This window comes from Meriones unguiculatus, chromosome 2 (assembly GCF_030254825.1).
Source record: "Meriones unguiculatus strain TT.TT164.6M chromosome 2, Bangor_MerUng_6.1, whole genome shotgun sequence".
In the NCBI taxonomy this organism is placed as follows: domain Eukaryota; kingdom Metazoa; phylum Chordata; class Mammalia; order Rodentia; family Muridae; genus Meriones; species Meriones unguiculatus.
The window spans coordinates 7,605,943-7,677,804 of NC_083350.1; the positions used below are offsets into that span (position 1 = coordinate 7,605,943).

Here is a 71,862-nt window from a genome sequence, read left to right on the forward strand (position 1 = left end):
AGAAGCATTCAGTTTCATGAGGTCCCAATTATTAATTATTGATCTTAGTACCTGCACTATTAGAAAATCATCTTTTGTGCTAGTTTTATTGATTTTTTTGTATTTTTCTAGTCTACTGATGTCAGCCCTGAGTTTCATTATTTCTTTCCATCTACTCCTTTTGATTCTAGACAGTCTTTAATTTTTCTTGACCTATTTTTTATTCAGTAGTAGTTAATAAGTTTCCACAAATTTATAAGCTTTTTGCTATTGTTGAAATTAATCTTTAATCTGTCCTGGTCAGATAGGATGCAGGGCATTATGTTAATTTTCTTGTGTCTGTTGAGACTTGGTTTATGTCTGAATAAATGGTCAGTTTTGGAGAGAGTCACACGAGGTGCTGAGAAGGTATGTTCTTTTGTGTTTGGGTGAAATGTTCTATAAACATCTGTTAGGTCCATTTGGTTTCTAATGTCAGTTAGCTGCAGTATTTCTCTGTTTAGTTTTTTCCTGGATGAACTGTCCACTGGGGAGAGTTGGGTACTGAGGTCTCCCACTATCAGTGTAGGAGTCAATATGTGATTTAAGCTGTAGCAGTGTTCCTTTTATGAGCTTGGGTGTCCTCGTGTTTGGTGCATAGATGTTAAGAATTGTAATGTCCTCTTGGTGGATTTTTCCTTTGACGAGTACATTGTGTCCTTTCCTAACTCGCCTGATTAGTTTTGGTGTGAAGTCTATTTTGTTAGATATTAAAATGGCTGCACTTGCTTGCTTCTTATGTCCATTTGTTTGTAATATCTCTTTTTTTCATCTTTTTACCCTGAACTGATGTCTATCCTTGATGTTAAAGTATGTTTTTGGAATGCAGTGGAAGGATAGATCCTATTCTTGCATTCTTTCTGTTAGTCTTTATGTTTCTAATGGGGAGTCGAAACCACCAGTTTTGAGAGATATCAACTAGCAGTGTTTGTTGGTATCTGTTATTTTGTTGTGGTGTGTGTTTCATCTCTTTTGATTTGCTGGCCTGGGATCGTGTATTCCTCGTGTTTTCCTGGCTGTGCCTGACCTCTGTAGGTCAAAGTTTTACTCCTAGTGCCTCTGTAGGGCTGGTTTTGTAGACAGATATTTGTTTGTTTGTTTTAAAATCATGTCTTATTTTCTCCATTATTATAATTGAAAGTTTTGCTTGATAGAGTAGTCTAGGTTACCATCTATGGTCTCTTAGAGTCTGTATAATTTATTTTCAAGCTCTTCTGGCTTTTAGAGTCTCCACTGAGAATTCAGGTGTTATTATAATATAATAATATATGGTATTTGGTCTTTTTTCTTACAGCCTTTAATGTTCTTTGTTCTGTATGTTTAGTGTTTTGATTATTATGTGGTGAGAGAATTTTCTTTTATGGTCCAATCTATTTGGTGTTTCATAGGTATCTTGTTCCATAGGTGTCTTCTTCTTTAGCTTAGGGAAATTTTCTTTTATGATTTCGTTGAAAATATTTCTCTGCCTTTGAGCTAGATTTCTTATCCTTCCTCTATTACTATTATTAGATTTGGTCTTTTCATAGTGACCGAGATTTTCTAGATGTTTATGCCAGGAATTTTTTTAGATTTAACTTTTTCTTTGACCAATGTATATGTTTATTTAATTGTATCTTCAGTGCCTGATATCTGGTCTTGTTTTTGCTAGGTAGGTATTTTGTTCCTTGTTTTTTGTTGCCCTTTCTGGTTCTTAGGAGAGTGTAGTTACTGTGTGTTGCCTGGTAAGACATTCTTTTGGGATCCTGATGGATATGGTTACTGGAGGTTCTAGGTAAAATGTGTTTCTAGGTATTGGGAAAAGACAATTCAATGGGGGAAGGGTTCGGGGGAAGTGAGGAGGTTTACAGGAGGTAGGAAAGCAGGCTGTTCCATTAGGATTTGCCTAGACACCCCTCCCCCGTTTGTGATGGTGTCAGAAAGTGAGGAGAGTCAACAGCACGAGGTCTGCTACAGAGCTGGGGATGCGACGAGACTGAACATCTGAAGCTTGCCTACTTGCTCGTTGTTTGCTTCCCTACTTGCCTCTGTCTGGCGCGGCTGGTGGGGATCCCCGAGAAAGCCTGCTGGAGTCCTGGGCTGGAAACAGGGTGATGGGGGAAGAAGTAGATCTTCGGAGATGGGGGTCAGAGAGGATTAGAGGCCACAGCAGGTGGTCCGCTCTAGAGATGCAGGTGAGACTGGGGTTGGATTTGTCAGAGAGAGAGTGAAGATCCACAGTGCCTGCCTCCTTGGCTGAGTTCTCAACCCCTTTTCACCAAAATCTTCCAATCCTTCCCCCTCTCTTCCTTCCATCTTCAGTTGTTCATTCTTTCTATCGCTAATTCATTTGTTTGTTCCTTCCCTCCTCCCACCTCCTTCTGCACGCTTATCGGAACCAAACAGAACTGCAAGGGATCCAGTCAAATGTCACCTTTGATGACTTCTCCTATTTCATCTGCACCTGCATAGATGTTCCGTACACCAGGTGAGGACTTTCTCTAGTAGCTCAAGCTGCCTTTTCTTGCTGGCCTTATTCTGGGTGACTGGAGTGGTTTGTTGCATGCTCTCCAGCTTTCTGTTTGATTCCAGGGGCCTTTGAAGACTGCTCACCACTGTCATTCAGATGAAATCCTTTGGAGAAAACTTCATTTTCAAAGTAAGGATTTTCATCGAAAGAAAAATCTCTTCTGTAACCTAGTTTTATGTCTTCAAATTCTGTCGCTTGAGCTCTGATCAAATTCTGCAGTGTCTTCGTCCTCCTCCCCAAGCAGAATGCTTGGCAAATGTTACCCAAAGTTTGGGATGTTGGCAGTTGATTCTACCTCTTCTGAAAAAAATGGTTGACAAGGAGTTTGTATTTTTTCTACTTTCGAGTTCTCCTTGCTGGCATGCTTATTAAGTCTATCTGTCTTTCTCCTCTTCAGGGGGCCAGGAAAGGCTGGCTTGGCCACCAGCTTTGGGCAGGGGCCGGGCTAGGATTCTTGGGCTGCAAGAGGAGCACAGATTGTCATTTCTGGGCCACCCTGGAAGGCCAGTGCCCAGAAGTAGAGGCTGGAGCTCAGATGCTTACAGCGGAGGACACCCATGCTGAAATAAGCCAGTTAAGAGCCTCAGTGGGAAAACATCAGCAGTAGAATGAATGGTTTTAAAAGCAGAATCAGGGGTGGAAGACAAAGTGGAGGAATTGGATCATTGAGTAAAGGTCAACGGGAAATGTAAAAGCAAATGAACATAACAAAGGAGAGTTTTCAGTCGCCAAGAAATACCTGATTGCCAAATTACAGACAGAGGAGGAGAATATCATGGCTCAAGCATAAGGAAACCTTTTCAGTAAAATTGTAGAAGAAAATTCCCCAAACCTAGAGAAAGAGATGCCTATCCAGGAGTAAGAAGCTTATAGAGCACCACACTGGCAAGACCGGAAAAGAAACCTGTTTGTAAAAATTCAGCAATAACAGTGGTATAAACAGCGTTTCACATTCTGCATTACTTTGTATAACTTCTTTAAATTTTTATTACATTTAACGTTACATTTTATTTGTGTGTATGTGTGTGTGTGCTCACATGCCACAATGTAGGTATATGTGTGTGTGCATGTGTGTACATGCGTGCCACAGTGTGTGTAAGAACATCAAAGGACAACTTTAAAAGGCTGATTTTTCTCCTTTCACCTGTAGATCCTGGAGCTTGAACTCGGGTTGTCAGGCCTGAGCATAACCCATTTCCCACTGAGCCATCTAGCCAGCCCCAGACATATTTTACTCATTGAAAACAAACTTCTTACTGTAGAGACTGTTACCATGCAAGATGGGGGTTTTATTAGTTCGGTTTTTCCAAACATGCCTTGCTGTAATGAGAGGCAGAGAACCACGTCAAGGAAATTCAACCCCAAGATGGTCCTCCTGGTCTCCAGTTGAGGAAACTGAAGCTCAGCGTGGCACCTTTTCCTCAAGTTCATAAAGATAAACACGAGTCTTCGCCTGAAGCTGTGGCTTTCCTCCCTTGTTCCCCACATCTCAGTGCCAGCCAAAGCCTAGCTGCTGAGAGATGCCATCACAGGTGCCATCGCTCCAACAGACAGGGCACATGTCCTTCATCACTTGTACCTCCTGGTGACTCAGTGGCCATGACTGAGTATGGAGGAGGGGCTGGGCCAGGCAGGATTCTGGCAGCTCAGGGCTCCCCAAGCAGGAATGTGCCAGGCAGACTAGAGTAACAAGAGGAGGGACTTGCTCCCCTCTGGTGCTTTTCCTAGGGTCAAAGGTAACATCCCATCCATCAATTACTGTAACGCAAAGTTAAAGTGCAGCAGAGACAGGGAGTGAATTTATGAAGATAATTGGACAGATGAGAGCTTTCATTTCCTTTCAACCCAGGAACTCACATTGGCTTTAAAGGAAGAGAATACAAAAGTACAAGAAAAAAAAAGTTGTTTCAAAAGAATACTGAAGGTAAAAATGTCACTTACGTAAGTGGAAGATGGTGTCTGTTCGTCTTAATTAGCTGAGAGTCAGTTCTGTGCTGCAGGGGGCATCACACCATGGGGGCGAGTCCTTCCTGTGCTGGGAAGAGCCATAGCAACACCTGTCAGTCCCTGTCTTCATTTGGAAACTGATGAAAACGCGTTACTCCTTAGTTCAGAAACTTGGGGGAGGGTGCTGAAAATAAAAATTAGCGCAAACATTGAAACAAATCCTAAAACACCAGTGACAAAAAGAAGACAATGCAATAGAGAGGAAAGTAAAACATACCTACAGGAAATGACAAAGGACAGGGAGACAACTTCTTGGGGACAAAAACAAAGGCTGAGAAAAGAACTCTCTGGTCAAGTGCTGCTGGATAAATGAGGGCCAAATGCTTTCACCACTGCCTCTCACTAAAGCAAGAATTGAAAGGCACTTTCTGATCAGGAAGAAGGCTTCTGATGGGTCAAGGAGGCGAAGGCAGGCAGCTATAAGTCCTGGGAGAAGAGAATGGGCTTTGACTCCCCAGCAGCGGGGAGTTAAAAAGGTCAAGCAGCTGGGCCACAGAACCAGTGAACTAGAGCAGTGAGGTTGAGTTCTTAGGGAATGGGTCATTAACAACAACTCATTTTAATTTCTGTTAACTAACAATGGATTCTGAGTGGCTCTAAAGACTAACCCATCCAACTGCATGTTTGTCAATCCCATATCTAATACGGACAAGGTTTCTAACAAGATAGAACACTGTACTATGAAATGAGACAAAGACTGAAAGGGGGAAAAGCAAGGCAAGGAGATGCAGTAACTGGGGAGTGAACCAACATTAGGATGGTGTGGAGAAACCCCTGTGGGAAGCTGGCCTTGGGAGCAGAATCTTGGAGGGGGCTGTGGAACATTCCAGCGAAAGAACAGCAGAGGGAGCAGAACAGAATTGCCAAGCATCCAGGAAATGTCAACAAAACTGTTGGATCAGTGACAGCCAACAAATAGAAATGGACCAAACTCACTGGTTAGAAAACGGATGAACACATTGGATTTGAGAGTCTTGCATTTATGTACTGCTCTAAAGAGATCACAGTATGGGAGAAGAGTGCAAAAAACAAAAGACAGATACAATGAACTGAGCAATGAATTACCTGCCAAGGGCAAAGGAAACAAATGTAGATGACCATGCAAACTGCCTCTCACACTGCCAAGGCAAAATGAAGCCCTCATGCCCCCTGTGTTAGTTAGGGTTTTTACGGCCGAGACAAAACACCATGACCAAAAAGCAAGCTGGCAATGAGTCTTTTTTTTTTTTTTTTCATTTACATTTCATCATTGACAGAAGTCAGGACAGGATGAGGCAGGATCCTGGAGGCAGGAGCTGATGCAGAGGCCATGGAAGGTGCGGCTCATTGGCTTGCTCCTCAAGGGTTGCTCAGCCTGCTTTCTTATAGAACCCAGGACCACCAACCCAGGGCTGGCACCACACACAGTGTGCTGGGCCTTCTACAACTGATCACTAACTAGAAAAATGCCGTACAGCTGGATCTCATGGAGGCATTTCCTCAGCTGAGGCTTGTTCCTCTCTGATGACTCTAACTTGCATTAAGTTCAAACATGAAACCAGCCAGTACACCCCCAAACCCAACACAGAACACCATTTAAGGGCATATGCATATATCACATGAACATTTGGAGAGGAGCACTGGGCCACACATTTAGGTGGCTGCAGTGGAGGCTGTGATTAGCAACCTATGAACTGACTCCCAAGAAGTGTCTTAAGCTGGACGGTGGGCTGGCGAGTATGATATAATATCATTATATGCCTCCCATGCCAAAGATGGTTCACAGAGGGCTGAGGGATGGCTCCGTGAGTAAAACACCTCCAAAGCAAACCTGATGATTTGAGTTCCAGCCCAGAGTCCATGGTAGAAGAAGGGAAGCAACTCCTGAAAGTTTTCCTGTGACTACCCCGTGTGCTAGCACACACTCATGTGTGCACACGCACACACACACACACACACACACAATTAATAAAAAGTTAATAAGTTTATGAGACATGAAAACAAAAACAGTAGCAAAATCCCTATAAGCTCTTGCTTATTGATCACTGGAGTGTTTGTCCAACATGACTGAGGCCCTGGGTTCACCCAACTCCCAATAACACACACACACACACACACACACACACACACACACACACACACACGCACACTTAGAATAAAACAAATATTGAACCCCAAGGCTAAACCACTTTCCAGGTCGTGTTATGTATGGCTGTCGATGCAGCAGAGTACAGTACAGAACCCTGTGAAGCTCTAGGTCCCAGAGCACCGCTGGGGAGGAAGGCAGGAGACGCCATCACCTGGCTCAGGCGAGGCCGTTCTTGGGATGCTTAGGTGACAATTCTTCTCTCCTTAAAATGAACGCGGAACCCTTTTGTGAGGGAGCTATGCAGAAGAGCAGAGCACTGGAAGGTGTGCAGTCCCTGGGACTGCAAGAAGAGAGCTGCTGAGGGGAGAAATGAGGCAGGACTGTCTCTAAATTTTCCTCTCTCACCATCGTGCACCCTTCGCTGCCGCTGGGGACTGCGCTGCAAGCTCAGCTCCTGGACACAGGGCTTCCCCAGGAGCCCCTTCCCTGCCCTTCTGTGGATACTCTTCCTCTGGCCTGTGTCCAGCCGTCCTGGTCCCTCACACCCTGGAGGACACCTGCGTTTTTGGAAGGATTGTAGCTACCCTCTGCCCACCCTGAGCGCATGTGAGGGCAGGTCTTTCTCTGCATGTGTGTTACCGGGCACACGGGCAGCTGTTTCTGGTTGGTGTGCCCCGGTTCAGCACTGGCAGACATTCAGCGCGTTCACATGATCCTTAACGAACACTTCACTCGTCCGCGCTTCCGTTTGTGTCAGTCAGATGAGTAATGTCTGATGAAAATGATCGATCCCCGAGGGGACCGGGTGCGCAGGACAAGCTTGTACTGAAAACTCACGCAGGCGGTGCTCCTTTCTTTCTGCCTTTTCCCTCCGGAGCTTGTGGCTGGATGGAGGAGGGAACGGGGCAGCGGAGGTCACAGAACCCGCGGTAGCAGGAGCAACCTTTGATTTTCGTGGGATTTATTTCCGCTCTTTCGGGGAGCAGGAAAGACCAAAGGGACCAATCGGCAGGAGAGTTCACTCTGCCACGCCGAGGCGCGCAGAGGAAGACAGCCAGTTTGGCTCCCAGCGCCAACGGTCGCTTTCGCGGGCGAGCAGCCCCCACAGCAGCGCCCCAGTTCCAGCAAGGACGTGGGGGGCCACCCCTCCGGTTCAGAGAGCCCAGGCTGGGGAGCAAGCTGTAGTTCCCAGGCCGGACCCGGGAGGCACAGAGGGGACGCACTTGAACCCCCACTGTCCCTCCCGTGCCGCAGAAACTCTGCCCACCGTGGGGAGCCCTGAGAGCGGTGCGGCTCGCAGAGGAGCCGGGAGAAGGCAGGAGGGAGCCACAGCCCCAGCGCGGCAGGGCGGTGGCTCGCAGCGCGGGAAGCCGGACCACCCTCCGCCCCTGAAGGTGCGCACCGCTGGGCTCTGAGGGGCGCGGCGGCAAGAAGAGGCTCGGAGCAACAGGTGCGACCTCAAGGCGCCGCGGGAGCGAGGGGACGCCGTCCGCCAGGGACTGGAACCCGTCCGGCGCAGAAGAGTCTCCCGCCCGCCCAGCCTGCCGCCTGCCAGCATCGCAGCCGCCCAGACCGGTACCTCTGTGCTCCGGAGCCCGCCGCCGCCCGGCACTTGCAGCACCGCCTCCTCGGTAGCCGGACCAGGCAGGAGGACGGTGCTGCACGGCTCGGCCCGGGGCGCTGCCCCCTGCTGTCTTGCGGGTAGCAGGAGTTTCTGGCCGGAGAGGCGCGTCCTCGCTGCTCTGAGCTGGGCCGCCGGGAGACACTTGGCTACCTCCAGAGCCAGCTTTCCCCCGGCTTGCACCCCTCTCCAGCGCACTCCTTTGCACAGCGCCCAAAAGGGGTGTCCCGGTAAGTGATGGAACTGGCTACCTTGAACCTCAGCGAGGGGAATGGGAGCGAGCCGGAGTCTCCTACCCCGGAATCCAGGCCGCTCTTCGGCATCGGCGTGGAGAACTTCATCACGCTGGTGGTTTTTGGCCTGATTTTTGCGATGGGCGTGCTGGGCAACAGCCTGGTGATCACCGTGCTGGCGCGCAGCAAACCGGGCAAGCCGCGCAGCACCACCAACCTGTTCATCCTCAACCTCAGCATCGCAGACCTGGCCTACCTGCTCTTCTGCATCCCCTTCCAGGCCACCGTGTACGCACTGCCCACCTGGGTGCTGGGCGCCTTCATCTGCAAGTTCATACACTACTTCTTCACCGTGTCTATGCTGGTAAGCATCTTCACCCTGGCCGCGATGTCTGTGGACCGCTACGTGGCCATTGTGCACTCTCGGCGCTCCTCCTCCCTCAGGGTGTCCCGCAACGCGCTGCTGGGCGTGGGCTTCATCTGGGCGCTGTCCATCGCCATGGCCTCGCCGGTGGCCTACCACCAGCGCCTCTTCCATCGGGACAGCAACCAGACCTTCTGCTGGGAGCAGTGGCCCAACCAGCTGCACAAGAAGGCTTATGTGGTGTGCACCTTCGTCTTTGGCTACCTCCTGCCTTTGCTGCTCATCTGCTTTTGCTACGCCAAGGTGAGTGGGGAGCACTGGCCAGGCTCTGACTCGGCTCTTAGGGTCCCCTGACTGAGCCCCATGTCCCCCGCTCCTCTGTGCTCTCTCCCCAATCCACTTCACTTTATCTCAGATTGCTCTGGCATGTTTTGTGGGGCAAAAAAGTTAAGGCGGAGTAGGAGTGTTACCGGGAGAAAGTTTGCAGCTCCTGTCTAGAAGCTGGGTAGAGGGACTTTCATTTCTGCCCCCCTTCAGGGGCGCTGCAGCTCTGCTGCTCATCACCTGGCCGTACAGAGTCAGTTTTGCTTCCCAGATCTGCTGCTCAAAACGTTCAGTTTCAGCAGCTTTTAAACGTGGGCTCCAAGAAACTAATCCAGCAGGGCAAAGGGAGCTGCAGAGAGCCTGCGGTCCCTCTAAAGGCCACCAGCCAGGGGCCACTGTAGTCTCCAGCCTTCCTAGCTCTGTGCTGAGACCGGCTGGTGTGGCCCCTGGAGCAGCGCTCTTCCCACACAGCACATTGGCTCCTGCACCTCAGCAGGGTTTTGGAGTCCAAGCTCTGTATGTCTCTGGCCATCAGCCCGGGGACTTTGGGAAGCCCTTCTTCTCCACAGAGCTTGACTGAAGTCCCCAGGGAGCTATGGGCAGGACAGGTGCTGTCTCCAGGCAAGGTTATGTGGCCAGGGTTAGGGATTCAGGTGGTGAGCAAGGACCTCACAGCTGGGGGAGCTGTCTGCTTATCTTGTTTTCCTGTGTTCCAAGAGACCTGTGGCTCACAGCTCGGAAGGAACTGAGGGTTACTGAGCAGCATGCCAATCAAAAGTCTTACACTTCTTAGACACTGCTTGTTGATGTCCCGTTAATCCAGAAGTATATCTTTTAGTGCTCACTTGATGTGATCTTGGGGTAGCCTCTATCATGGTATCTCCTTTTAGGTACTATCAGAACCAGCAAGGGGGTTGGGGAAGAGATATAGCCCTGCAAGGCACATTCTAAGGTTTCCACTCAACTTTATTCCTCCCTGACTCCTAGTCTATTTAGTTGTGACAGGAGGACCATGAACAACCTCCTGTCTAGAAAAGTAATGGTTTCTTACATTTCACTCATAAGGCAGATCTGACGCAGAAAAAGAAATTCCCCGCATTTATATGATCAGAGGAGATCGTGTCTCTTTTGAATGGCAATATTACTTGAATGAGTGCACTGGATCCAAAACTGCAATGGCAGCCTAGCTATTTGGAAGGAGCTGGTTTACTCATTTGGTTTTTGCCAGTGTGAAGAAAAGGCTGCATTGCACAGTGAGTTGTGGGCTGTGGGTACACATCTATGAGCTTGCTCAGTGAGCCTCGGCTGGGAACTGCCATCTCCATTTCATTAGTAAGAAAATGCACTTTCAGAGCGATGCAGAAACTGAGCAGAGGGTGAGGCTGGGATTGAAGAAGTTTCAGGAGGTGACAACTAATCAGTACCTGGAGGCCAAGAGCCTGGGAACTCGAGCCATACTTCAAATGTTGGTCTCTCAAGTTCCTAATTGCTGCCTGGAAATGGAAACACATGCATCCTCCATTGTCCCCAAAGTCCTGGAAGGGGGGGGCATTTCAGTCTTTTTGGAAATGAAAAAGTAAACTTTTAGGGCAAACAGGTTGTTATTGAAGAGTCTTCAAAAGCCCCACAGAAGGCCAAGTTAAAGAATTAATGAACAGATGCTTACCCTTTTCCACCCGGAAACAGTGAGTATCCAAGCCACTATTCTAGCTAGAAACACCTTTGGGGTCAACGTCAGTATTTGTAAATTCTTCCCAGGTCCCAGAGCACTGGAGCTAAGTTTCCCGGAGCTGCTGTTTCCCGTTGGGCACTAAGCATGTGCAGTCTAGTTAATAATTCCTAAACTTCGAATTGGCTGTGAGTGGTCTAAGGACCAGTGGTGATGGTCCATGTGAGAATCACAGGTGGCCAGAATAGCACTTGAACTTATCATGAATTTTAGATTTTCTTTTTAAAAATTATTGAATAAATTGCATTCCCAAGGTGATTTTTTTTATGTTTAGCGAGAGAAGTTTCTTTGCACCTGAAAGACCCTGGAGAGCACAGTGAGGTGGCCCAGCCCAGTACTCCTGGAGATGGCTCCTCTCTGTACTGTCGGGCTCTTGCCTGCTGCCCTCTTCCCTCAACATACAACCCTACTTAGAGACCTCCTGTGTCCAAAGTGAGGACACACCTCTGTTACACTCATTGTCCCAAGAGATTAAGTCATTCATAACTGATCCCAAGGTCTATGTTCTTTCCCTCAATGGCTGGACCTTAAGATCTGTCACATGTGACATTGTGTGCATGATCATAGTGTGAGCTGTAGCAGAGGTAGAGAGCTAAGAAAAACACCTTTAGAATCAGCTCCGTGGATCGTTCAACAGATCCAGTATTCATGGGTGTTTCGACATTTCTGAGCTGGGACCCAGCTCAGCTGTCCTGACTATAACATCTAGAAGCTGCTCACGGATGCTTATGTCCTGTAGTGGATTCTTTCGGTAGCTCCTGCATCCTTTTTCCTCTGTGACCCATAGCACTGTGCTCCATGGTCTTTACACAACCTCCTTCAGAAATTCAGCATCACCAGTGCTTTGTGATTATCTTTCAGGTTTTCACTTAGCATACCTGTCAGAGAGATAAGCTGGCTTTACTAAGTTTGCAAATATTAACATTGCCATGTTTCTAGCTAGAATGGTTGCTTAGAAGCCATTCTGTTCTCTTGCCATGGTCATATTTGGGAGACATGATATAGCTGTTGCTGCTGTTATATCTGGGACTTCACCAACATCCTGGCTGCCATCAGCTAGCTGGTCAGTGCTGACTCCATCAGTAGGCTCCTGGCTCCAGCCCTCACCTACACAAGGTTTCCACATTGCTGCTATTGAAAGCTTCTCTGTCACTGCCTTCTGTATACTTTCTGTCAGAAGAACAGAGCTACTTTAGCGTCAGCCTATCAGCCAGTTATCCACTTGCTTCTATAGCAAAGACTGTGTGTCTGTGAGACACTGATGTGCTTTCAGGCACTGAGAAGTGTCTCAGTAGGGCAGGAAATCCAAAGACAGGAATTCACCCTGAAGACGGCTGCTAGGATGGCTGCCTTGCTGCTCAGGTATGGAAGGCTGGTGCATGAATCCAGAGGTTTCTCCATTAGGACGTGACTGGTGGTGCTGCTTAGGGCACAGTGGAGCAGGCTTTGGCAGGAAGGCCAATTAGATTAGTTTATTTCCATGCTGCGGTGTGAGAGGAAAACATCCTAGTGGCTGGAACACGCACTCACTTCAGAACTTCAGAAACCCACAGCCCATCCAAGCTCTTTGCCATTTATTCCAGTTTCTCCAACAGAATAGGAAAACACCTGAAACAAGCCCACAGGATAGGCACTGTGGAGAAAGTACAGATTTTGTGAAGTTTTATGCCAAATAGCAACATTCACATCATTTCTCTCAAATATGACAATGACAAGAAGACTGAGTTCTCAGTGTATTAAAGCTAGACAGGCTTGGTAACCGTAAAACCTGAAGGATGTTCATAAATTGCCAGTGATGCTGAATTCCTGAAGGGGATTGTCTAGAGGCCACACCTTATAATACATGAATAAGACACTAAAGGAGCCTTGCTGGCTCCTGCTTTGCTCTAGAGCAGTGCTCTCAAACTTTCTACGGCTGTGACCCTTCAATACTGCTCCTCATGTTGTGGTGGCCCCCAACCATAACATTGTTTTTGTTGCTACTTCATAGCTGCAATTTTGTTACAGTTATGAATTGCAATGTAAATATTTTTGGAGAGAGAGAGGCTTGCAAAAGGAATCATGACCCACAGGTTGAGAACTACTACTCTAGAGATTTTTGAAGTGGGTGGGGTTCATAGATAGCACCAGAAACTTGGTGCAGGATTGGGCAACCATACTGAACAATTGTAAGGTTACATTCTCTTACCTGTCCTCTTGGTTTTCTCCCATGGACGGTGACCTTCCACAACTCGGGTTTCTAGTTTTCAGCGTGTCTCTGAGCTGTACCTGTGTCCCATGTACAGGAGGACCTGCTGACTTTAGGCATGTAGATTCGTGGACAGAACCAAGGCAGGCAGAGCAGTGGACTGCATGAGTAAACCCATTCCCACCTCAGGAGAGGCCCTTTCTCCAAGAACCCCTGAACGTGTCAGCATTCTCTGAGGTCCTAACCACGTTCGGGTGTGTCTGTCCTCCAGGGATACTGCTGAACTCATTCGGTGGCTTTGATAAAGGCTGGCTTATCTAAGATGCACTTCTACTTTTATTGTTTTATAAGCAATAGTATCATGATGCCAGAATGCTCAGTGGTTATCACTGAAAAAGAGACGGTGTGTAAGACATGAGGTAAACCAGGCTCATCTGTTTGCATTTTGCAGGTCCTTAACCATCTGCATAAAAAGTTGAAGAACATGTCAAAAAAGTCGGAAGCATCTAAGAAAAAGGTAATATTCTCAAACCAGATGCTGTTTCTGCCTATTTTTGAGAGCTTAGCTTATTTTTGTTTTAAATTATTTTCATATTCACTCACAGGTTGAAAAACCAGTTGACTGGTGGATGTTTCTGTGAACTGCTACTGCTTAAGGGTAGGGTGCAGAGGTCAGGTCAGGGAAGGTGTGGCAGGTAAACACCAGTCTACTCTGGCTGCTTAGGTCAAGATGGGGAGCTGGGAAAGACAGACTTCCAGAAGAAAGGTTGAGATCAGGGAGCGCAGAGAGAGGCTCAGTGATGTAATTTGCATATTTAGCATTCAGCATCTTAGGAAGGATTCAAAACTGTCAATTTGGGTTTCATCTGACAGAGCAGCCATATGTTGCTCTTCAGCCCCAAGAACAGGTCACCAGCCTTAACTCTCCCTAGACCTGGGCTGACCTTGGCATGGAAAGACAGAAAGGAACATGGCTGAGATCCTGCTTCTCCTTGGCTGTTTTTCTCATCATCATTCCATTTTATACTTTCTTTTGAATAATATTAGAGCTTCTAACTTTCCAGGATTCATTGCATTTTTATTCATTGAGAAAAAACTGTTTTAGATACCAGGATTAATTTATCTTTTACTGAAATGAAATCTATGTGATTTCTAGGTTTAGACAATGGAAGGTAATTATTAGACAATTTGATTAGAGGGAAGATAACCAGATATTTTACCTCACACATATTACCAGTAGCATCTTAAAACACCCTGTTTTTCTTTCTAAATACTTAATTCTGATTATTATGTAAATAATCATTCAGATAATCATATTTACTGCAGCAGTTTTTGACTTAAGTAGAGCACGGCCTGCTCTGTCTTTCCTTCTTACCCACATCAATGTGGGTCTCCCTTTACTCCTGGTAGCTCAGAGTATCTTGCATTTGAGAACCCCCTATATAGCTTTACTAGCTGTCTAAGGGGGGGAAAATGACTGCCTCAGCCTTCTGCCCCTGGCTCTTCCTTACATCCCAGAAGTTATTAGGTGGGGTTAGCTTTAGGCTTCCTGATCTCTCTTTATAACAAGTGATGAAGTACGGGTCTATGACTGGAGTCATCCCTGATCCTGTGTGCTCCTCTTTGCGTCCAATGCTGTATTTCAATGCATTCTCACATTCTTTAAATCTATTAGTTTTTCCTTTAAGAAGCACTTCTCACCTCCAAGAAAACAAGTCCTTAAGAACAATTAAGGACTTGTAATTGTCCTTGGAAGGCTCTTCATTGATACTGTGCAGGAGCAAGCTGACCTCTGGTTTCTCAAACGAACTGGCTTCCCTTGGGAGCCAGGATCAAAAGAAAAGCATAGATAGCCAAAGACATTCAATAGGAAGAGTATCTGGAGATTAAAACTCTTCAGGGAGCCAGGGAGATAGCTCAGTCTATAAAATGCTTGGCACACAGCAGGAGAAACTGAGTCTGGTGTCCAGAACCCATGTAAAAAGAAGAAGAAGAAGAAGAAGAAGAAGAAGAAGAAGAAGAAGAAGAAGAAGAAGAAGAAGAAGAAGAGAAGTTGGACTTGTAATCTCAGAAGTCATGTGGCAGAGACAGGCAGATCCCTGCAGCAGATCCCTGAAGCTAGCTGGCCAGCACCCTAACCTAGTCAGTAAACGACAGGTCAGTGAAAGACCTTGTCTAAGAAAAAACAAGGTGGAGTGCTTCTGAGGAAAGATATACGATTTTGTCCTTTGACACACAGACATGCACGCGCACGCACACGCACACACACACACACACACACACACACACACGGTGAGGGAACTTATTAGGATTCAGCAGTGAAGAAGATACCTACCAGTTATACTAAATATTTATTATTAATTCAAAGGATTTAAGCCAGGTGGTGAAATCCTCTAATCTTAGTTACTTGAGAGACTAAGAGACAGGAGCATGTCAAATTTAGAGTTCACGGCAAACCTGAGTCACTTAGCAAGACCCAATTTGTCTAAAAATAAAAAGTAAATGGAAAAGATTGAGGACACATTTTCGTGGTAGAGCCTATCCCTGACAAGCAGGAGGCCCAAGGTCTAGTCCCACCACTGCAAAACAAAGCAGTTTATTCTGATGGAGAGGAACATTAACCTTCTTTAAAAAATGCTGAATCTCGCCTGTCTTTGAAGAGAAGTTGGTAAGAAACTGAAAGGGTCCCAGAAAGAACAGTGAGTATGAGGAACGATGCAAGACCTTGTAAGAAAAGATGAGAGAAGACTGTTTCATCTTGTAATGAAGAATATATGGTCATCTTATGAGCAACATATGCAAAATGAATACATATTTATATAAACTTTCCTTGTACTTGTTCTCACTATATGAGGGAGAAAATTTGAGCATTTGAAAAGGGAGATTTTTTTTCTCCTGCCTTCTCAGACTCTAACCCTGCACAGCTGCTGAACAGATGTTGGATCTCATCTGCTAGATTTAATTGCCTTTTTGTTTGCATAGAACAAATAAACATGACGGCAGGGCATGTGTGTCTAAGAAAGAGATAGGAAAGAGATGCAGGGGAGGGGGAGGAAAAGAGAGTGCAAGAGAGAAGCAACGTGACAGTCAGAAGGAAGACAGAGGATCAAGAAGAAAGACTGAGAAAGAAAAAGGCCTTTGGCAGAGAGCAGTACAGGCACTAGTGTCCATCCCATCACAAAAGGTTTTCTGGGAACCCTTCTCAGATCCCATCACAGGGCATGATCATCAGGACGTACATGCTCAGTGCTTACTATTGAGGGTTACATCGGATTGTGACACAGACTGACAGCATACACATCTTGAAGGTCAAGGGCTGGATCACTTTTTGTTTGTTTGTTTCTGTAACCAAATACACCAAAAGAACTAACTTAAAGACGGAAGAATTACTTGGGTTTAGGGTACAAGAGGTTATAGGTCAACATGGTGGGGCTGGCATGGTAGAGAAACACGAGGTAACTGGCCACACTGAATCATCCGTCAGAAATCAGGGAGAGATGGGAAATGGGCTGAGAAGCCCCAAGGTCTACCCCAGTGGCTGACTTCTTCCAGTTAGGTCTTACCTCGGGGCTCATCCTCAGCTGGGCACCAAGGGCTCAAACATGTGAGCCTTGGTTAGAGGGCATTGCACATTCAAACCACAGCGGTGGATTGGTGGGGAGTAGGTTCCAATGGAGAATGGACGGATGGAGTAGAGATTTTTGTGGCCTGCCCATTCTAACATCATTTATTTCCAGGCCTTCTTAGCGGCTGGGCCCATGTGCTGCACTCGATTGTTACTGTGACAGGAAGAAAATATCCCATAGTGTGTAGCTTACGAGCAGTAGAAATTTTCTTCCCATAGTTCTAGATGCTGGAAGCCCAAGAAGAAGTGTTCGTAGGTTTTTGGCCCTGGCCTTCTCTCTGCATCCGCACATGGTGCATGGAATAGGGCAGCTGGCTCCTTTACAAGGACAAAGACCCCATTCCAGAGTAGTCCTTCTTCATAGCCTCATCCTCTGCCAATGGCCCACCTCCAGATACCATCATCGTCGGTGGTCAGATTTCAACCCTTGAGTCTGGGGGACACATATATTCACAGCACCAGACACAGCTTCCTCGGTAAGGTTCGTCAGTGCTCTGAAGTCCAGTCCTCTGTGAAGAGCACATTGTGCAGATTCCACATGGAGGAAAGTGCAGGAGGAAGGTGGGATTTCTCTTCATACATCAGTAAAAGCCTATAGGGACTTTGTCTAAGCACCGCCAGCGGGAGAGATGCTTCTAGCTTGAGGCTGGCCGGCTCAACACAGAACCGTACCTGGAGCTGGGGATACGGATGGGTACACAATGGATGGGTACGTCTGGGAGGGACCTAGTCGAAGGCCCACTGATGTCCTGTGACCCTCTGCGCTCTTTCAACAGATGTGTTTTTGTTGTTGTTTTCTGTTTCCCGACTTGTCCAGTGAGCTTTCTGGCTGATGTGCACTCAACTTGCATGGGGCTCTTCCTGTCCTCACCTTGGGCTCACGCTCCCCCTTCCCAGCTGAGTTCTTTAGTTACACTGTGAGTGAGACTCAGAAGAGAAAAATGTTGCTTGAAGAGAATAACTCACAACTCAAGGGAGACAAATATTCCTCAGAGGGGCCCAGTGTAAGGAGGAGAGAGAGAGCACGCTAACACGGGCTAGATCTCAAGTCAAGGGCAGTTAGGGTTCTGTGCTCCAAATGAATGAGTGATGTCGGAAGTGTGTATGCTGGGTACCACACATCTCCAGTAAAGACAGGTGGCTTTGTGAGAAACCGGGACACGATGTTAGAAACAGGAGTGCAATGCCTCCTCCGCCTCCATGCAGAGAACTCCCTGGGCGCCATCCCAGCACTTCCCATGCAGGGGAGTCCGCGTTTCATTCTGGTATTGCAGAAGGAGATGGCAGAGGCAGCTTTTCTGGCTTTGTCTGTGAGTGGAGTTGCTTCTGCCAGGGGAACTGTCAGTATTAAGTGAAACCTGTTTAATTGCTTTCACCTAAGGTGAGCAAGATAAACTCCACACTTTTATTGTGGCTTTTATGCAGTTCATCATTAAAGGCCCTGAGCGTTGTAAAAAGGCAGATTCCAAGGTGACTATCTTTGGCTACTTGAGCCATGGTGACAGAATGCTCTTGGGTAATGATGGGCACACTGACCTACCACAGTCCTGGGGCTGAGATCATTCAGAACAGATAGATCTCTAGCTTTGAGCTGATGTAGTCTTTCTGAGTTATATACTGGAGGCACAGTCATCAGTCAAGAAGACTAGTTTATAATCATGGCAGAGTTTCTTTTGATAAATTATTCTCTTCTCAGCAACACCAGCATTTGTTGAAAGAATGAAAAAGAAGAAAAAAGTGGCATCTTGGTGGATACCTGGCCTTTCATACTTCTGTGGCTGGGACCAAGGCCCAGGGCTGTGTGAAGGACACAGATTTGCAAGTCAGCTAAGAGCATCAACTCAGGTGGACGTTGTTACTTAAAGAGATGCCCAGGAGGCAATAGCTTCCCTGACATTCCCTGCTGGGTCCTCGTGGTGCCCAGAAGCACTGATGAAGCGCTCATAGAAGCAGTCCTAGGTAGACAACAGTTCATACTAATATGCATCTAATATTCATTCCTAAGATTTGTAGCATAAATTTTAGCCACTCACATTCAAAGCTTCTGGTTGATGGTAAAAAAAAAAAAAGAAACTGGCTCATATGCATGTTTCTGAGAAAAGCAGAGGGATCTCAAACATTTAGAGGCCATGTTTGGATGAACCACAAATGATCAGAGAAACAGCTGCCATAAAAATATTGCCTATTCAGGACACACAGCCTATAAGCTGCTGAGGTGTCGGTCTGCTCTGAGCTTTGTTCTTAGCCGTATTTCCTAAAATACGGAAAGCAATGACATGCAACATTGATACGATGTTGCTTTCATTGCAAGATGGCCCCATCACAGTAGACAGAGAAGGGTATGTTCCCCTGTACTGTGAACACAATCATTTATAGATTGTTTGGTTAAATCAGCAGAGAATGGCAGTTCTCACACACTAATGGGCAAACGGATTGATAGCAAACACTTCCGTAATATGTGTGAGCTAATTATGTTTGCTCTGTGGCCCAGCCACTAAGTGGACTTAATAGGTAAGCTTTCACTTCGCAACACCTGCCTGTGGGTTTTTAATAGCCGAGCTGGTTAAGTGCTCACATGGTCCAGGCCAATCTGGAAATCTCTTTCTTTTTCTTTCTTTCTTTCTTTCTTTCTTTCTTTCTTTCTTTCTTTCTTTCTTTCTTTCTTTCTTTCTTTCTTTCTTTCTTCCTTCCTTCCTTCCTTCCTTCCTTCCTTTCTTTCTCTTCCTTCCTTCCTCTCCTTCCTTCCTTCCTTCCTTCCTTCCTTCCTTCCTTCCTTCCTTCCTCTCCTTCCTTCCTCTCCTCCTTTCCTCTCCTTCCTTCCTTCCTTCCTCTCTTCCTTTCCTCTCCTTCCTTCCTTCCTTCCTTCCTTCCTTCCTTCCTTCCTTCTTCCTTCCTTCCTTCTTTTGGGGTTAAATGTCACTATTAATGAGGAAATCAAGTCTTGGGTTGGGGGGGAGGGAGGTTTTGTCATCTTCCAAAGATGGTGGACGGATCTTCTGTGTGGCCAGTAAGTCTTGCGAAATCTATGATGCCTCTTGATAGTGAGGCTGGCTTTCCTCCACTGGCCCTCATGCCTCATAGTCTTTGCTGTTCTTGACCTGAAATCCAGCTAGTCCCTCTCCCTTCCTTCTCTGTCAGAAGTCTGCTCATTCATTATCTGTGGTTTTTCAGCCCTTCTCAGTGATAAACTTCTACTGTTGCCTTAGCTTGCTGCCAATAATTAGTCTTGGAGGTGCTGGTACCATGATGTATATTTTGGACTTTACATTCTAGAATAATGGTTTTCATCCTGAGGGTCACAAACTGTTTGGGCAAACCTTTATCTCCAAAAAAATTTGCATTACAATCCATAATTACAGTTATGAGGTAACACCAAACATAATTTTGTGATTGTGAGTCACCATGACATGAGGAACTACATTAAAGAGTCATAGCATTAGGAAGGTTGAGAGCCACTTCTCTAGAATGGTAGGATTCCCTTTCATGAGAGGCAGTGGAGAAAATCCTCCTGTCAGGTAGGACACCCCTGTCAGCAGTGTCCTTTAAAAAGGTCTCCTGAGGTTTTCTCTGCCTTCTACATTGGTGGCCAGTTGGGAGGCCAAGCCCATGGACACAGTCTATGGCTCAGTTGGTGTATATTCCCATGTGTTGAGATCATGAGCCAAAGAGAGTTTCTTCCTGTTGTCTGTTAAACAGGAATCATCAAGAAATGTGGAGATCCTACTTCAGATTTTTGAGTGTTTTTGATGTAGGAGCAACAAGAGGAAGGTCAAAGTCAAGGTAGCAATGGGCCTGGTTGGTCTCCTTGTTGCTCTTGGAATGGCTGTGAGAATGCTAGCTCCCAGAGTCTTCATCTTGCCTTCTGTAATGCTCAACGATGAGAAACCAGCATGACACTTGTCTGTGTCAGTGTTTGTCTGAGCTCCAGGCTGTTGATGGAGCTTGGTGTGTGCACACCCAAGAGGCTTGCTGTTCTGTTGTTTTGTTTTCATGAGTTGGTTCTTTATGTAGGTCACACTGGTTCAGAGCTCTGGATCCCCCTGCCTCACCTCTTGGCTGCTGGCAGAGTTCTCTAGGCAACAGTCCTTGATCTTGATCTGTTTTGAATCTCAGGCTTAGCACAGCCCACATGCACTTTATAGGTGCCTAGGGTTCAGGACTGTGTAAGGTGGATGATGAACGGACGTCTTATGTGAGATCAAATTTAATACTTTTATTGGTCCCATGAAAGTACCCATGAGTGCGATCGGGGTACATTTGCAGTTCTGTATTCTTCTGCTGTAACTGTGTATTCATGGAGCCCCTCTCCCCTCTCCAACTCTCTTCCAGACTGCACAGACCGTCCTGGTTGTGGTTGTGGTATTCGGCATATCCTGGCTGCCCCATCATGTCGTCCACCTCTGGGCTGAGTTTGGAGCATTCCCATTGACCCCAGCTTCCTTCTTCTTCAGGATCACTGCCCACTGCCTGGCATACAGCAATTCCTCAGTGAACCCGATCATATATGCCTTTCTCTCAGAAAACTTCCGGAAGGCATACAAGCAAGTGTTCAAGTGCCACATGGGCAAAGAACCGCTCCCCAGCGATACTAAGGAAAACAGGAGCCGAATAGACACCCCTCCATCTACCAACTGTACTCACGTGTGAAAGTGTGCTTGAGCCTCCTGTCCTTTAGCTCCCGTGTGTGTTAGAGAGAAGAGGCTATGGTGAATTATCAAGAAACATGGCAGCTTGTTCTACTGACAACAATTCATATTGTTCTAGCTACGTTCCATAGCTGTTAAAGTGCTTTGATTGTTTAGGGAACTCCGGGGTCCACTGAAGATTATTTTCTAATTTGTTTCATCTTGTAATTATATTTCTGAAACATAAGAAAATTCTATATAGTTTCTATTTCTCAAGGAGTACAAGTCGAATAGCATTCTATAAACATGTTCTGATCTCCACGGTATAAGGCAACTTCTGTAGTGAAGAATATTTGAAGCCTACATTTTAAAGCCAGTTAAATTTAGGGAAAAAGTTCCTTTTCTTCTTTTAATTTAGAGAGAAGAAATAATGTCCTGTGTTTTGGAATAGAACTGTGGTCCCAGAACAGTGAATTTTATTTTATTGAACCTTTGTGGACAGGGTGGACGGGGATGCTTTTCAAGGTCTGTTCCCCTGGGTAGCCAGAGGTCTGTCTGGGACCATGAGACCACCAAGTTCATCTCAGGAGATTAGCAGTGACTCTACTTTGAGCCTGGCGGACTGGAAGGTGTAGGGTGAACTAAGCAATGCCCAGCGGGTCTGCTGAGGACTGCTGCTCTGGCAGATGCAGCAGAGGGTGAGTTCCGAGAAACTGCATGCTATATCTTTAAGGATGTTCTTGGCAAACGTGCCTCCAGAGATCCTATGAAACCAGTCGGCCAGTGATTTTTATAGGATGGAAAACTGGACAAAACTTAGCCACATGGGTAATATCCATGCCCAATAGAGAAATCAGGAGAGACATTTGATTCCGAACAACCAAAGACAAAGAATATGCGAGAGGGTATATATATAGAGACATGCTATTTTATAGACATGCTTTTTTCATTAAACTTGTACCAACAAATGTTTAATGTTCATTTGCCCCAAGTATTGTTCCATGGGTTAATGTTAATTTAGAGTTAAAATCCTCACCACTTGACTTACAAGTGTAATTTTTATGACAATTTCATATTTATTTATACTTGCCATAGGAAAATGCTGTGAAAATGCTAAACTGTCCTATCTTAGAAGAGTAATGATTAGATTTAAGACTTTGATATACTTTAGGAGGCAGTAAACACAAGCAAAACACTTTTTTATTTCTAAATCAAAGAGGGTGTTGTCTGTGCCAAGTGAGGACTCCTTCTGAAGCACCTAGTTTGCGTTAAAGCAACGCCGTGCGAGCCCTCGGCTTGCTAACCTCTCTAGCTCCGCCCATTCATTCTCGCGACCATCTCCCAGTGAACGGTGTGAACACTTGCAAAGGCCTAAGTCGCCCTCTGGAAAAAGAGACCCTGCTTGAATCATGGGAAACGGCGGGTTTTCAGTGGTTGCCAGGGAAGGACGGCGCCCTGGCAGAGGCGGGTGTTTTAAAGATAATTGTGAGCCCTTTGCAGGGGGTTTGTCTGTCTGCACTTTATTCAATATTTTATCTTGAAAAGACACCTCATGTAGTTTGTGGAACCCGAAGCTGCCGCTGTAGATGTTGGCGCACCTTCGTCATTCCACAGAGGTACTTGGTCAAACCTGTGTGTGAAGAGAGACTTCCTATGCTGTCAGAGCTGCCTTGTTCTCTTCTGGTCAGAGGTACCTTAGAGGAGAGTGTTCAACAATACTGTGGCTGTGGCAGGGCTTCTCAAGAAGCTGTAATGGCGTGAGCGTTGGCAGCATGTGTTCACACAACTATGGCTGGGTCTTCCTCAGACAGCAGCCTCTATAGGTAAGGCCTACAGCAATACAGTGACGACTCACACCTGCAAAGCCCAAATTTGCTAAACACCTGTTCAAATTGCTCCTGCTACAGGAAGATGCCTCTTGAGAACTGCCTGTCATTCTAATGATTTTCTCGTAGCCTTGTACCTGAGCGAATCTCTAAAACAACTTAGAATCCTGATTGTAGCCTACTTTCTGCAAAGACGGGAGACTCAGTGTTTCGGATGGAGTTCCTAAGGGCAGATCAGCCAGGAAGAGCCTGTACAGGTGGCAAACTTCTTCCTGTTGTGGCTCTTCCTGTTAAGTGAGCACCGAGGTCAGCCTGGAGGCACTGGATGACGGTGGCCCCTCTGACACAGGGGCATTCCCTGCAGCCAGGCAGAGGAGGAAATGTGTGGGCCTTCGAAGCTGGGTGGCTGTGGAGCTGTGATTTTTAGGGTGTTTCAAAGAAAACTGAAGTTTTCTCTACAAGCTTTCCTGCTTCAGTGCTCCGAGGCAGCTGTTGCTTTCGTGGGATCTTCGCTTTAGTGCAGAGATGGACTTGCATCTATTTGACTAGCTGGAAAGTTTGCTGTTACCTGTCCGTGCATACACACCTGCACATGCGCACACCCACTCCAGCTTCCTGCTGAGGAGTGCAGTCAGCAACATTCCCTAGAGGTATTGTGATACACTTGTTTTATGCCCTTCCGACCGACCATGTATGTCTTCAGCAGTGTAGGCGACTGAGGCCTCTCTCTGAATATTTTAGGCAAATTATTGTTGCTTTTAACTAAATTGTTCAATTTACACATTGAGAGTAGAACAATTTCCTGTCTCCCTTTGTCCATCTTTTGTGCTTTTGTCCTCTTGTCTCAACTTCCTACCTCTCCAGAAGTCCTTACCTGATGTATTTTTTCATAGTTAACCTCATTTCCTCCAGATATAACAGGTCAGAGCAGAGAGTGAGCTGGCTGGGTTCATGAGTAATGCAGAGCTTGGAGCTGCTTATGACTCAGCTTCAAATTGGGACGGGGTGGATCCCTGCTTTTAGCTACCTCCCAGGTGCACAGAGGTCCAGCCGTGATAACTTCACTCTGCTGACTGAAACCGCAGGTTGGGATGCCTCTGACGGGAGAGGACCATTCACTGATGTGCCTGCCTCCTCCCATTCTGGGCTACGTAGAGCCCTTGAGCCTTGCTGTGCTTGTGATAAAACCACATTAAGAATAGTAAGAATAATAGGTGAGTGGCCGCATCATGCACTTAGCTTTGGAGATTTGCTACATACATATGTATGTATCACAAATGGTGGGAACTGGAGAAATGCACGATGGAATCACTTCCTGAGGAAGCTCAGCTATCCAGCACGTGCTGGTTCTCATCTCCGCTGGCTGGAAATGTTTCTCATGCTTTCGATTTGTAAGCGGCTGACTAGGGGAGTGAGTCAGACCCTCAGTCATTAAAGAGTTGTATGCCAGGCTTCTTCTTGATGCTACGTTAATAACCTGCCTAGCTAACACCTTGTTTATTATGTTGGCCATACGAAGCAGGTGCACAGTGAGTCTCATAATGACTGACTTGCAATGGTAACTCTATCTGCTTTAAATGGACACCATATTTGAATACTTTCCCTGTCAGAAGTGAGAAAATTGAGCTGCTTAAAAGGCTTCGCATGTTGTGGATGTAAGCTGCGTTTGTGTAAGGCAAGTGTGTTTCAGGTCACACATTAGATGTTCTGTTGCTTTCTTGTGCGCATGCCATGTCTCTGATTCTACCTGGTGGCTTCTCAGTGTGACAGGCTCAGATGGCACCCTGCAGGTCTGAGGTAATCCTGTCTATGCACTGATGGTATGCTGAAACATTCGCTGGCTTGGACATTTACTCCTTGATGGTCTTGATGGTTGGTTGTGTCCTGTCAATCCTGTTGTTGGCTCCATGAGCATCTGGGGTGCTGGGGTGCTGTTCTGGGTACAGTGACAGCTGTATGGCCACATGAGTGGACGAGGAGAGGGGAAGGAAAGTGAGCCTTCTACCTCTACTTGCCCTGTGGAAATGATCCCATCTAGATTTTCTGAATCTACGCAGCACTGGCTGGGGGTTGGCAGCTTGAACAGCTGCAGGAAAGCTTATCCTGCTGTTGAGGCTTCTGTCGTCAGCTTGGGTGGAAAGCGTGGTCTTCCTGCTGAGGAGCAGACTTTAGGGCAGTGCAGGCTGCACTGTATAGCTTCAGATCCTCAGAAATTAGAGAATTCAGCCATTGAAGAGACTTAGAGTGAACTGGGGCTCTACCGCAATGTTTTCTAGCATCTTGGAGTATGGGAGCCAGTGCAATAGCCCCTACTTGGCTGAGCTTTAAGCTCCGTGGGCTTCTTTGGGATAATGTCTACCACAGTTCTGCATTTCAAAAGATTAGACACTGATGATTAAATCTGGCTGATTTGTGTGTCATCAGATGCCCGTGGAGCTTCGAAGCTCTTTTTCTCCCTCAGTCAGCTTGTTTGGGGCATGGAAACACCCCTGTTAAGCCACACGGAGACAGAGAAGTCAGGTTGTGGGTGACCCTTCCATATAGCATCAGGGTGGGGCCAGTCTTTCAGGGTATAGGTGACCATGCAGGCACCTGCTATTGTGTCCTCAGGAGGAAGAGACTTGCTATTGACTGGAATAAGTGCCAGTCCAGGACGTCTGAGGGGATCCCAGGGATCCTGATCCTGGGGTTCCTTAGGATCCGTGGACCACAGCACACAAAGCCTTGCTGAACTGCTCAGGAAACCACAGGTGGACACCCAGGCTTGCTTCTGGGGCTTCTGCCCTTCAGGCGACTGGGAACCATGAGAAAACAGTGTGGAATGAGATTGTTGGCCAAGCTAGTAGGTGACTTTTCGTTCACTCAGTCACAAAAATCTGTGAAGCATTTCTCTGAGAAGAGAACTGTGAACCCAAGCCACGTGCTGTTCCTTGTCTATGTGAATTTCTATCATCCTTCTTCACTCACTCCTTCTCAGCTGTTCTCTCCCACTTTTACCTAGCTTTAGCCACATTTCCACACGTTTCTGTCAGTGTGGAGGGATATTCAGAGCTTGGCCATGTCTTCCATATCCTCATTGCTTACTTTGGATTTAGGATGCTTCTTGGCCCTCTCAACAATAATTACTTTTTAAACAGCTAAGTGTGAGACACTTAGACTTCAGGAGCAAAGTGTTTCAATAACAGATCATGGGTGGTTAATCAAATCTTTCCTATAGTCAGACTGCACAAGAGGAGGCCAGACATGGCTGCCATCTTAGGTGTGGCTGTTGAAAGACAGACTCCGACTACAAACAGCTGAGGTTCAAGAATGTAGAACTAGGAAGTACTCCATCTGATTAGAAGTTAAGAAATCATGGTGAACAAATCTTGATTGGACAACATGGTGACAGCCACCCAGCGTTGACTATGAGAATGTTTTTACCATTGAAAGCGGGGTGTGTGTGGGGGTGTTATTGTTTTGTTTTCTTCCAGAGAATGCTGCTTATATGGAGGCAGCAAAGAAAACAGTTTGCATTAGCAGGCTCAGGGGCAGGCAGCCACACCCAAGCTTCTGGTGTTTGTGCACTGGGTCTCTTAGCTTCCAGTTAGCAAGCAAGTGTTCTTCACATGCATGAGGGCAGTAAACAGAGTATAGGTTTGAGGTGTTTTTTTAGACGGAGCTAAAGATTAAAGGCAGCAACTCCAGACAGAAAGCCTAATTATATCACAGACATATCCAGAAGCTATAAATGGCTATGTGAGGGCTGTTTTCCATGGTTTAGAGTTCTAGTGTTCCATCTTATGTTCTTATATCACGGGAAACTGGGAAGCTGACAGAGGGGGCAGGCATTCTGCTCTGTGTCTGCTGCTGAATGGCTCTGTGTGTTTCTCAAGTTCGGTCTGCCTGAGCCGTGGGCGCCATGTGTACTGCAGCGAGGAGCATGGCTGGGAGGACTCCTTTTGGGTCTATGCTCCTGGCAAGTTATTCTTGGGAGTTTGGTATCCTTGTCATCTGTAGAGGAAGGTTCTGGAAAAGATGTCTTCAACTTGGAAATCTAGATAGCCCTGTTCTCCCTTTCTGGGGTGACAGGGGTGTGGGCAGAGGGTGTGAGTTTGCTTGGGGGGGCTGAGTTTGTGCGTAGATGGGAGCAAGCATTTTCTGTGATGTCCACGCTGGTTATCTGAAGGTAAAGGCAAAACCTGGGCACCTGAGGGGTGTGATAGAAGGCTTCCGTGTGTCCAGAGGTTAGAACCACTCACAGTGACTGATGGGCCTCCAAGGGCCCAATGTCACAGCTCTAGAGGAAAACAGAGTTACCATGGGAATTTAAATCACTGAGATTTCTACCATTTGCATTGGGCAGATTCTTCATGCCCATCCAGCTACCGGCACAGAAATAGTCCCAGAAACATAGGGTTTCCAGAGACACCACAGAGTATGACAGGCCGTCTTCAAAACAAGGCTTTCATGGCAAGGGCACTTCTGCCCCCCACCCCCATCCCAACACAAAACTTTAAAATGATCTTCACAATTGTTACATATGGATTCTTGAAATCAGGGTTTTACTCACTGTTAATTAAATATGTGCATGTCTTTGCCTGTATTACTATCTCTAAGAGATAATTATAATATTGCCTGTAGCTCTCTCTAGTTAAAGCTTTTGGTCAAGTAAGCAGTAAAAGTAAAGAAAAAAATCTATGTATACTATAATTTGACTCTTGCTAATGATGCTGCTTAGATGCTGCTGTTGAACACTGGCTTGAGTAGCCTGGTGCCTGATGATCTCTGCTATCATCCTTGTTCCTTAAGGAGCTGTCAATAAAATGTATCTCCTAATGACAGCTCAAGCATGAATGCCAATAAACTTACAAAACAAAAACACCCCAAATTCAAAGCCCATGTTCGTGTACTTAAGCCAAACCAACTTTATCCGACATCTCCCACCCTTGTGTGCTGCATGGAATCTGCACTTGGCGATTTGAACCAATTTTCTTTAAGTGAAAATAAAATTTGTTCTTTGAAGTGTTCTGATTGTAATGTACTTCCTTGTTGCAACTGGACTGAAACTGTGTCATTTTAAAGTTTGAGAACACAATAAAAAGTTGTTGAAGCAGGTTGGTTTCTTTAGTCCCGAAGGCTCGGTGTGAAACAGATGCGTCACGATGGTGGAAAGTTACCGCCTGTGCTTGTAAATGTTTTCTTACTTTCCTCTTTTTTCTTTATTCTTCATTTTTTTTACTTTTTGTTTTTCCTCTTACAAACTATTTTCATTATTAGTTATGTGTCTATGTGTCTGTCTGCGTGTGTGTGTGCATATGTGTGTGTGTGTATGTGCACACATGTAGATGTCCATGGAGCCCTCTAATTGGCTATGCAGAAATAACAAGCAGTCATCCCTGAAGTCATATACATACAAGTAACACTGAATGGTCTGAGCAGCTTATCTACACCCAGCACCACAAATGAAAGAAAAAGAGGCTATGATTTCAAGAGGATGCACGGGGGTGGGGGGTTACACAGGAGAAATTGTAGGGAGCAAAGAAATGGAAGAAACAATTTTATTATATTTTAATTTAAAAGTTATTACAAAAAAACTCAGTGCCTTTTACATCTCTTTTTACCCCACATTCCTTTTTTATTTTGATCAATATTTTTCTATTTTATGAAAATTACTTTTCATTGTACCCTTAACTATGTACAGATAGATAGATTGCTTACCAATGGCTTTTTCTTTTACTTTGGACAAATCATCTCTTGGCTTTTATTGTGTGTTGAATTCTGTGTTTTGATTTACTTATGAGTCAGGGTGCTGTTTCTATTGAATGTTTTTGTTGACAATGACTGGATAGATTTATGAGGTTCACTGTAATGTTTTGATAAGTGAACTTTGCAATCAGGACACAAAATATTTATCTTTCTGAAATATATTAGTTTCTTTTTTTCTTTTCTTTTTTTTACTTCTGTGATAAGATATCTTGATTAAAAACAACTTGCCTTAGTTACTTTTAAATTTCTGTGACAAAAACTGAGGTATCTTATTGAAGAAAGAGTTTGTTAAGGATTTCAGTGGGTGAGTCCAAGGTCATCCTGGCAGAGAGTAGGCAGCAGGTAGTCAGTAGCTGAGGTTTACTCATGATCTGTAAGCATGAGAAAGTGAGCAAGCCTCTGGGGAATGGTGTGGGCTTTTGAAACCTTATAACTCACCCTAGGGACACACCTCCTTAAAAAGGGCCGTGCCTCCTACTCTTTCCAAACACTCCACCAACTAGGGACCAATTATCCAACCATATGAGTGTACGGAAGCCATTCACACTCAATATTACACAACTTAAGAAAGTAAGGATTTATTTGGTTTACAGTTACAGAGTCACTCCTGCTGGGGAAGACATGGGGCAGGCAGGGAAGGCATCGTGGTGGAAGCAGGCAGATGGCTAATTACTCTGCATCTTCACTTAGAATGGAATGAGGATGGCAAGTGGAGCCGGCCATCAGCTCTCAAAGCCTGACCTGATGATACACTTCTTCCACTTAGGCCCTGCCTCCTGAAGGCCCCTTAACCTTCCTGGACAATGATGCCAACTGAGGATTAGGTGTTCAGGCACATAAGTCTTTAGGGAAGGTGTTCAAACACATGAATCTATAGAGGACACTTTATATTGAAACCATACCACCCAAGTGGGGCATTGCTGGGCACTATGGTGGTTCTATCCACAGTTTTAAGAGGAGCTTCATCTTCCATGTCCCATAAAGTGGTCATTGAGCTTGGCTATTTCCAAACTTCAGGAAATAAGGATATTTTCCACATACATCTGGGACTAACTGCCCTTTCCATATGTACTAATGGGTAAAAATGAAAAGTGGAATTGTTGACCAATGTCTGTCATGAAAACAAAATATAATAGGTTATATCCTGCAGTGTTTACTTGACAATATCCAAGATTATGCACATTTAGGCATTTTTTAAATCACAAAACAAGGCAACTGTTTGAGATGACAGATATGTCAACTTGTTTAACTACTATTAGCATTTTATCATGTGTATGCATATCAAGACATCATATATATCCCTTAAATATATACTATAATAAACGATTCATACTTTATTACTCAGGTTCATTTCAAGAATATAAGACTGGATCAATTTATCCATCCGATTTATCCACTGTATCATTAGTCTACTAAAACATGATAATAAATATAGAAGATATGTTGGAAAATCCAATAGCCAATCATTATGATAAACTCAGAAAATTAACAGTAAAGGAAGTGCCTTGATTTGACAGACATCAACAAACAAACAAAAACCAACAAATCACCCCCCACAGTTGTCGTCATATTCAATAACAAAATATTAGATGTTTCCCCCTCTATACAAAGAAAATGGCCAGCATACGATAAAAAGGCTTTCTCCATCAACATATTGTGGAATTTCTAGGCACTGCAATAAGGAAAAAAAATAAGTCAAGAAAACAGATCAAAGGGGAAGGACTGAACTGTCTCTATTTGCAACTGACAGCATTGCCTATGGAGAAACTATTTGAAACCCACAAAGAAAACTCCTTAAATGGTTAAATGATTTCAGAAAGATCATAACACAAAGGTTCAACATATAGAAGATCCACAGAGTATAAAACAAAACCAAACCACTATAGTTAATCAATTATCTTTAGATGGTTTGTTTTATCAAACCACAACCTGTGTTTATGAATATTGAGATATATTTTTTATTCTAGAATGCTCTTTCAAATGTGCACGGAAATGTCAGCACTCTTACCTCAGATTGGAGACTTGCTAGAAGCCTTAAGACAGGGTGCTTGGCCATGAGCTATCCAGGCTGAGATGCCCACATCGACTGCCTCCATCTCATTGTTTGAAGGCCACTGAAAGGAACTCTATCTTCAGCTCAGTGATGCTTAACACTTACTGCTCCACAAAACATCCCTGTTCTCACTTCTGTAATGCCGGGACAGGTTTAGCATTATCAAACATGTACTTTCTACTTCCTGTCATGTTTTTTACGCTTGATGAGAAGAAATGCCACATTATCTACCATTAGCATAATGCACACATTTTGAGATTTTCTCTTTAGTTATACAGGAAGAGATTGTTGTCCATAGAGCTTGTTATCTACTGTGAAGAGCAGTTTTCAGTAGTTTGATGGCCAAAGGGAGAGGAACAAGTGTGGCTGAATATTTTCATTCCCTTCAGGAAGGTTACACTAATGGCATCTTGAAGCCTTTTACCGTGGGGACAGAAAAGTTGAAATTCCATATATAAGCCATTCATCAACAAAGCTCTAGGCAGCGAGGCATATTTTTTCTATCCCAGACCCCAGTAGCTCATTGTCGCTGCAACGGCTCTTGTCAGCTCTCTCTGCCTTACATAATACTCCTGTGTCAGCCGCATCCTTGAGGATACTGCCAGGTTCTTCCAAGAGGCTGTATTCATGGATAAGACACACACACACACACACACACACACACACACACACACACACACACACGCATGCCCGCGCCCGCGCTCGGGGTTTGCATCCACCTGCTGTGGTTTCAGGCCAGAGAGGCTGTCTTTAGTTAAAAAAAAAAAATCTTTGACTATTTTTATATGAATATAGCTATTCTGAGGAATATTCATTCTTTTTTGGGAACATTCTCATTTTGCAAGTTTAAATTATCATACTTAAAGGTACTCATGGTTTTTATGCTGTGACGCAAAATGTGATTTGAGCGTATTTGACCTATGGGACTGTGAGAGGAGAAAATTCTAGTAAAAAATTGAAATAAAAGTCTTAATATGTACACGTAAAGGGCTTTTCTAATCTTAATGTCTTACTCAACCAGAAGACTTGTTTTATTCCCCTGAGAGTAAGTTTGGGACACATTTCTCCTAAGAAGTGAGGAGAGAATGAATGAAACTCTCTGAGTTTGTTTCTGCATGTTCCTACATTTGTTACACTGTACACTATAGGTACATTGATAGCTCTGTAAATCTTTTTTTAAATTTTTCTTTATTAATTACACTTTATTCACTTTGTATCCCCCCTCCCCACCGTGGTTCCCTTCCTCCTCCCGTCACAATCCCTCCCTTCCTCCACCCTCTACATGCATGCCCCTCCCCAAGTCCACTGATAGGGGAGGACTTCTTTTCCTTCCTTCTGATCCTAGTCAATTAGGTCTCATCAGGAGTGGCTGCATTGTCTTCTTCTGTGGCCTGGTAATGCTGCTTCCCCCTCAGGGGGAGGTAATTAAAGAGCAGACCAATCAGTTCATGTCAGAGACAGTCCCTGTTCCTATCACAATGGAACCCACTTGGATACTGAACTGCCATGGGCTACATCTGTGCAGGGGTCTTAGGTTATCTCCATGCATAGTCCTTGGTTGGAATAGCAGTCCCAGGAAAGACCCCTGTGCTCAGATTTTTTAGTTCTGTTGCTCTCCTTATGGAGTTCCTGTCCTCTCCAGATCTTACTGTTTCCCACTTCTTTCCTAAGATTCCCTGCACTCTGCGAAAAGGTTGCCCATAAGTCTCAGCATCTGCTTTGATAGTCTGCAGGGCAGAGCTTTTCAGAGGTCCTCTGTATCAGGCTCCTGACTTGTTCCCTCTTTTCTCCTTCTTCTGATGTCCAGCCTCTTTACCTTTCTGGGTAGGAATTGAGCATTTTAGCAAGAGTCCTCCTTCTTGATTAGTTTCTTTAGGTGTACAGTTTTTAGTAGGTTTATCCTATATTATATGTCTATATGAGTGAGTATATACCATGTGCATCCCTCTGCTGCTGGGATAGCTCACTCAGGATGATCTTTTCCAGGTCCTACCATTTACCTGCAAATTTCATGATTTCCTTGTTTTTTTATTGCTGAGTAATATTCCATTGTGTAGATATACCACAATTTGTGCATCCATTCCTCCACTGAGGGGCATCTGGGCTGTTTTCATCTTCTGGCTATTACAAATAAGGCTGCTACAAACATGGTTGAGCAAATGTCCTTACTGTGTACTTGAGAATCTTTTGGATGAATGCCTAGGAGTGGTATAGCTGGATCTTGAGGAAGCACTATTCCTAGTTGTCTGAGAAAGTGCCAGATTGATTTCCAGAGTGGTTGTACAAGTTTACATTCCCACCAGCAGTGAAGGAGGGTTCCCCTTTCTCCACAACCTCTCCAGCATGTGTTGTCTCTTGAGTTTTTGATCTTAGCCATTCTGATGGGTATAAGGTGAAATCTTAGGGTCGTTTTGATTTGCATTTCCCTGATGGCTAATGAGGTTGAGCATTTCTTTAAGTGTTTCTCTGCCATTCGATATTCCTCTGCAGAGAATTCTCTGTTTAGCTCTGTACCCCATTTTTTAATTGGATTACTTGATTTTTTGCTGTTTAACTTCTTTAGTTCTTTATATATGCTGGATATTAGCCCTCTGTCAGATATAGGGTTGGTGAAGATCTTTTCCCAATCTGTAGACTGTTGTTTTGTTCTGAGGATAGTATCTTTTGCTTTACAGAGCTTTTCAGTTTTACAAGGTCCCATTCATTAATTATTGCTCTTAGAGCCTGTGCTGTTGGTGTTCTGTTCAGGAAGTTGTCTCCTGTGCCAATGAGGTCAAGGGTATTCCCCACTTTTTCTTCTAAGCGGTTTACTGTGTCTGGTTTTAGGTTGAGGTCTTTGATCCACTTGGACTTTAGTTTTGTGCAGCGTGATAAGTATGGATCTATTTGCATTTTTCTACATGTAGACTTCCAGTTAGACCAGCACCATTTGTTGAAGATGCTGTCTTTTTTCCATTGAATGGATTTGGCATCTTTGTCAAAAATCAGGTGTCCATAAGTGTGTGGATTTATGTCAGGGTCTTCTATTCAATTCCATTGATGCACCATTCTGTTTCTATGCTAGTACCATACAGTTTTTAGTATTGTTGCTCTATAGTACAGCTTGAGATCAGGGATGGAGATACCTCCTGAAGATCTCTTACTGTAGAGAATTGTTTTAGCAATTCTGGGTTTCTTGTTGTTCCATATGAAGGTGAGAATTTTTCTTTCAAGGTCTGTAAAGAATTGTGTTGGTAATTTGATGGGAATTGCATTGAATCTGTAGATTGCTTTTGGTAAGATGCCCATTTTTACTATTGTAATCCTGCCAAGCCATCAGCATGGGAGATCTTTCTATCTTCTGATATCTTCTTCTAATTCTTTCTTCAGAGACTGGAAATTTTTTTCATACAAGTCTGACTTCCTTGGTTAGGTTCACACCAAGGTACTTTATGTCCTTTGTGGCTATTGTGAAAGGTGTTGTTTCCCTAATTTCTCTCTCGGCCCCTTTTGTCCTTTGTATACAGGAAGGCTACTGATTTTTTTTGAGTTAATTTTGTATCCAGCCACTTTCCTGAAGGTGTTTATCAGCTGTAGGAGTTCCCTGGTAGAGTTTTTGGGGTCACTCAGGTATACTATCATATCATCTGCAAATAGTGATACTTTGACTTCTTCCTTTCCAATTTGTATCACCTTGATCTCCTTCAATTGTCTTATTGCTCTAGCTAGGACTTCAAGAACAATGTTGAAAAGTTTTGGGGAGAGTGGACAACCTTGCCTTGTCTCTGATTTCAGTGGGAATGATTTAAGTTTCTCTCCATTGAGTTTGATGTTGGCTATAGGCTTGCTGTATATCGCCTTTACTATGTTCAGGTATGTGCCTTCTATCCCTGTTTATTTTAAACATGAATGGATGTTGGATTTTGTCAAATGCCTTTTCAGCATCTAAGGAGATGATCATGTGGTTTTTCTCATTCAGTTTGTTTATGTGGTGGATCACATTGATGGATTTCCGTATATTGAACCACCCCTGCATGCCTGGGATGAAGCCTACTTGGTCATAGTGGATGATGTCTTTGATGTGTTCTTGGATTCGGTTTGCAAGTATTTTGTTGATTATTTTTGCTTCAATGTTCATGAGGGAGATTGAAGGTCTGGTAGAATTCGGCGCTGAAACCATCTGGCCCTGGGCTTTTTTGGCATGGTAGACTTTTGATGACAGCTTCTATTTCATTAGGGGATATAGGACAATTTAATTGGTTTACCTGGTCTTGATTCAGATTTGGCATGCAGAATCGGTCAAGAAAATTGTCCATTTCATTTAGATTTTCAAATTTTGTGGCATATAGACTTTGGAAGTAAGACCTAATTATTGTTTGGATTTCTTCAGTGTCTGTGGTTATGTCCCCCTTTTTGTTTCAGATTTTGTTGATTTGGATAGTTTCTCTCTGCCTTTTAGTTAGTTTGGCTAAGGGTTTGTCTATCTTGTTGATTTTCTCAAAGAATCAGCTCTTGGTTTCATTGATTCTTTGAATTGTTTTTATTTGTTTCTAATTTATTGATTTCAGCCCTGAGTTTGATTATTTCCAGCCGTCTATTCCTCTTTGGTGTGTCTGCTTCTTTTTTTCCTAGGGCTCTTAAGTGAGCCATTAAGTTGCTTGCATGAGATGTTTCGAATTTCCTTTTGAAGGCACTTAGTGCTATGAACTTTCCTCTTAGCACTGCTTTCATTGTGTCCCATAAGTTTGGGTATGTTGTGCCTTCATTTTCATTCAATTCTAGGAAGTCTTTAATTTCTTTCTTTATTTCTTCTCTGACCCAGCTGTCATTTAGAAGCAAGTTGTTCAGTTTCCATGTGTGTGTAGGTCTTTTGCTATTTTTGTCATTGAGGTCCAATTTTAGTCCATGGTGATCAGATAGGATACAAGGGATTATTTCAATCTTCTTGAATCTGTTTAGGTTTGCTTTGTGACCAACTATATGGTCTATTTTGAAGAAGGTTCCATGAGGTGCTGAGAAGAAGGTAAATTCTTTTGAGTTTGGGTGAAAGGTTCTGTAGATGTCTGTGAAGTCCATTTGATTCATGACCTCTGTCAGAGTTATTGTTTCTTTGTTTAGTTTCTGTTTTGTTGACCTGTCCTTTGTTGAGAGTGGGGTGTTGAAGTCTCCCATTATTAATGTGTGGGGGTCTATGTGTGGTTTAAGTTTTATTAAAGTTTCTTTTACAAATGTGGGTGCCCTTGTATTTGGGGCATAGATGTTCAGGATTGTGATATCTTCCTGGTGGATTTTTCCCTTGATGATTATGAAGTGTCCTTTTCTATCTCTTTTGATTGATTTTGGTTGAAAATCTACTTTATTATATATTAGGACTCCTGCTTGCTTCTTGGGTCCATTTGCTTGGAAAACCGTCTTCCAGCCCTTTACTCTCAGGTAATGTCTATCTTTGTGATTTAAGTGTGTTTCCTGTATGCAACAGATTGTTAGGTCTTGTTTACACATCCATTCTGTTAGTCTGTGTCTTTTTATTGGAGAATGGAGTCCATTGATGTTGAGGGAGATTAATGACCAGTGGCTGTTAGATCCTTTGATATTGATGTTGGCCATGGTAGTGTGTTTGTGTATTTGGCTACTTTTGTTTTGCTGTAATGAGGTTATTTATTTCCTATGATTTCTTGAAGGTAGTTAGTTTTCTTGGGTTGTATTTTTCTTCTAGTATCTTCTGTAATGCTGGATTTGTGTGTAGGTATTGTTGAAATTTGCTTTCGTCATTGAATATCTTGTTTTCTCCATCTATGAGGACTGAGAGTTTTGCTGGCTACAGTAGCCTAGGCTGACATCTGTGTTCTCTTAGGGTCTGTATGATATCCGTCCAGGCCCTTCTGGCTTTCATAGTTTCTGTTGAGAAGTCAGGTGTGATTCTGATGGGTTTGCCATTATACATTACTTGGCCTTTTTCCCTTGCAGCTTTTAGTATTTTTTCTTTGTTCTGTATACTTACTGTTTTGATTATTATGTGACAGGAGGATTTTCTTTTCTGGTCTAATTTATTAGGTGTTCTGTAGGCCTCTTGTATTCTTATAGGCTTCCCCTTTAAGTTGGGGAAATTTTCTTCAATGATTTTGTTGAAAATATTTTCTGGGCCTTAGAAGAGGGAATCTTCTTTTTCCTCTATTCCTATTATTCTTAGGTTTTGTCTTTTTATGTTGTCTTGGATTTCTTGGATGGTTTGTGTCAGGAATTTTTTAGATTTATTATTTTCTTTGACAGATACATCGATTTCTTCCATTGTGTCTTCCACACTTGAGATTCTTCCTTTCATCTCTTGTAGTCTGTTGGTTATGCTTACCTCTGTAGTTCCTGTTTTCTTTCCTAGGTTCTCCCTCTCCGTGATTTCCTCCGTTTGTGTTTTCTTTAATTCTTCCAATTCTAGCTTCAGATCTTGAACTGTTTTGTTGATTTCCTTCACCTGTCTGACTGTATTTTCCTGTTTTTCCTTCAATTCCTTCAGCTGTTTGTTTGAACATTCCTCTGTTTCTTTTATTTCTTTCAATGACACAGACTGTTTGGCTGCATCTTCCTGTATTTCTTTATGGATGACCATAATCTGTTTTATTATTTCTTCCCCTAATTCTTTACACATTTTATTTACTTCCTCCATTAACCTCTTCATTAGCATAGATGTAAGGTCATCTTCTTGAATTTCACTTATGTTAGGGTGTCCAGGGCTACTTGCCCCTGGATAACTGGGTTCTGGGATGCCATGTTGTTTTGCCTTTTGTTGGTTGTGCTTTTTCACTGGCCTCTACCCATCTCTCTGTCTCAGGTATTGTATGTTAATTTGTGGTGCCTGCTGAGTCCTGGGGTGGGGAGAATCCACTTGGAGGGATTCTGAAGTTCTTCTCTGCTTTTTGGGTATGGTCAACTGAATAGTGGTGCTTCTCAGGAATTGTCACAGTTCACTTCAGGTGTATGGACCTGTGGTATTCAGGAAGGGTCTCCTCTCATCAGGAGAGGTCCTGGTGATGGGTTTCTTGCTCTGAATTTAGTGAGCAGCAGCTGTTGCTCTTAAGGTGTAATTGTTGGGTGCAGCCCTCTTGAAGGACCAGGGATTCCCACAGTTTTGTCATTCTGGCTAGGGATAACTGGTTGACCCTTGGCACAGTATCTGAGGGCTGCTGTAATGGCTCTCTGGTTTTTGTAGGTCGAAGGATGCAGCTGTGTGCCCTAGTGCCCTAGTGGTACTCAATAATGGCGGGTGAGCAGAGTGCTCCTGCCTGCAGTAGAAGGCTAGAGTCTAGAGTCTGCGTGAATCCAGAAAGTCTTTTGGTGCTAGGTGTCCTGAGTGTTAGGCCTGATGATCCCTCCACTGAGGGGTTTCCTCCTGACAGGGACACCCAGTCTTTGCTTTGGGGACCGCTGTTCTGTCTGGGATGGCAAGTAGAACCCGCAGGCACAGACACACGTGGCTCCGCCTTTCTGGCCTTTGGGAGCCTGGGTGTCTGCCTAAACTGGGTAATTTTTCCCGAGACCTTTTCGGGGTGGTGGTATCAGCTGAGTGCTCTGAGATCAGACCAGCCGTTTCCCTCCCTATGGGTTTACACCCGACAGTGAAACTCAGTCTCTGGTCCCCTGGGGCCCACAGTTCTATCTGAGGCAGTGAATCAGGTACACAGGCAGAGCTCTGTGCTGGAGCCTGGGTCCCCGGCTCTGGCTCTGGGATGACTTCTGGGGCACCCTCGGAACCCGAGTCTTTTCCAGGGAATGTCTGGGTGACCTAAGATCGGTCCCAATCGTTTCCTGCACCATGGGGTTATCTCTCGACTGGAAATTGCAGTCTCTGATGTTGTGGTGCCAACAGTTCAGTCTGGGACAGTGACCAGAGCATGCTGGCATGTGGCTCTGGGCTGGTGACCAAGCGTATGGCGGAACCGGGATCTCTTCCGAGGTTTAGCCGGGTGAGTTAAAAGCTGATTGAATCCCCCACCGTGGGGTATCCTCTCACCTGGGAAACACAATCACTTATGTTTTATGGCCACGAGTTCTGATTGCTGGTCAGTGTGCTGATCCTGCTGTGCTGCTGGTCAGAATGAGAGTCTTCCTGGCGCCGCCATCTTGCCCCGCCCCTCTGTAAATCTTAAGATTCATTATCTGAATGATTGCTGAACTAATATATGCTGATAGGATTTGGGACAAAGTATAATTGATTTTTCTTTCATTAGATCATTTTTATAAATACAACTTGGCAAAGATGATATTGCCTGATGAATTGTGGTACAAAGATAGAAGCTTCTGGAAGTAAAACTTTGATCCATTTAATTAACATTGTCAAGCATCTGCAAGCACCCTGTCAGGCACTAGAAGGAAGAATTTGAATATGACACGTGACTCTTGTGCCCAGTGACTGTAACTGCAGCTCTAAGGAAGCTGCCTGTGCTGCCATCTAGCTTGCTATTTGACTTTTGGAAAGTTAGTGCTCTTCTACCTCAGTGAAAGGATAATTATTACCCAGTTTGTCTAAGTCACGGGAAAGGAACAAGAGCCAAGGCCATAGTTTGGCCTGTCTCTTCAAAGTATATGAATCCAACATACAAAATTGTGGCAAATCCTTGTGAATTGACAGGACACAGACACAGCTTCTCAAATGTGTTGTATCACCTCTACTCGCACAGCTTGAGAAGATGGAAACCGAAGCTGCAGACGGATGTGTTAATGCAAAGGAACGAGGCTATGCATCTGTTTCACTAAATCCAAAAGAGGCCCTCGGGCTTGGAGGCCTCTGAGAATTCTGGAAGGTTTAAATATGTTTCCATCGATTAGGGGCATCCATTGAGAAAGAGTGGAAGATAAAATAAGTCACTGGATTGAAATTCTAAAAACCTCTTTCCTCCTCTGCAAGAATGATCAGGAAACAGCTTTTTGTTTTGTTTTCTTTTTGTACCTGTGAAAATTAACCAAAGATTTGAAGCAATCTATGGAGGATTTAAGAAAAAAAAAAAACACTCCATTTTAAGAGACAAAACACAGAGACTTATGGAATTTATTCACTTGGGACTTTCTGCTTTCTTAACAGCTCATCTCTTTGAGGAATGACAGGTCATGTTCTGGGGAGCGGAAGGAGTGGGGCAGAGATGTAGCTGTCTTGCAGCCTGTCCATTTCTTTCCCTGTTGGGACAAAAGCCACTTCAAGAAGAGTTTTGTTTTCTGTCTCACAGTTCAAGGTACACCCCACTCTGGTGAGTGTAATGGTTTGAATGAGAATAGCTCCCATAGGCTCATATATTTGAATGTTTGTTCCCCAGCTGGTGGACTGTTTAGGAAGGATTAGGAGGTGTGGCTTTGTTGGAAGATGTGTGTCACTGGGACGTTCCAGAAGCCCATGCTATTCCCAGCTGGCTTTCTCTGCTTGTGACTGAGGGATTAACATGAGCTCTCAACGACTACTGAGTGCCATGACATGCCTGCTGACGGTCATGGTCTAACCCTTTCAACTGTAAACAGGCCTCCAATTAAATGCTTCCTTCTCTAAGCTGTCATGGTAGTGGTGTCTCTTCACAGCAATAGGACAGTAACGAAGACAGTGGTTAAGGAACTTCAAGCAACTGCTCATAAGAATCCACACTCAGCATGCAAGAGCTATGAATGCTTCCACTTTGACCTCTTCTGAACCCCAGCCCTAAATGCTGCTCCTTTAGAGAGTATTTGTGAAATGCTTTCATGTTGTATCTGCCTGAGGCAATTCAGGAGAAACTGAGGCATGAGATGTAGCTATGGTTTGCTTGGTTTGTTTTGGAAGAGTGATAGAACTTTTAAGAGGTGGGGCCTGGTGCAAGATGACTGACTCAATGAGAGTGTTGCCTTCAGAAAGGATACGGCAGTTCTTGTCGGAGCCTGGTTAGTTCTCCAGGAGTAAACTGTTATGAACGAGTGAGCTTGATATCCCTTGTTCTCTGGCTTCCTGTCTCACTCTGTTATGGCTCTTATCATGCCAGCTATTGTGATATCATGATACAGCCAAAGAGATCCTTGTCAGAGCTGGTACTGCCTTGTTTGGACAAACTAAATAAATATATTGGCTATACAAGTTATCCAGCCTCAGGTATTTTGTTGCATCAACAATGGAAAAATGTGTTAGTGTTTTGAAAAGCTCTAAACACTTGGGATGTACACATTCACATGTATAGGGCTGTGTGCAGAGGCAGGCTTGGAGCTCAGAAGACAACCAGGGAAAACTGGAAAAGCTCTCGTCCTAGTTGACCCCAAGGCTTTGAATAGGCAGGAAGTGATGGCTAACGCAGAATTGTAAGCTGCTTGGCTTAATCCCGGAAGTGGGATCTGATACAGAGTCCCTGGAAAAGAAAATGGGAGATTTACTAGTCCTAGGCATCTAAAGAAAATTCTGAGGCCTCCATAAGGTCAAAGGTTATTTTAAAGTTAACTTAAACCCAGTAAAAACAAGCTATAAATGTTAACTACTACCATAACCAACTTTGGGAGGAAGGGTTTAATCTCCAGAGTTGCCACATCTTATTATTCAAAATGTCTACTTTTCTTTTCTCTTGAAATTTTTATTTATTCTTCTCTCATGCAATACATCCCCACCACAGCTTACCCTCCCTCCACACCTCCCAGGTCCTCTCCCACCTCCATTCTCCCCCAGATCCTCTCCTCTCCGCACCTCAGTCTCCTCCCAGAAAAGAGCAGGCCTCCCAGAGACATCAGACAAACAGAGCACAGCAAGAGAAAGCACAAGCCCCTCCATCAAGTGTGGGCGAGGCAACCAAGTAGGAGGAAAAGGGTCACCAGTGGCAGAGATGATCCCACCCCCACCGTCGGGAGTCCCCTAAAACACCAAGCCAACAACCATAATATATGTGCAGAGGACCTGCACAGACCCATGCGGGCCAGGATTGCCGCTTCAGTCTCTGTGAGCCACCATGAGCTGGGCTTAGCTGAGAGGCAGAGGGTGCCCTCCCAGTGTCCTCCACCTTTCTGGCTCCCAGAATTCCTTCTCCCTGTCTTTCATGGGGTTCCTCCCTACCCCATGAAGATCTTTCTTTGCCTAATGTTTGGCTCCATACTCTGAATCTTTCTATTCCATCAAAATGTCTACTTAAAAAATGAGATAAGCAATAGAAATGAAGAGGTATTTATGGGAAAATAATCAGCCCAAACCACCCCTGATGAAGGCCGGGCATATGGCTCCCTAAAAGGAGGCTACCTTTAATATGGTATTTCTATTAACTCACTGAGAATTTCATAGATGCACACAATGTATTTTGATTGTGTTCATTACCATTCCTTTCTCTCATTTCTTATTTCCCTGCAAACTTCATGTCCTTTTCTTATAACCCACTGTGCCCATATGCTCATGGGTGTGAGGCTATTGTCTGGAGTTGGTCAACCTTCCAGCCGCCACACATTTACAAAAGATAGACCATCCCTCCTTCTGCAGCCATCCCTTGTCAATAGTTTCTCATTTAGGGTTTGGTTCTTTTGAGTTTACTCTCCATGCTGGAATGTTGGCTGGCTTGATGGAGTACAGGTCTTTGTAGGCAGCTATAACTGCTGTGAGTTCATGACTAAAGCTATTTTTACTTATTTATTTTTCACTATATTACCTATGTTATCTCAAGCTCCTCAGCCCAAATGAAGTCCCTGACTAAATGTCCTGAGAAACTAGGACAGCAGGCACACACCACTATAACCTAGACTAAGAGTTGAAATTTGCCCTTTTAAGTATATTCAAAGACATGAAAGAGGTGATGTTCAAAGAGACCAATGCATGGGTAATATCTGAAAAAATAGAGAATGTTGTGAAAAAAATGGAAATTATAAAGAAAGCAAACAGAAATTATGGAGTAGAAAAGCACAAGTAAATAAGAACCCTTATTAGATGGTTAAAGCAGATCAGAGCCTTGGAGGAAAGAATCAGTGAACTTGATCCAAGGTCAGTTCAGATGACCAGGTCTAGGAAACAGAAAGAGCAGAATGAATGAAGTAAATGAATAAACTCTCAGAGCCTTGAGAGCCATGATGCACTGAGATGTGTAGAACATGGCCGGGTTGTGGGGCTGACTGGGTTTGTGTGGGACAGTCTGAAGATGTGCAGATGTGGGTGGGGAAATCCTGTAAGAGTTGAAGGAGCCAGGCAGCATCTCTCCTTTTCTTTTTCCTTTTCTTGTGCTCTGTGTGTGTGTGTGTGTGTGTGTGTGTGTGTGTGTGTCTGTGACCCACAGGTGTGTGGGTGTACCCTGTGTGTGCATCTAAGTGAAGGCTCTAGGTTAGTCTTGGAATCACTCTTCACCTGGACCCTCAGTCTGGTTAGTTCAGATCATCAGCTTGCTCTGGAGGTCCCATTTCTGGGATCTGAGGCTGCCGCCCTTTCCTTCACATTATGTGGGGTTTTAGGATATGAGTTCTAGCCCTCTTACTTGTAGGGCCCGGGCTGTCACCACTGCTACCTCCCTAGTCCTGTAGAGCATCACAAAGGATGAGAAAGACTTTAGAAAACAACAGACTTGTAGGCAGGAAGATTTTGGGGTCGAGGGTTTTCTGGTTGGGTTGGTGTCCTCCTCCCTCCACTGGAAGTCCTGCCTGGCTGCGGGAGGTGGACACTTCAGTCTCAGATAGAGTAACTCCCAGATCTTCCCAGGAGCCTTCCCATGCCAGCTCCCTAGCTTGTCCCAGAGATGCCGCAACACCAATTTCCCTTCTCTCTCTCAGGCCTCTCACCTCCATCCCTGCTCCCCCCACACCTGACTCCCCCTTCCCCTCTCTCACCCAGTTCCTTCTCTTCCTCCACTTCTGTTGTCTATTTTATTTCCACTTCTTAGTGGGATTCATGCATTCTTCCTTGAACTCTCCTTATTACTTAGGTTTTTTTGGGGGTGGAGGGGGTCTGTGGGATGTAGCATGGTTATCCTTTATCGTATGGCTAATATCCACTCATGAGTGAGTTCATTTCATGTGTGTCCTTCTGGGCCTGGGTTACCTCACTCAAGTTAATATTTTCTAGTTCCATCCATTTGCCTGAAAAATTTAATAGTTTCCTTGATTTTAATAGCTGAGTAGTATTCTATTGTGTAAATGAACCAGTTCTTTTATACATTCTTCGGTTGAGGGAGATCTGGGTTATTTCCAGTTTCTGGCTATTATGAATGAAGGTGCTATGAATATAGTTAAGCAAATGTCCTTGTGGTTTGGATATATGCCCATATTTTAGATATATGTCCATGACTGGTATAGCTGGGTCTTGAGGTAGAACTATTTCCAATTTTCTGAGAAAGTGGCAGATAAATTTCCAAAGTGATTGTACAAGTTTGCACTCCCATCAGCAATACAGGAGTGTTCCCTTTGGTCCACATCCTTGCCAGCATATACTGTCACTTAAAGTTTTGATCTTAGCTATTCTGATGGGTGTAGATGGAATCTTAGGGCCATTTTGATTGGCTTACAAGATCTGCAGGGCTAAAAGATGGAGCAGAGATTGAGGGGATGGCCAACCAATGACTGGCCCAACTTGAGACCCACCCCATGGGTGAGAACCACCCTTGACACTATTAACGGTACTCTTCTATCCTTGCAGACAGCAATCTAGACTAGCTGTCATCTGAGAGGCAGATGTAGAGACCCACAGCCAAACATCAGGCAGAACGTAGGAAGTCTTGTAGAAGAGTCGGGAGAAGGACTGAGAAAGCTGGAGGGGTCAAGACCACCACAAGAAGACCTACACAGCCAACTAACCTGGGTCCATGGGGGCTCATAGAGACTGAACCAAATGAAAGAACATGCATGGACTGGTCCTAGGCTCCCTACACATATGAAGCTGAAGGATTGCTTAGTCCTCCAGTGAGTTCCCTTACCCCTGGACAAATACTTTCTCTGATTTGGACTCTGTTGCCTCCCTCTGGATCCTGTTTCCCTAGCAGGGCTGCCTTGTCTTGCTTCAGTGAAAGAGGAGGCATTTAGTCCTGATGCCACTTGATGTGCCTGGGTGGGTTGGTACCTGGGGTTGGTAAGAGGAGAGGGTATGAGGGAATTGGGCGAGAGGGTGGGACTGGGAGGAGAGAAGAGACTGGGGTTGAAATTGGGATGAAAAATGAACAAATGTATAAATTAATGAAGAAGAAAAGTAAGAAAACAACAGACTGCTGTTAGAATTGCCTGCTGATTTTCACTTTATCTTGGTTTGTCAAATTATTGACAGCCATCTAGAGAGATCTCTGTTCTCCCACCTATTTCCCTTTGCCGGGGGGGCTGTCTAGGAAGCCACCTTGACACTGATTTACAAAGAGGTATGTGTTGATTACTTTTGCCTTGTGTTAGACATAAACAAACAACCCTAGCCCAAACAACTTCATGGGAGACCTTTGTCCTTGAATGAACACTTTTGAATTATTTCCTATCACACAAAGCCTGTGTTTAGGAGAGGCAGGCTTTGTCTGAAAAGATCTTTAAATCCTAAAACGCAATTTCCTGCAGCAAGAAAAAGCCAGGGACAGTTGTTGCTTTGTTTAGTTTACATTTGTTTATTTTTCTCAGTACTGCCTAGTCTGAATTTTTAAAACGCTGTTTTTGTCAAGAATGATTTTAAAAATCTTGTATGCATTTGGGCTATAACAAAACTTCAATTTTTTAAGTACACATTGTGTAGGCACACCTCTCATAGCTTTATTGCAACTAACGTGGAGTCAGATCTTAGATTTGAATAGTTACTGAAGACTCGGTGACAAGGGTAGCCTTTAACTTAGAAGCTGCAGTGTGAACACAATGACTCTGCTGTTTGTTTACCCTTGCTCTAAGTGAGCAAGAAAGGTCCCACTGCAAAATGTGTCAGTAACTTTGTTCTTTCAGGTTTACTGGGACGACTGGGGAATGTTCAAACATGCCGTCAAGTGTGAGGCTCAAACGTTAACTCTTGTCATTGTCAACACTATCACCGCTGGCATATGGGATATGTTTACATACCTTGTATCTTAGTTTCTTGTTTGAGCAGGTAAAAAGTTTGTTTTTCTATATAAGTTAGTTTGGACTATATAACCAAACTGTAAAATATATATATATTTTCCATTTGAAAGAATGGCATGATAAGTCCTGAGGAACTTGTAGCCAAAGATGTATTGGCCATACATAGCTGAAGTCCTGGTTGGAGATATCTTCACATCTCAGTCAGTCTCAGAGCTATTCCCACATGAAGGGATTAGAAAATTATGTTACTGTTTGGTCTTTTTGATTTCTTTTCTTCTTTCTGCAGCCAAGATATTCAGGGTCTCCCTCTGTCAAATCTGATTTCCGTCAGTTTAGATGGAATACACAGCTTTTTGTTTCCTGTTAAGATAAAAGCATATTCTCATCCCCAACACAACACATTTCCTGTTTTCCATTTTGGAATTAGAACCTTGATATGCTGATCTAATTTAGCAGTCATTTCTAAAACCCAGTGTATCTTAGCAGGTATGCTACTTGTCTCATTTAAAAATTTAAAAAAATCAGTAAATCATTAATCTATTTTGGGGAGATATATTCCCCTTCTGTTTTATGATCACTTTTTCAAATTATTGCTAAATCTTTTTATAATTTTTTGACCTAAAGGATTATAAGTTGTATCTATAACAGTTTTCATGTCATAATGTCTAAAAAAAGTTGTATTCCAATGGATATACATGCTGAAGCACCATCAGCCTCAATTTGCAAAGGCATCTCCAAGATAGTCACCATCTCTAACAAATGATCATCTCTTATGATCACATTCTCCAGAATTTAAGGCATAAGATCATTGGAATTCTAAATATGAACCAATGGCATGGTGCATATATTTCACTTCTCCAATGTCTACAAAATAAAGCACATAAGCCATTGTATGACCTTGTTCCAAGGCAACACCAAACAAGATTTATACTTCTACCTTAGCACCTACACCTTTATCCAGTAATTGAACCTTGACACATTTATAATATTTAATCTGGCTATGTTAGCCTATAGGCAAAGTGTTTTTATCCAGTATCTCAATGGGCTGCCATGCAATTTCTTTAAGCCTTTGTGGATTTTTCTCGTCTGGTGTTAGTGTTAAATTGCAGATTAGATTTCTCTGAAGGTTCATTATTTTGATTCAAAGATTCCTCCAGCCTCTGTTCTATGGCCTTTGATTTAGTATCTAATTTCTCAGTCTCTTCTTTCTCCAAGTCTGTCTTATTTTGATCTCTCCCAAAGAGGATATGCTAAACGGTAATCCTCATTGAAAACATTATTTGTATGCTAAGAGAAACAAACTCAAATGGAATTCAGAAACATTGTGTCATCATGTCTTCCTCCTTTTTCAACATAGAAAATAATCTTCTTCTTTAATCTCAAAAACTTTCTCTAATGACTTTACTTTCTTACATTAAAGCCAAACACAATACCTTACCAGTTCAGATGCTTGAGGCTTCTCAGTCTGTCTCTGGCTCCTGCTTCCAGAGAGGTTTTTTTTTTTTTTTTCTGGTTCCCTCACCAGAAGCTGACCCCTCCCCTACGCTGGTAAGTTATTGAGTCCATAAATACATAAATATTTGCTCTTCAGGCCAGCATGAGCCCCTTCTCAAAAGGATTTAGCTTCCTGCCTTCACTAGCAAAGTCTAGCTTTGAGAAATTTGGTTTTGTGTGTGTGTGTGTGTGTGTGTGTGTGTGTGTGTGTGTGTAGCGGGGCAGGTCTGCCTAATCAGGAAGCTTAGATCTCTTAGAAACTGTGGTTGCTATCTTAATGAACAGAACTAAGAAACTCCTTTTTGTTTAAGTTTTACTTTCTCTGTAAATTCTTGCTAGACTAGTGTAAATTCTGCCCCATGTTGGGTGCCAACATGTTAAAGCTATTTTTATATAAATGTGTTTGTTTCTTAGTTTCTCTCTTATCCCAACAATTACCCAAATAATTGAGACTCTATTATATTATTTTAATCAGCTTCACCGCACCAACAATTGCTCTATTCTTAATCCTCTAGGCAAGTCTGGCTTCCTTCCATCATTAATACCAGAGATATTTGTACCTTAAGGCTTTCTCTGCTCAGCAGCTTGATATCTCATGGACCTCTGCCTATAGCTGAATCCCCTACTTCCTCCTTTAACTCCTCCTCCCCTACCTGGCAGGAACTCCAGCCCTATTTTCTTCCCCATTCAGCAATTGGCTGTAAGCTGCTTTATTGGCATATCAAGGGACAATTGGGGAACAGTGTTTACACAACATTGAGGCAGGAGATTCTCAGAACAAGGATTGCAAGCAGATATGAGAGGTATAGATCAGCATTTGAATTGCACAATAACCCTATGCCTACAGTGTCTTTTCCTGTTGCTGCAATAAAATGCCTCAATGAAAGCAACATATTGGGGGGAAGGGCTTATTTGGGCTCACAGATCAAGGACATAGTCCATCATGGTAGAAAGTCAAGGTAGCAAGAGGATGAATCAGCTGTTCATATCACATACCTCAGACAGGAAGCAGAGAGATGAACATAAGCCTCTGCTCAGGGTATTTTCCCAAGTCTGGAATCTTGGCCAGGAAATGGTGCCACTCACAGTAGGTGGGTCTTCCCATTTTAATTAAGGCAGTCAAGGTAACACCCCACAGGCACTCAGGATAATGCCCAGCCCAGAAACATCCACTTATCCGAGGCAATTCTAGACCTTCTTCCATTGACAATCAACAGTAATCATCACACCTTGGAAGTAACATCAGGGTCTTTTCTCCTTGGTTCACTTCTAAGTTATCTCTGGGTAGGGAGAAGGGTATTTTTTCATGCTCAGTGTTCAAGAAGAAGTCTTTGAGGTAAGTAGAAGTTCTTCCTCATTCTGGTTTTCCGTCTCTCTCCTTCCCACTGTGGGATTTTGTATGTCCTTAGGCTCTCTGCACATTTTCTGATCTGGTCACATGGTGTGTCTTCAGTTCTATGATCACTCAGGAATCCAGGCCTTCTGCACAAGTTCATGTCTTCTCTCGACACACCCATGTGTCCTCTGCCTCCTCTTTGGCAATCATGCTCCTTCTTTCCCTTTGATGATAGGTTAAAACCCCTTCACAATTTCCAGGCCTCAGTTTACGTGTCACTTTGTCCTGAAGCCTGTTGTGACTCATGGATGAACAGTGTCACATCAGATGTCTTTGGAGGTGACTGTGAGCCCACACTCACTTGTGTCCTCTTGGCTGTTTTTGTTGCTTACCAAATGGCAAACTCAGTAGAACATGGTCTGTGATATTGTCTTCACACCTGTGTCCTTAGAATATGCTAGACAGCATTTTGCCTTCAGGGTGCTCAGTGAATATCTGAGTACACATAGCTCAGGCAGGTGTGTGTAGAAGCCAGTGTTCACCAAGGAAACCACTGAGTGCTATAGAGGAGGATTTAGCAGCGTGGATCTTTATTTGAAGGGTACCCTGCAGCTGTGTGATCCTGGATAAGACATATATGACTTTCAGCATTCTCATCTGCCATGCTGTGAAAATGATAACTGTTGTTCACATATTCATAGCCTACACTAATGGCTGTATGGCCAGCGGTGGCTGTGAATAGGTTTCTACTTTGTTCAAGTAAGTTATGCTATCTCTTGGTTAGCATAGGTAGAAGTTATAAATTTCATATACAATATGTGTACACATGCGTATACCATAGATATTTGTTACTTTGATGGAGCAATTCTATTGGTTATTGATGATTAATCCAAGTGAAGTTATTTATTTTTAAGTTTACAAAGGAGTTAGATATACATTACACAATGCTTTTAATTTTTTTTAATTTTAAGCAAGTGACACCAAAGTTAAAATAATTCTCTCATGTGTTGCATTGTGTCAGAGTTAATTTCTGAGCACTTAGTCACCTTGTGAGCATCCTGCCACATTGACTGACAGGCCTTCCTAGGCTGTGTGGTTCTTAGTCTGATGACATTTTCACTGCCAGGTGTCTGGTTTCTTAAAATAGAAAAATCCATACGTTTTCATTAATGTGTGACAACCACAACTGGGGTGCTGCCTGCTCTCCAGGAGTGTAAACTCAATGGCTGTTCTGAGATCGGCTTCTCCACATGGCCATGAGGCGTACGTGCCACAATGTCACCCTTAGCTGAATCTGAACTTGTAAGGTTTTACAGGCCGTTGATCTCGCCTTCCCTCAGCTTCTCTTTGTAGGCCTCCCACTGTGCATGTAGAGGCTCAGGGGCAGACAGATCGAGTTACGTTTCAAGTTCCTGGCAGGGCATTTGCTCCAGTTAAACTGTTTTATTTGTCATGGTGGTGGTGGTTTCCTTCCGTAAGTGCATGCATACGTGTGTGTGTGTGTGTGTGTGTGTGTGTGTGTGTGTGTGAATAGTCAGTAATTCCTGGATTTTGTCTTCCAAAGCATTGCTTTACTCACAGCAGTGCTGGGAATTCCGGTAAATCCAGATTACTGGTTTAGGAAGCTTGAGCCCTGGTAAAAAGAGCTTGGATCCTGGATCAGAACTTTTAAGATTTGTGCCCTTCTGTGTTTGGTGACAGGGTTATTAACAGCTGTATCATGGAGGTGTGTAGAGAGTAGATGGAAATATGCCAGGCAAAGCAAGCTGTGCAGTCAAGGTTAGGTGTGAATGAGTGTTGAAAATAGGTTCCCTAGTCCTGCTGCTAGCTGCATGAGGACCAGAATGCATGCTGCGAGCACTCCCCCTTACCCACACCTCTGCCATTCGCTCTCCATAGTGTTTTCCTTACCCGCATTCCTGCCATTCTCTCTTCATGGTTCCTGGTTCAAAGAAATCTCTCTCCTTTGTGATGGAATGAGGTATCTGGAACATTGATGGCAAGTGTTGGTGTGTGGGGGTGAACAGATTGCCCAAGGATACAGGTGCCTCAATGATGTAATGGCCACAGCATCCAGCTCCTGGAGGCATCGTTGGGCATCTCCTCTCAGTTAGAGATCAAGGACAAAAATCCCAGTCAAGGCCATGGAAAGTCTGTGCCTGGCTAAGGACCAAATCTCAATCCTGGGATTATTTTGCTTGAACGTTTCCTCACAGGCTGGACCAAGTACCGTGTTCACTGAAAAGGTGAACATGACCATACTGGTACAAGAGGACAGGATGGCAAGTGGCCATGAGTATGCCTGTGAAGGATACATAGCACTTCCTGTGTTTCAGGCATGGGGTACTGTGCACAGAACAACAGATTCCAAGGCAGATACAGCTACTTAACGCACACAGCTCCATGCCTTGAGCCAGTCAGAACAAAGTCAGATTGTAAAAATATTTTGAAGAAAGAAGTATGGATTTTAATCCTTATGTGTGGTTTTGAATATAAAGATATGACACATGTACTGGCTAAGACTTTTTTTTTTTTTTTTTTTTTGAAACTGGGTTTTTCTGTGTAGTCTTGGCTGCCCTGGACTCACTTTGTAGAACAGGCTGACCTTGAACTCACAGAGATCCACCTGCCTCTGCCTTTCAAAGCGCTGGGATTACGGCATGCACCCCAACGCCCAGCTAGACTATGTTTCCCGATGAAGACTCACAGTGATCCTCAGTAGGCTTCGTGATCTAGAGTGAGTCACTAAATACCTGTAAAATGTAACATCTCAGTAAGAATCCCAGAGGGTCAAAGATTCTTCACACAGGGATCATGATGGCTGCCGGGCATCACTCACTTACAAGATCATCTTGTCACTATTTGTTCAGGAGTTCCCTATGCATTAGAAAATGTCTCACCTTGTGGACAGAGTGTCAAACCAGGACACAGAGCACATGCCTCCCTCACAGCGCTGGTGGTCCTAGGGATCAGACAGACAGGGGCATGCACAAGGCACCTTAAGATAGAGACATTTAGATGGGAAGAAAACATTTCCTCCCATCACATGCTGAAGGAAAGCATTTCCACAGTAAAGAAGAGGTAAGTCCAAAGACGTGCTGAGTAGTCAGTCATGTGCAGAGTCAGGTGTGATTTGAGAGAACTAAGAGGAAGGAAGGAGCTTGTTACAGTCAGGGGTTTGGACCCATGGAGGGTGTTCAATGAGACAGTGAGTCAAGGAAGATGAAGACAAAGAGGCATAAGGGCAGGAACAGGGCTGATGGGACCCAACTGAGAAACTTGCCCTTTTTTAAAGAAGGAAAAACTGGATACCGTCATGGCTGTCGTGACCCAAGGGTGAGATCTCTGTGGCCTGGTGTGAGAATCAGGAGGCAGCAGTAATGGAGAGTCTAAGACCGTAATATGACAATTTCCTCTGTTGCCTTGTTTTTTTTGATACTGTTTGTGTGTAGTTTGCTGTATGTCTTTAATTTGGGTGTAGCCTTGATTAAAATGATAAAGTTGAATTTAGTAATATTTTCCTTTAAATACTTTTGTCTTTTGCTTGAAAGGTTTTTTTCCCCTCAATCAAAATTCACCTGAATTCTGCTCTAAGGCTTTTGTGTTTTCAGTCCATTTGCATGTACAATTTCAGTATTTGTGGGCACATTTGGTTTAATAAAAAGATGTAATCAAGAAACTTTACATTTAAAAATTACTATGCAAACATTATTTTTGAACAATATGGTATTAACGGCTTATAATAAAACATTCACTGCTAAAATCTCTTGATTCTGTGTAAAAAGGTGTCCACGTAAGTGGGTAACTGTTCTCTGCCCCCACAGTAGGCTGCCTGGAGAATGTCAGACTGGAAGAAAAATTTAAATGATGAAAAAACCACTTCTTTCATTCTAGTGAGTCAGTGGGTAAGAGAAACACAGTGAATTATTTCATTTGGTCCTTGTGCGTCCAGCCCGCCTTGCTCTGTCCCCATTGGGGCTTAAGTCATTGTCTGGGCTGCACACTTGGCATTTATAAATCACTTTTAATTGGTAGTCAAGTTTGCGTAAGTTTTCACTGCACTTCACCAACTCTCTAGCTATGCAGTCACTCCTATTATTTCTTCCAGTTGGCCTCCTTGCAACTCAAGAGAGGAGGCTGTCAGAAGCAGGTGTGGAAAAGCAGGGATGTGGCATGATTGTCTGAGCTCTGTTTGTTGTCACTTTTGCATAATTGGAACATTACAGTCAAACATGTACCTCTTAAATTGACTAATATATTTGTCACTGTCATTGGCAGAAGGCTTTTCTGTACTCAAGAGAATATCCCAGCTGGGGCCCTGTTCTTTTGAAAACATGAGAAATCAGCTTGCTAGAAGCTCCGAGTCATTCTGTGCATAGCTTTTCCTGGTGCACTGCAGCTTCCCATCCATTCCACACTTGATTTTGGATACCTGGTATGTGCCAGCAGTGATAAATGCAGAGCCGATAAGTGTGAACAGGACACTAAGACTGATGCCCTCCAGAGAGTCCAGGGTGAAAACAAACCAGAAAAACAACAGCTCTATGCTGGAAGTCAATGTCAAGACACAGGCACAGCTCTGTGGCAGCACCTGCACACCACAGTCACATCACTTTCCCCTTAATTACTTCATGTGACTTGCATGTATGGTGCTTTGACCAGAGCTGAGCCCAAACAGCCCTCTAACAAGCCAGATTTGACCACCTACCTTCAATAACCCAGTAAAATCACAAATCACAGTTAAAAAACAAAACAAGATAAAAGGAGGGCATTCATTGTGGCCAAACTGGGAATAGGGACAAAGAAATGCAATGGCTCCTCTTTGCCCATCTTCAGGGTCTAGACAGAGGGTTTAGGCTGAAGTAAGAAAGCAAGAGATCTGTGTGGCTCATCAGTCCTCATGGTGTGGTCTAGGTTCCAGTCTTTTCTACAAGGTGATGTGACAAGTTGTCAGAAATGTGTGAACTCTCTTACAGAGAGTCAAGGTAGCTAGCATCAGGCTCCAGTCTTCTCACTCAGCATGAGAGTTCTGAGGACGTCTCCATTTCTTGGTGGTCCTGTGTCCTAGTTAGCTTCATCTGTCAGCTTGGTGCAATCTAGAATCATCTGAGGTGCATGAAATTATATGAAGGATATTGACTGAGCGGTTATCCAGATCCAGTTGGCCCATAGCCATGGCTGTGAGAAATTGTCTTGATAAGGATTGATGTGGGAAGGCTCAGCCCAACGTGGGTAGCATACTTCCTAGATGGGTGGGTCTGGGCTGTATAGGAAAGACAGCTGAAGAAAACAAGCTAAGCTTCAAGATCTTGCCTGGAGTTCCCACTCTGACCTCTCTCAATGATGGGCTGTGGCCTTAAATCCTTTCTTCTCCACTTTATTATTGGGCAGCGTGTTTTTATCACAGGTAGAATGAAAGTCAAACCCATTGTTTCAATAGTCTGCTAGTTAAAGGAAGGACACAAAGTCTCTTTAGGATGTTTTCATTTCTGCCAAGTTGGTTACAATATTTATATGAACAGTCAATTAAGTTTTAAAATTTCAAGTAGGATGTTTGAAAAACATTTATATTATTATTTATTGTATATTATATATGTTATAATGGGCATGGGGTTATGGGGACCTGAAGCCATGCTATTCTTTTGTGATGGTTCATTGTCACTGTCAGTTTGAGTGAATTTAGAATCACCCAGGATACACACACTCATGGGCATGTCTGTGAAAACCTTTCCAGAGAGGGTTGACTTAGGAAGAAAGAGCCGGTAAATGTGAGCAGCATCGCCCCTTGGTTCCAGAGTAAGGAAAAAGGAGGCAACAGGAGGATACTACGAAGGCACCGGCGTTTCTCTGCCTATTCTGCCAAGACATGATGTGAGCACTCTCAAGCAGACACTTCCAGTTCCATGAAGTTACCCAGCATCAAGGCTTCACTGCCATGATGGATTGTATCCTCTCAAACTGTGAGCCAATATAAATCCCTCTGTTGAGTTGTTTGGTCAAGTGTCTGTAACGGGGGTGGGGACGTGACCATTATACCCCTGCAGTCCAGAATGAGAACTCTGCAGGTGATGTGAAACTTTGAAAGCCAGGTTTCACTAAGAACCAATTTTCTTTAAAAATACTTCCGCTTTGCCCATCTAGCCTTGCTCTTAAAGCTCAAAGCTGCTAGTAACAATGTTCAAACAATAGCTGCTTTGCCGAATGCTGAAAAGGTCTCACATTAGGCTATAGCAACACGGAACAGAAGCAATGTCTCTCCTCCTTCACGCAGGAGATGCTGCTTGCTATGGACGGTCCTCTCATTTGATGAAGTAAAATGATTGCATGTTCAGCGGAAATCATAACAAGGGCCGGAGAGAATTCACAGCATTAACATACTCCTTTTTGTTCACCTGTATGTGTGTATACATGTTCACGTGTGTGTGTTTGCGTATGTGTGGCTGTCCAGGTTAGAAGTCAATCTTGGGTAACCTTCAGGTGTTGTCCATCCTTTTAGTGAGACAGGCTCTGTCACTGGCGTTGGGCTTTCAGCTTTGGACAGGCTGGCAGGCCCCTGGTCTCCAGAAGTCTGCCTTCTCAGCCTTGCCTGTGTTGGGGTCACAAGCCTGTGCCACCATGCCTGGCTTTTTCACACTTGTTTTTTGTGTTATGCTCACACCTTCATAATTGTCCTCCACTAACTGAGGCATATCCTCACTCTGTGATTAACACTTCTCTTAGGGGACAAAAGGAGGGTTCAGAATGCTTGAGAAGGTTGTGTGGGATCAAGCAGGCTCACAGCTTCCTGGAAGGATGGAATTGCTGTCTGCATTGTTGCTCCACAGCAGTTTTTCCCCTTAGTATAAAAATCAGCTTACTACATAGATTAACCTAATTAACCTAAGGGCATTCACTGTTACATTCTCCTTGAACTAATTTGCTCACTGTTGAAATGTCATCTTTTTAATGCAACTGAAAATTAATGGAATTCTAATGTCATTCAACTCTTCTTAGACTTTCTGTTTTTATTCTTTAAATGAGTTACTTAGATATCTGTAATTATCTGTAGTGTAGTATGTCTAAATAGGCGAACTGGACAGGGCAGGGTTGCTATTTTGGTGGTTCATTTCTGGTCACAGTTTTCTTATTTTTACTATAAAATAATTATTATCCTGTAGAACACAGTAGAAACCTGGAATGATACTAAAAGCTAGTATATGCCGTGGTGGCCCAGACAGGAGGAACAAGACTCTTTGTATCTAAGACACTGATGGAAGTGTCCTGGCACATTCTTGCACAGTCCTGCCCTCCTTCTGTCTCAGAGAACAGAGTTGGCCAAACTGAGGGAGGAAGACTTCCAAGTCTGTTCCTGGAACTCTGTGGAGAAGCAACGTTTGCACAATGAAAGGTGATTATGGCCCATCAGGTAATAAACATGTCTGCCCAACCTAAGTCACACAATCCACCTGTGTCCTTCAGAGACAGTCAGAAACGGCCACACAGGACCAAAGGAGACAAGATTAACACACCTCTTCTCAAAGATTGTAACCAACTGGAATCCTTAAGCAGAATGTGAGAAACCTCAACTCTAGGGGGACGGCGTCAAGGAGATAGCACATGAGCTAAGGGGTGGGAGACAGGGACCATGATGTTACTGTGATGACCTCACAGACGAGGCAAAGGGAAATAAGATGAATGTGTATGTTGCCAGGACAGAAACCAGTTCCCCAGAGAGGAACAAAGATGGAGGTAGCTTCAGCCTGTCCTTTGCAGCACCCTTCAGGACCAAGGGTGGAAGACAAGCAAACATCTGCAAGGGAATCCTCGGAGTCATCCATTGTCTGATGCCCTACACTGATCTTCCTGTTGTCTGGGAACTAATTTCTGCACATGCCTGCAGACCACATTTATGTGTGGAAGCACTTCCTGTATATGCTCAGCTGTGCTAACATTAGCTTCTTTTCTAGAAACTGCTAAGTCTTACATGTACTAGCCTCTTTCAGCATGTTCCGTTTCTCCTCAAACCCAGTGCGATGGCTGATCTTCATTGTCAACTTCAGGTATGCAGCTGAAGAAACCTCCTATGAAGTTTTCGTCCATCAGATTGGCCTGCGAGCGTGCCTGTGGGGCATTTTCTTGATTGCTAATTGATGTATGAAGGCCCAGCCCACGCAGGTGGTGCCATCGTTAGGCAGGTAGGTTGGGCTGTATTCGAAGAGTAGCTAAATTTTAGAAACTTAGTCATTATAGAGACTAATTGCAGGAAGCACTTTATATTTGCAGTTCAACTGATAGTGCCAACACTTGTCACTGCACAGGCATCACAGGGATTGTGGTTGCAAGGTTGTGTAATTGAAGCTTTCTGGTATTGCTACCCACCTAAGTCTAAACTAAATCTATTGCTCCATCTGCAATTTAGCTTGTAAATTGACATGTTTAAACACGAGTCTGTTATGAGTATTGAAGGGGAAGGTGAGATTTAAAGTACTCCCAACTAGATTATCTACACTAATATGTTGGGATTATATGTTTGGAAATAGACACCAATGTACCCACACACACACCAACAGCAGGCCACACACAAACAGCTGTAACTAAGCACTGGCAGATATAAGCCATTCTTTCCACATCAGGCCCTACTAAAACAAAAAGCGGGGAAGGGAGCAAATAACTGTTACAAAACGGGCAAATTTCCCACAATTGACAAGGTTAAAAAGCAAAACAATTGTAGCTAAAGATAACTTCGTAAGATGTTTGCGAGTCTTTTGAGGTAGATAAAAATTTTAACCCTCCCCTTTTACTATATGCTTAAGTTTCTAAAGTTTATCTAATCACCATATAGAAACTTGTTTTGGGGAATTTGATAGTTATTGATGGGCACCTGTTAAACTGATGACAGACATAGCTAATCATTCACCAGAAACCTTTTTTGATTACAGTAGCTAACATTTTGCCTCCTCTTTTTTGGTTTTGCTGATTATAAAGGTTTGGATTCGAGAGAGCTCACTGGATCCCAATCCTTGGAACTGGATCATTGGATTCAGATTGTAATGTGGATAAGATAAGGAACACGAATTACCAGGATTCATGGTGCCGGATCAGATTACCAGGAACATAGGAGTGCATTCTTTCCTGCCCCAACCAAACCACATTCATGGTTTTTTTTTTTTTTTTTTTTTTTTCATTCAACTTAAGTGGCTATTCCAAAGAATTATTTTTTTATTTTTGATGGTTGGAGCCCTTAAGATGCACAATGGAACTGTGTTTTTCATTTTTTGGTAAAAGGAGCAAAGCGAGGACTTAGAGATACATGCTGGAGCGATCTCCTTGGCAGGATTCAGCACGAGTAGACGGTAAACAACTAAAGGGGGGGGATGTTTAAAATAGTGAGTCACTTCTAAATTTAAAGAACACAATTGTAGTTGAAGAATAAGTAGGTTTCCAATTGGCTATTGCCATTTTTCTTTGAAAAATAAACATTAAACAACAACAACAAAAATAAACGAAAAAAGAGGTAGCTGAGCGTGCGCCTGAGATTGAGGCAGTGAGTGGCAGCCCTCCATGGCAGTCCTCCATGGCCTCCACGCCCGTTCCTCCCTCACAGCTCCTGACTTAAGTGTTTGGCTCTGCTTGCCTGGTGATGGACATGGAAATGTAAGATGAAATAAACCCTTTCCATTCTACGTTACTTTTGACCAGAGCGTTTTAACAAGGGAACAGGAACTAAATTGGGACAAGGAGGGTTTAGTCACGTGTGTGGATAAGCAGGGTGAAGGTCACAGCAGAATCTGGAGGGCACTGAAATACCCGATATCGGGAATGAGAGGGCATCCATTACAAAGCGTGCAGGGGGACAGCTGCCCTGAAAATCTCCTGTCACAGCAGCACGTTTAATGACAGATTCATGCAACAGCAGTAGCTCCTTCTGATGGTTGTTAGGGTTGGGATGGGCCTGGGAGAAGAAGGTATGATGGCAAAAGCCGTCCACATGACAGGATGTGGAGTCAGCTTGGAGACCAGCCTCTAGGCTTGACCACGGGGGTTATCTGGGATACAGTCATTGAGGGGGAAGAGCATCTCACTGTGGGCAGCAGCAACCTGTCTGGGATCCTGGACAGCAGCAACAGAGCGAGCTGAGCTGAAGCATGCGTCCTCCACTCTCCACCCTTTGATGGTGGATGCCATGTGACCAGCTGCTTCAAGCTCCTGCTACCTGGATTTCCCCTCCATGACAAACTGTACCCTTCAACCATAAGCCAAGACTAAACATGCTCCCTGTTAAGGTATTGTGATCAAAGTATTTTAATCTGAGAAACAGAAAAAGAAACTAAGCTTACAGGCCAAGTTCCAGCTTTCAGGTCAAAATCACATTGTTTCTATAAATGAGAACTGCCACATGCACAAAGGAGATAATCTGTAACACAGATTTGTGCGTGTTCTTTTTTTTTTTTTTTCAATGCAGTTTATTCAGAAACCTTGAACAATCCTCGGACCCTGGGGAAAGCCAGCTCACAGCTTAAATAGCCTCTGGGTAGCCAACCCAGGCGTGCCACGGGGGCAATGCAGATAGGTCCACATACATGGAAGCAAGCCAGATCCTCAGCCTTAGCCAAATGTGAAATTGTTCGTGACAGAGAGCACTCACCATCGGGAAGGTGGAAGGCAGAAACCAGCTCCATCTTTAAGGCATAGCATTCCGCAGCTCTCTACAGTTCCCCCTTTTTGTTTTAGACGCATCAGGCAAGAGTAGAGGTCTGATCTCTGATATTAGAAATAAATTGGGACTTTGTACCGATGTTCGTTTAGGTGTCATCCACCCAAAGAGCATCAGACCCGTCCGATACCTTTTTCTCAGAGGCGGGGCCTGGGGCATCAACCCGCATGCAACCAGACATGCTCTTCTCTGGGTCCAAAGCGGCACTGACCCTGAGTGCAGTGCTTAGCCTCGCATCCTGAGCGTAACATTTTAGCTTTTTATGGTATCCAACCATGCTTGGGGAGAATGTCCTGCTTCAATGGCTGTAAAGGCCTGAATGATCAAGGCTGCATCACACTGTTGTGAGACTCTAATCTTGCATATATACCACAGGCAAACCAAGGAGACCAACACCAGAAGGCCTGCTAACGCTCCCATGCCCGCCCATTCCTTCAGATGATTCATGGCTGCAGCAATCCATGATGATAATCCTGTGGCTAGTCCTGCGTCCACTCTGGTAGAATTTACTGTGACAATGGCCACTCTCAGCTGCTCCATCGTAGTATCGAATTCTCCAGTCCAATTACCTAAAATATAGCTCGACAATTGTTTAGACAGATTTGCAGCACAGGAAAAATTCTCATGTTATATGCTAGTGACTCAAAGTCCAGCATATTTTCATTGACAGCCAAGTTGAGCGATTTGCCATAGGGTATCAATTTGCTCCTGCATGAGGTCAATCCTCTGATTGAACACCATCAAGCTTCCTTTTAGTTGAGCATTAATTCCTTTATGTACAACTAAGGCATGAGCTACATTGGCTAAATGATTGTTCAGGGTCTGAGCAGTCTGCCCAGTATGACTCATGGCTAATGCCCTGGTGGTAGCTCCAACAGCCGTCAATGAGATGGTAGTAACAAGGGTGGCTGTAGTTCCAAGATCCCTTTTCTGTCTGAAGAGAGTCATAGCGTGAGGGGCATCAATGGGCATAGGCACCCAGTGAGGCATGCGAGTAACCAGGGCATACCTAAATTTACTAGCATTCCAGCATTGGGCAAAAAAGCAAGTATCATCACCACAATTACTTGGCTCTATCTGGCTAATAATGAATAAAAATGGGGGATATAGACAAACAGGTGTGGGCTTATAGGAAATATTATGAGAAGCCTTAATCCCCTCGTTGGAAGATCCTGCGTCAGTTCTAGAACTAGCAGTGGTGGTGTCCGAGGTCTGAGTAGGTTCAGGAGACCATTGCCCCCAGGGGCGAGATGTGCTCCATGCCAATTGATTGACTCCATGTTTTCCTCCACTTTTGAAAGTCATTTAAGGTTCTTAAATTATTTTTTCCCTTTTTTAAAAATTTTTCATCAATTACACTTTATTCATTCTGCATCCCCCCATAAGCCCCTCCCTCCTCCCCTCCCAATCCCACCCTCCCTCCTCCCTCTGCTTGCATGCCACTCCCCAAGTCCACTAATAGGGGAGGTTCTCCTCTCCTTTCTGATCTTAGTCTGTCAGTTCACATCAAAAGTGGCTGCATTGTCCTCTTCTGTGGCCTGGTAAGGCTGCTCCCCCCCAGGGGGAGGTGATCAAAGAGCAGGCCAATCAGATTATGTCAGAGGCAGTCCCTCTTCACATTACTATGTAACCCAATTGGACTCTGAACTGCCCTGGGCTACATCTGTGCAGGGGTTCTAGGTTATCTCTATGAATAGTCCTTGGTTGGAGTGTGCGTGTTCTTTTATACACATTCCATTCTAAACACACTTACTATGCACATAGGAAAAATAGATATGTTTATAAACACATACATTTGTCTTTGTGATGCCAAAGGTAGAGCCAAGGCCTTGCATGTGCTATGATCTACCACTCAGCTACACTCACAGTTCTCTGCATGTGTGCATGTATGTGTGTGTGTGTGTGTGTGTGTGTGTGTGTGTGTGTGCGCGTGCAGGCCAGAGGTCAGTGTTGGATGTCTTAATCAATTTTGCTCTCTGTAGTACTTTTTTGGAACAAGGTCTTTCCTTGAACCTTCAGCTAGACTGGCTGGCTAAGAGGCCTCAGGGGGCTACTGTCTCTGCTTCCCCAGCAATGGGATCACAGGCATGAACTACCATTCCCAGCTCTGTTTGTGGGTCCTGGGGATTGAGCTCAAGTCCTCCTGCTTGTGCAGCAGGCCTATAACCAACCAAGTCCCCTTTCCAGCTCCATCACACACACTTTAAAAAGATCAGACAATAATTACAGATCATCTTACAGTTCCTCTTGGTACCGTCATGCATTTTTCAAATTAATAGGTAATAATTATCTCATCAGAAAGGGGTCATGACTATTCATTAGAGAAACAGGAAGGAGGTTCAAAAGCATAATTTCATGCTCCTGTGGTCTTGACATACATTTTTCCCTGTGGGTCTGTATCTGAGGTTACAGAATGTCGTCGGTAGAAAAGGAAAATGCATTGCTGCCATGTCACCCTCTGTCTAGGGAGATGTGAACGAACATCTACTCACCCCAGATGGGGAACGGATGGCACAAATACCACCAACGTTCAGCTTGGTGAACCGATGGGTTTTACTGGAGTTACTTACAGGAGTATGGGCAAGAGGTTACTTATAGGAGCAGAACCGACTCAAGGACGGCTGTTTCATCAAGGCCCACCCCAGCATGGGCGAGAGCTCACAGAGGATTGAAGCCTGGAGCTCAGTGCACAGCATGCAGACAGCTCAGCAGGTCGGAGAGTGTCCTTTCCAGGAAGCTCAGTCGATCTGAGCCTCTTCCAGGCATCTGAGATGGTCGTCTCTGCTTGTTTCAGGCTCTGTGGCTTGTCTGAAACTTACTCTAAGTCGTCTTTACTATTTACACACTTTTGGGAAGGGATGGTCCTAGTGTTGGTTGTCAGTTTCAGGGACTTCCTGAAGCTATTTTGAGTGGTTTCTTGTTTTTGTAATGAACTTTCTTGCACAATGGAATGTACCAATCTGGGAGAAAACTGCTGCATTAATACGTGGTAGGTAACCTGACGCTCCCAGATTCTTTTGCAGAAAGATGTCCTACATTCCTGTCATTTACAAACAGAATTAAGCCTCTGCCTGCTGGACCATGGGCTGTCCAGCTGTGTCCTCTCTCCATTTTTCCTATCTTCCTTCCTTCTCACTAGAGTCCTTTGACACCTCAACCAGGGAATCACTCAGGGTTGTTTGTTTGTTTGTTTGTTTTCCACCAGGAATAGCCCCTCCTCATAGATGTCCCTTTATCTGAGTGCCATTTTTCTCTAGCCAGCCCCACATGGACAAGGTAAACATCTGGACAGAGGCAAACATGGTCACTTCTCGTGCTGAAACTCAGCACTTTCTCTGGGGTTCCTCGTGAGACTTGATTAGAGATCGGTACCCAGCAAGGTCAGCCATGCTTAGCTAAGGCACATGTTAATAAGCTCTCGCCTGTGTCCCTGGCTCCTCTCTTGTTTAGGTACCGCCTACTACCCCCAGCATTTGGAGCTGAGGCTCTTTGGTGGCTTCCTGTCAGTGTCAGCTGGCTTCCTGTCACTGTAACAAATCCCCTAGATGGGGAGCCACCAGCACCTGCTTCCCAGGGCGAAGTCTGCTGGAGAATCTCAGACAATGCTCTCAGTAGGGCACCAGTTAGATCTGCGGGAGGGGAAGACCTGAGCAGGCTGGACTGGCTCTTCTATCCTCAAGTCCTGCAAGGTTTCCAGCAGAGTTCCCTTCTCCAAAGCAGAGAGCTTGCTGAGTCTACAGCTGTTCCCCAGTGGTCAGGGGCTCTCTCCTTATATGGTCCAGGTGGTGTGCTGCACGCTTCAGTTTACTTCAGCAGAGAAACCATCACCAAGGAGGAAGCCAGCCTGCCCTTTGCTTGACCACAGTGTACAGTGTTTGTGTGTTTAAGCCTTTCTGACTCTCTCTCTCCTTAGTGAAATTATCAGACATAGAATCATGTGCTGGGACCCAGATCCCTGGCTGAGCCCAGCTTCCTAGACAGCTGGGCATCAGATGTGTCTAATTCCACATGGCCTTCAAACATCCTAAAATGTGTTAGTGTTACCGACACAGCTTCCAAAGGAAGATTCATCAAGTCTGGGGATATTTCTCCTTATGTCTCTTGTGAGCTGGGCACACGTCCTGTAAGTTTTTCTGTGCTGAAGGTCCTCCAATAGACAAGATAAAAACTGCTATTCGGTGCTGGGGAGAAGCTCAGTACCTAAGGTGACTGCACTGCAGAGGGCTGAGATGATCCTCTGACCCCACATAGAAAAGGAGGCCATGGTGGCAAGTCCTTGCCATCCCAGAGCTCGGGAGGCACAACCAAGCATCTCTCTGACGCAGCCAGCTTCAACTTAACCCAGGTTAGTGGAAGACTCAAGAATTCAGGGCAGGAATCTCTGTAGTAATCACACACACACACACACACACACACACACACACACAGCACCACAGAAAGGAAAACCTGCCCTGCGCTGAGGTTCACATGCAAATCTTCTCAATCCAAGGAGCCTGTGTTGGGGAGAGGAAGGCTCTCCCCTGCAAACACTTTTTTTTTTTCTGTCCATTCGGCCACCATTCTCTACCTGATATCAGGTGCCCACAGAGCCTCCCGGGGCTCAGTTGACAGACATAAAAGGAAGTTATTTCTAGGGTGCTTTGCAGCTTTACGACCAAAGAGCATTATGATTTATTTGTCAGGCTAAAAATACAATTCTCAGAAGGGGAGCACCACACACGCACTTCATTACGCTCCCCCTTTTTGATAACTGCACTTAACATCTAATTTTGCTCTAATAACATGTTATCATCATTCGGAGGTTCAGGACACAAAGCAAGAGGAGGGTCTGCGGCTGCGGAGAGCTCCCACCAGGCTCCCAAACTGCCTCCCTGCGGCACCTCAGATTATTAGTTTTACCTTTAATTTCATAGCAGCCTCCGCTGAGCATCTGCTTTTATTATATTCTTATTCATTGAAACCTCTTCCTTATGCCCATAAGACATATTCCTACCTGATTACTCTATGAAGAAAAACTAAATGAAAATGCAAATGGACTGTAGGCAAACTCCCGTGGCTGTGCTGGTTTGCATAATTGGAGCGTCTCGTGTCTTCCCTTTTAGAATTTCAGTGTTCCTGGTCGCTGGATGTGAATATTGCTTTTCTGCGTCTGAAAGTCCCCCGAGTTTCACGTGCTGAAGCCCATCCAGTCAGTTTTGCAGACCATAAGACAAGAGCCCAGATGAAACTCAATTTCAGAAGGGTTTGCAGGTAGCTATCAACTTGCCCCAGGACGCTCTTGGAGTGTGTTGATTTCCTTGTGTTCTTGACCGATTGTGTCACTAGTCTTTCCTCTAGTTCAGGGTCTTGGCACTGTTGGCCCCTCCTCATCCTGAGACTCAGTGAGGCACAGTTATCAGGGCTGGGGCAGTGACTGGCTAAAAGCACTTACTGCTCTTGTAGAGGACTTAGGTTATGTTCTGAGTATACATGGGGTGGCTTGCAATGGCCTGTAATTTCGGTTCCTGGTAATCTGAGGCCTCATCCGTCCTTCTTGGACTCTGTGCTCATGTGGTGCACAAACACACACTCAGACAGCCACTTAAATACTCACAAATTTAAAAGATTTAAAATAAAAAAGATCATTAGTGCTTGACATTTAGTAGCACTTAGTGTGTTAAACATGATCTCTATGTGTATATTGACTTCTGTTCTAGACACACACACACATACTTTTCTCACTCTTTTGTGCTCTGTGGCTCCGACATTTTGTTCCATTATTCCACTCCAACCTTTCTTTTTTTTTTTGTGATAACCACATTTTTTTAACTTTTATTAATTACATTTTATTCACTTTGTATCCCCCCATAAGCCCCTCCCTTCTCACCTCCCGATCCTACCCTCCCTCCCCCTTCTTCACGAATGCCCCTCCCAAGTCCACTGATAGGGGAGGTCCCCCTCTCCTTCCTTCTGATCTTAGTCTATCAGGTTTCATCAGGAGTGGCTGCATTGTCATCTTCTGTGGCCTGGTAAGGCTGCTCCCCCCTCAGGGGGAGGTGATCAAAGAGCAGGCCAATCAGTTTATGTCAGAGGCAGTCCCTCTCCCCATTACTATGGAACCCACTTGGACACTGAACTGCCATGGGCTACATCTGTGCAGGGGTTCTAGGTTATCTCCATGCATGGTACTTGGTTGGAGTATGAGTCTCTGGGAAGACCCCTGTGTTCAAATTTTCTTGTTCTGTTGCTCTCCTTGTGGAGTTCCTGTCCTCTCCAGCTCTTACAATTTCCCACTTCTTACATAAGATTCCATGCACTCTGCCCAACAGTTGGCCATAAGTCTCAGCATCTGCTTTGATAGTCTGCAGGGCATAGCCTTTCAGAGGCCTTCTGTGGCAGGTTCCTAGGTTGTTTCCTGTTTTCTTCTTCTTCTGATGTCCATCCTCTTTGCCTTTCGGGATGGAGATTGAACATTTTAGTCAGGGTCCTCTCTCTTGATTAGTTTCTTTAGATGTACAGATTTTAGTAGGTTTATCCTATATTATATGTCTATATGAGGGAGAATATACCGTGTGTGTCTTTCTGCTTCTGGGACAGCTCACACAGGATGATCCTTTCCAGGTCCCACCATTTACCTGCAAATTTCAAGATTTCCTTATTTTTAGTTGCTGAGTAATATTCCATTGTATAGATGTACCACAATTTCTGCATCCATTCTTCAGTTGAGGGGCATCTGGGCTGTTTCCAGGTTCTGGCTATTACAAATAAAGCTGCTACAAACATAGTTGAGCAAATATCCTTATTGTATACTTGAGCCTCTTTTGGATATATGCCTAGGAGTGGTATGGCTGTATCTTGAGGAAGTGCTATTCCTAGTTGTCTGAGAAAGTGCCAGATTGCTTTCCAGAGTGGTTGTACAAGTTTACATTCCCACCAGCAGTGGAGGAGGGTTCCCCTTTCTCCACAACCTCTCCAGCATGTGTTGTCACTTGAGTTTTGATCTCGGCCATTCTGACAGGTGTAAGGTGAAATCTCAGGGTCATTTTGATTTGCATTTCCCTAATGGCTAATGACATTTAGCATTTCTTTAAGTGTTTCTCTGCCATTAGATATTCCTCTGCAGAGAATTCTCTGTTTAGCTCTCGTTCCAACCTTTCTTACCACTGCATTCTATCTCCCATCCTTGAAAGCTCTCACCCCGTTCATGGCTGCTTAGTAATTACCTGATTCTGAGGGTATTTCCAAATGAAACACACATATGTGAAGATTGAAAGCCAACAGTCATAAATGGCAGGAAACGTGAGGTGTTTGTCTTCCACTGTTTCCAGTTCCATCCACTCACTTCTGAACTTACTTTTTTTTTTTTTCTTAACAGCAGAATAATATTCCACTGTATACATATGACACCATTTCTTCAGGGCTGCCCTGATGTCCTGGGCTCTGTCCTGTCATCTCTTGAATGAGCTTGTACTTGAGGCTCACCTGCCCGACATGTTCTCTGGGAGGTCCTAGCTGCCCACATCCATTATCTGGGGAGTCCCAGCTGTCAGCAAAGTATTCTCTGGAGACTCTGGATGTCCACATGCATTTGCTGGGGAGGACTGACAGATGGAAAACCATGAGAAAGCAGGTCCTTTCCTTGAGGTGTCTTCCAAGGGATGCCTCACATTCTCCAGATTCTCTCACTTCCTACCCTTGGAGGAGGCCTTTGACAGCTGTGCTCTCTGCTTCCCTCAGGGTCTGCCATGACTCTCTGCAGAGGCCTGGTCCACAGCAGGCTGTACGGCCATCAGCAGTGGAGGCTGTGTTCTCCGTAGGAGCAAGGTCTGTGGTGTGAAGGAAAGTTTCAGAAGAGAACCGTACTTCTTCAGACCTTCTTCAAGGCTGACTAACTGAATAGGACAGCAGCGCTCCTTAGAGGCTGGAAGGTTCCCAAGCCAGAGCCAAGTTATCTCTGGCCATTTTCAGTCTCCTTGATGCCATTTACGGCCCCCCTCTGTGTCACATGGCATCTAACACCACTGGGTAAGTCCCCTTCAGTGCAGGAAGAGATCTCTAAACAGTCAGAGGATCAAGAGTGCTGTTGGCTTTTCGGGCTCAGAGCAGGCTATTCCCCACCTCACTGTAAGGCGCCTCTGTAATGTTTCCACAAATGTATCTGAAGATGTCTTGGTTTATGACTGCTCTGCTACTATAGACTTTTCATCAGTACTTATCTGGCAGGGCCGAACCCTGCTCAAGAAGGTGGTCTTTCCAGAACTAGGCTCATCTGCTGAACTTGGGATGTGCTGATACCTGTGACTTCCCCAAAGGCAGGAAATTCATTTGCATCATGTGTGGTAGCTGAGGGCCATGATTACACTCTTCTCTGGAAATAAAAATAAAAAAATTAAAACCCCATCAAGTTGTTGCCATATGTCAACGAGTAATTGGGGGTCACCTAAATCTGTACTCCCAGGCTACGTCAATCATATTTGGCCCCGGAACAAACTCTATTTGGAGGTGAGAGTTGTACTTTCGAAGACAGTGGAGCTAGAAAGGAAAGAGCCTGAGGACAGAACAGGCTTCTTCATGACTGCGGTGACGCTGGGGCAGTGGCTGTAGTGGGATCCACAGTGGCCGGGGGACCAGGCTGCCTCACTGTGCTATTACACTCTGAGCTCCACTATGAGGATGTGGGTAGGGATGTTGGGGATCAGCTGATTTCTAAATGATTACGCTGGCTGCAGTGGAGAATCCACACAGGGCAGGCAGAAACACAGGAACACTTCTTTTAGGCGAATCACAGATGAGTGCAGTGAACTTGGTGGGGGTGATGTGAGTGGTGCTAAAGGCTGCTGGGCTAGGAGAGCGGCTCCCTGCGTGGAAGTCCTGTAGGGGGATGCACACATTCAGGTCTGCATATTTTGGACAACTGAGGCAAGTACAGACAGACATCACTGAATCCAGGAGAAGGCACATTTAAAGCCACAGGTCATCTAGGCCAACAGAATTAATCAGGAGGTGCAGGTTGAGACACTTCTCTTGTGGAGGAACGAGGAGGCTCAAGCTACAGGTGTGTGACATCTAGAACCATGAGGTCAGCATTTCAGAAAGAAAGCTGTGGCAAGAGTGAGGCTGAGAAACAGCCAATGGTATCCCGAGCTGTGACGTCAGAAAATGGAATAAGCGACACTCCCAAAGCTACTCTGAAATCATGCATTAAAAACTGAGGTCTGTTTGTCTATCTATCTATCTATCTATCTATCTATCTATCTATCTATCTATCTATTTATTTCCTTTTTCAATGATTGGAAAAAACGTGTATCTCTGCATGTTTGTGTTTGTAAGGATGGACACACGTGTGTGTGAATGAATACATGCATACAGAGGCCAGAGGTTGGCATTAAGTCTGTGGGTGCTTTCCCCATATAGGGGTTCCTCAATGGTTCCTGAGCTAACTGGTCCCGCTAGCATAGCTGCCCCAGGGATCCTTTGTCTGCTTCCCTTGTGCTGGGATCATGGGCAGGTGACCATCCCAACCTGCATTTTTTTATTTTTTATTTTTTAATCTAGATGCTGGGATTTGAACTCTTGTCCTCACACTTGTATAACATACACTTTATCCACTGAGCTGTCTCCACTGTCCTAAAGGAAGATGTTGCAATATGAAACTTCTGCAGTGTGTCCTAAGGTAAGAGGTAGCCGAAGGAGAGTGTGAACAAAGCTTGCAGGTCCCGTAGTCTGAGTCTATTACCTATTCTAACGTGTAAAGAATTGATGGCTACGTCGTTTTCCCTCCTTTAAGCCTCATCACGAGGGCTGGAGTATCCTCAGCCTTGTCCACATTCTTGAAGCCTCTTGCAATGGAGCTGCATCAACACCTGTCAGGACCGAGCGACTGAGCTCGCCACACTGTGCTGAGATCAGCCCCGACCCTGTTCTTTGGTTCTTCTTCCTTTCTTTGACACAGGCTCTCATGCTTCCTTGGTTGACCTTGAACTCACTCACTAGCTGAGGATGACCTTGAATTCCTGACCCTCCTGCCTCTGCCTCCCCAGTGTGTGGTTACAGGTGTGCATTATTTACTTGTTTGCTGCTGTGATACACACTGTCCAAAAGCAACTTTGGGAGGGGAGTGTTTACATCAGCTCCCAGGTCACAATCCAACATCCAGACTTAGAGCAGTAATCTGGAGGAGGTAACTGAAGCAAAGACTATAGAGGATTAATGCTTAATGAATGGCTTGGCTCTTTCGGCTGGCTCAGCTACTTTTCCTATACAGCCCAGGCCTGCACTGCTGGGAATAGCATCACCCACAGAAGGCTGGATTCTTATGTGCCAATAAAGAAAATGCATCGTAGATACACACACAGCTAATTGGATGGGGGAACTTTCTCAATTGCGGTCCTCCTTTCCAGGTGTACTGAGGTGCCACCCAAGATTAGCTACTGCAAGATGGGCCATAATGCCTGGCCGTCATGCTGTGTTAGGACACAAAGGCAGGGTTGTGCGTGTGCTAGGAAAAGCTTGTGTCAACTGAGCTGCAGCCCCAGGATACACTGTTTCCCAAAGATCAGCTTGTGAACAGGATGCTGGTGGGCAGCGCGAGTGCGCTAGTAGAAAGGGCTACTGAGGCAGAAATTCAAACTCTAGAAGTAAGCCATTACTCTTGCCTTTCCTCCCCACTACCCTTCAGCCGAAAGAACCCAGGGGCTTCGAATCCTGGCTCCTGGAAGCAGCTTCCCAGTGTGGCCTTTCAGAGTCCCTGCTATGGGTGCTTTCAGCCATGCTGCTGGTGCTGACAGCTCCTGACTGTCAAGTTCAGTTCACACACAGCATCGTCACCTGAAAAAGCAGATCTTAGTTAGGAAGCACAGATTAAACATTGGTAGTGTGCCATTTAAATCAGCACTGAGTGAATTACAAGGACCAAAGCCAGGGCGGCTGAGGCCATTCGGAAACACTTCAGGCCAGAGCTGCTGTATGCTGAGTCTACATTCGGAGAGCCTGTGGCATGATATAATGAGGAGCTAGAATCGCTAACTGGTTTTTCACTTGTGTTTGTCCCTTATGAAGTGGGACAAATATATCCAATATAGCGCTATGTAAGAGCAGAAGCTAAAAAACCTTCCCAGAGCCCAGATAAAACCAGCCCAACAACTGGTATCCTGATTGCATGCTGCCTTTCTATGTACCAAGGAGCACCCTTGGGGGCTGAGTCACATGAGAGTGAGGTAAGAGGGGTACATGAGAGACGAGGGTTCTGGCCCAGGTACACAGAAAAGTTCCCTGAGTCTCAACACGAGGGAGACTATCAGTGCACAGGAATGCGGGAAAGTGACCCAGAGCAAGAGCTTACTTTAACAAACCATAGCAGGCTTGCAAAGAGGAGATAGGCAGGGGAAGACTGTGTGCTTTACTGAATCAATAAATAATTAATGATTCATTAACAGCGTACAGCAGGTGATGGCTTCATCCACTCACAGCTAACGTGCCAGCCAGAAGCTGTTAGGATCTCAGAATGGCTACCACCATCACCCTAAGGAAAGCTGTCAGTTTAAAAACAAAAACTAAATACAACCAAAAAACCCCAAAATCTCCCATAGAAAATACTTAGCCAATAAATGCAACAAAATAAACAAAACAGCCCCATTGCCCAAGTACCTTGAGTCTGAATAGGCAGGGGAAGCTGAACAATTTTTTATGGAAACTCTTTGAGACACAGAGCCAGCAATTAGAGACAAAGACAGTTCGGTGAATAGCACATTAAAAACAGTGATTAAAATTCCAGGTATTATCCTCAGTAACCCACACTGAATGTCAGGGAAGCCACCATCAGAAAGCAGAAGGAAGAAGGGACACTCCCCAAACAACCCTGGAGTCTGAGTCTCAGGTCCAGGATCTCTCTGCTCAGGGAGAAGGCAGAGAGCACCCTGCAAACAGTTGAGGGGAAATCAAAAGAAGACTTTTACCATCATATGAGATTTCAGTGTATCTGGTTTCACATGAGATGCTAGTGTCACATGCTCTCACACCTGTGCTGGCGTCTCCACACACACACCTGATCAAACACGCTCAACGAGACAACCCAGTTCACTACAGGAAGTGCTGGGGTGTCTTTGAGAGCTGTAGCCTTTCCCAGATCTTGAGCAGGCTTTAACTTCGTGTGCAAGCAGCTCCTGTCCAGTGAGATTTACGCTTAGTGTCCGCTGCGTTCTCATCTCGAGAACTTAAAGACTCCAATTTGGGGACCACAGAGGATGAAACTGCTTTAGAAAGTTATTGCAGACTCCTAGCTGGGCTCTCCTCTCATAGAGCAGGAGGGGGTCCCCATGGGTAGGGTATGGGGAAGCTGCTACTTTAGCAGCTTTAAAAAGGGGCTTGTAGGTGTACTTTTAAAACTCTATTTTATTTGGGCTCCTTATGCCTCTTTCTCCATACTTCACCCCAATCCCTAACACCCAATAGGAAAGAAAGTTAGTGGGGAGAGGGAG

At 44.5% G+C, this 71,862-nt stretch overlaps 1 protein-coding gene across 1 annotated transcript; it reads left to right on the plus strand.

The window, feature by feature from the left end:
- The first annotated feature begins 7,492 nt into the window (after positions 1-7,492).
- On the plus strand, positions 7,493-28,141 carry Galr1 (galanin receptor 1). The gene is made up of 3 exons (XM_021658729.2): positions 7,493-9,120; positions 13,510-13,575; positions 21,013-28,141. Exons 1-3 carry the CDS (start codon positions 8,458-8,460, stop codon positions 21,328-21,330), a joined length of 1,047 nt encoding a protein of 348 aa, XP_021514404.1. The 5' UTR covers positions 7,493-8,457; the 3' UTR covers positions 21,331-28,141.
- The last annotated feature ends 43,721 nt before the right edge of the window (positions 28,142-71,862 follow it).

What these genes read in the sequence shown, in the direction of transcription:
- Galr1 (XM_021658729.2), top strand. Translation starts at nt 8,458, where the DNA reads ATGGAACTGGCTACCTTGAACCTCAGCGAGGGGAATGGGAGCGAGCCG. An exon ending in TCTGCTTTTGCTACGCCAAG is followed by an intron (nt 9,121 to 13,509) that starts GTGAGTGGGGAG and finishes TGCATTTTGCAG; the next exon opens with GTCCTTAACCATCTGCATAA. An exon ending in CGGAAGCATCTAAGAAAAAG is followed by an intron (nt 13,576 to 21,012) that starts GTAATATTCTCA and finishes ACTCTCTTCCAG; the next exon opens with ACTGCACAGACCGTCCTGGT.